The 71,903-nt window shown below is 33.0% G+C and overlaps 6 protein-coding genes across 12 annotated transcripts in view; 4 read left to right on the top strand and 2 right to left on the bottom strand.

The window, feature by feature from the left end:
• Positions 1-18,568: 18,568 nt before the first annotated feature.
• Positions 18,569-19,927, bottom strand: LOC132634348 (early nodulin-like protein 5). The gene is made up of 2 exons (XM_060350611.1): positions 19,597-19,927; positions 18,569-18,957 (listed from the first exon to the last, which is right to left on the bottom strand). The coding sequence occupies exons 1-2, from the start codon at positions 19,775-19,777 to the stop codon at positions 18,626-18,628; spliced, it is 513 nt and encodes a 170-aa protein (XP_060206594.1). The 5' UTR covers positions 19,778-19,927; the 3' UTR covers positions 18,569-18,625.
• Positions 19,928-28,414: 8,487 nt separating this feature from the next.
• On the top strand, positions 28,415-37,263 carry LOC132633308 (uncharacterized). Of its 2 annotated transcripts, XR_009579624.1 has the most exons (8): positions 28,415-28,596; positions 30,023-30,203; positions 31,063-31,186; positions 31,324-31,661; positions 32,192-33,197; positions 35,031-35,224; positions 36,608-37,048; positions 37,121-37,263. XR_009579624.1 is itself a non-coding variant. In XM_060349631.1 (7 exons), the coding sequence occupies exons 1-7, from the start codon at positions 28,514-28,516 to the stop codon at positions 36,686-36,688; spliced, it is 2,007 nt and encodes a 668-aa protein (XP_060205614.1). In that variant the 5' UTR covers positions 28,415-28,513; the 3' UTR covers positions 36,689-37,263. The 2 variants fall into 2 exon arrangements, 1 of the variants encoding a protein (XP_060205614.1); XM_060349631.1 differs by having other exon boundaries at positions 36,608-37,263.
• On the bottom strand, positions 36,993-38,448 carry LOC132633309 (peptidyl-prolyl cis-trans isomerase CYP26-2, chloroplastic). Its single transcript, XM_060349632.1, has 2 exons — positions 37,477-38,448; positions 36,993-37,260 (listed from the first exon to the last, which is right to left on the bottom strand). Exons 1-2 carry the CDS (start codon positions 38,340-38,342, stop codon positions 37,158-37,160), a joined length of 969 nt encoding a protein of 322 aa, XP_060205615.1. The 5' UTR covers positions 38,343-38,448; the 3' UTR covers positions 36,993-37,157.
• Positions 38,449-43,203: 4,755 nt separating this feature from the next.
• Positions 43,204-54,515, top strand: LOC132633307 (protein decapping 5-like). Of its 4 annotated transcripts, XM_060349629.1 has the most exons (10): positions 43,204-43,527; positions 50,073-50,173; positions 51,449-51,520; positions 51,602-51,784; positions 51,863-52,462; positions 52,996-53,055; positions 53,140-53,205; positions 53,611-53,814; positions 53,933-54,037; positions 54,123-54,515. In XM_060349629.1, exons 1-10 carry the CDS (start codon positions 43,389-43,391, stop codon positions 54,291-54,293), a joined length of 1,701 nt encoding a protein of 566 aa, XP_060205612.1. In that variant the 5' UTR covers positions 43,204-43,388; the 3' UTR covers positions 54,294-54,515. The 4 variants fall into 4 exon arrangements, with proteins under 4 accessions (XP_060205612.1, XP_060205611.1, XP_060205613.1 ...); XM_060349628.1 differs by having other exon boundaries at positions 43,204-43,531; positions 51,602-52,462; XM_060349627.1 differs by having other exon boundaries at positions 43,205-43,527; positions 51,602-52,462.
• Positions 54,516-62,845: 8,330 nt separating this feature from the next.
• LOC132633306 (uncharacterized) lies at positions 62,846-67,229 on the top strand. Its single transcript, XM_060349626.1, has 4 exons — positions 62,846-63,761; positions 63,889-64,010; positions 65,827-65,988; positions 66,891-67,229. The coding sequence occupies exons 1-4, from the start codon at positions 63,540-63,542 to the stop codon at positions 67,012-67,014; spliced, it is 630 nt and encodes a 209-aa protein (XP_060205609.1). The 5' UTR covers positions 62,846-63,539; the 3' UTR covers positions 67,015-67,229.
• Positions 67,230-70,145: 2,916 nt separating this feature from the next.
• LOC132633305 (zinc finger BED domain-containing protein RICESLEEPER 1) overlaps positions 70,146-71,903 on the top strand; it is a 3,913-nt gene continuing 2,155 nt past the window's right edge. The window contains exons 1-4 of one of the 3 annotated variants that reach the window (XM_060349624.1): positions 70,217-70,385; positions 70,505-70,666; positions 70,748-70,951; positions 71,455-71,903. The exon at positions 71,455-71,903 is cut by the window's right edge and continues 432 nt beyond it. In XM_060349624.1, the coding sequence (XP_060205607.1) occupies positions 70,627-70,666; positions 70,748-70,951; positions 71,455-71,903 (693 nt within the window). In that variant the 5' untranslated portion in view covers positions 70,217-70,385; positions 70,505-70,626. The other 2 variants (XM_060349623.1, XM_060349622.1) reach the window with 2 other exon arrangements.

Genomic DNA, 71,903 nt, shown 5'->3' with positions numbered 1-71,903 from the left:
AGCCTTGATAAAGATTTTTTATTACTTGTTTTTTATAATTAAACAAATTATAAGCAAATAAACAAAGAAATTAAATACTTGATAATAGTTTGCCGGGTTAGGCTATGGCACATTGTCCCATCTTGACTTAGTCTATGATCTTAGCCCAAGTAACTTTTAAGCGGGGTTAATAACCCGATATATAACTCAACTCATCCTAAACCACTCAAATTCAGTTCAACCCGTCTATTTAACACCTCCACATGCCGGTTCAATCTTTCTGTCATTAGTTTAATACCGGAGCAACATTAAGTGCTTAACGTGACCGACCTCATTTTCTATGAGATATTTTGGAAAACATTTTCAATCAAATTGAGAAAAATGACTTCCTTTCCTTACGAGTTACGAGTATAATTTATTTTCCTAACACTATTTTGAATTTGCTTTTCATTAAAAATGACTTTTATCGTATCAAACACGCATACATGAGAAAAGAGACTCACAGTTGGGAACATTGCATGAAGGATAAGCGATAGTGCCAGTTAGTTGTACTTGTTTCCAACCAGGATCGCAAACGCATTTGAATCCCAGTCCAAGAAATTCTCCTGTTTCTGCGCACTTCCCTTTTCCACAGTCCACATACTTGCATATATCTATTCCATCTATTCATCAAACAATATAACACAACATCTCAAGCTTAACAACATTAAGTTACTTTTCAAATACTAATGATCATGTGATATAACATGAGCCCGAAAGAGTATTTAGATAGCCAGGACTAATATTACAAATTGAAGACTAAACAAAGCCCTATATATTACTCCCTCCGTCCTAATTTACATGACATAGTTCGAATTTTGAGAAAGTAAAAGTATTGCGTATTATTTTATCTTTGTAACACGAAAAAACTAATCTTAGGCATTTTTCCTGAAAGAAAATAATTTAAGAAAAGAAAGTAAAAGTGCAAAGAGATTTTTGGCTTGGTTGACTTACCATTCGAGAAAGAGAGAGGGGATTGAGGGCTCTGATGCGGGCCATGCACGACTCCTGATTAAATTTCTATTAAGTACTACAGTTTGGAAGATTAATCAACAACAAACAAACTATAGCAGAACTTACATACCGATCAAGGTGAATGTTCCAAGACCATATTGTTTTCTTTTTATATTTATATAATAAAAGACCACCATAGGGGTGGGGTTAGGCTGTTAGAACATGGCCCCTATTTATATATTAAGTTACATAACAAAAGCGCATGGAGAAGGAAATAAACATATTACTGCAACTTCTATTTTTGATACTTGGTTGTGTAATGTGCCTCGGATTTCACTGATACCATAACAATATGACAAACTTAATAAAATTCCAAGAATTCACCAAGAAACTTATTCTCCAATAAAAGGGTTCTTTTCCAACTCAAATGTTGTTTCTCCTTGATAACATGGAGAGTTGTAACTAACTACGAATATAAATATCGTAAATATATTTATAATTTTATATCAGCTAAGATTAAGAAAGCATTAGCATTAGGTTAATTATGAGGTACCATGCCCTGGAGATGAAGGGGGTGGAAGGCTCGGCTGGGGACCAAATGCCTCACCTTTGCAATCTACTCCGTAAACGCCTGTCCCATTAAGAACAATTAATTTTGATATTAATTTTAGGTACTGAAATTTCAAGTGGTGAAAGCCAAAAAAAAAAACAAAAAACTTCAAATACAACTTAATTAAGACATGGTAGAAACTTAAGATTTCCAATTAAATTGACAATAAAGAGTAAAGGCGCATTACCATTTTTAGAAATATAACGTTTACCTTTGAAACTCATTAGGCACTAAATTCACCTCTATTTCTTTAGAATTGATAAAAGTAGATTTCATCTTTAAACATGATCATGTGATCATAGTGCAAAGCTTGAATCTTAATAGCCTCTTGATCATAATTTTATGTTTAAAAAAAGAATATTTTCATTAGTAATCGGTGTTTAAAATTTCGAAAATTTTATTTCTTGAAAAGATAAAATTTGGTTGGGAGATGAAGCTTACACTCATCCAGACAAGGTAGCTTAGACATATTCATGTACTGGGTGGAGCCTTCATTACATTTGCAGTAGTGTCCCTTTCCGGCAACTTCACATTTTCCATTACCACACCATATTAAACTACAAGCTGTGAAAAAAATAAATAGATTACTTTTTGTTATTCGCCTTCAAGTGTTAATATAACAAAGTTACTTCTTAATTAACGACAAAAAAACAAAAAAAAAATGCAAATAAACAAAAAATACAAACTCTAGCATCAGCACGGATTTTACTAAGTTGCATTAATTCTACTACCAATTAAAGGGAATAACGTTGATAGAGCCAATATTGGAAATTACGGTCAGTAATAAATGGAGGAGACGGAGGTGGCGAGGGTGTCGAACTCCCGCAGCCGAGATTGAGCGTACCTACAATTTCAAAAGTATTAGTGACTGATTTCACGGCTCGGACCATTAAGCTATAATTTGCACGGAAATTATAACTTTAATATTGCTCAAAGACTTTCCTTGCATAATTGACAAAAATACTTTTCAAAAATATTAGATTTTGAAAATTTGACCAAACTGTCGATAAGACGGATAGGCAAAAGAGACTCACAGTTGGGAAAAATGCATGCAGGAAAAGCAGCAATTGGGCCAAGTTGCATTTGTTTCCAACCAGGATCGCAAACGCATTTGAATCCTATTCCCAGAAATTCTCCAGTTTCTACACACTTTCCTTTTACACAGTCTACTTGTTCACATACTCCACCTATTCATCAAACAGTAAAAATCATTAGTCAATATATATCACTATACTAATATAGTATAGTAATAACTACAACAAAAATAATATCCATACCTGTAGATCCCTCAGCAGTAGTTGCAATTTGAATGATTGATATGAAGATCAAGATGCTAACCATCACAACATTGAGAGTAAAACACAAAGTGTAATTTCTCATTTTCTTATGGGCTGTGTTTACAAGATATTGAAACTTGTTTGTCTACTAGTATTAACCACAATCACCAAACTCAATTCCAACATTTATACCCAAACTTAGCGGCCCAATAAACCTCCTGAAGTTGTATTGGATTGACCACTGAGGCTTTGAGAACCTCGCCTTCTTCAAGCCCTTCTATTTATTGTCCCATTTGAAAGCTACATTACTTTTTTGTATGATATGCAATTGTCCAAAGTTATATTCCTCTTTAATTTCAGTTATATCGTTCTAAGTTTCTATCGATTTTTTTTTCTTAATTTACTTTGCGTTTCTTCAACGTTTTGTTGTTTTTCCCTTGCATATTATCACTGCCCCCAAAATATACCCTTTTGGTAGTCAAACACGAGAAACAAGTAATTTTTGCCCTTTCTTTTCATAGGGGAACACGTAAAGTTGACATATTAAAGAGAATGTTTCTCCAATTAAATTTCTATGTTATACTCCCTACGTTCCAAAATAAGTGTCACTTTAGGAAAAAAAAAATCATCCCAAAATAAGTGTCACCTTAAAAATTGAAGACAAAAGTTGGCAAGTCTTTTCAACTACGCCTTTAGCATTAAAAAAAGTAGTTCTCTTTAATGTTGCTCAATTCTCAAAAAACATTTAATAAAAATAGATAACTTAGTAAACTCCACATTATATTTATTTATTTCTTAATGAGCGTGATTTTTGCTAAGATGACAATTATTTTGGGACGGAGGGAGTACTTGTAAGCCCCGAGTTAATTTTGAAATTAGCCTTTTATGTGTCACTAGCTCATTTGCCATGATTATGTATGTACCATTTATAAGCCTAGCTCTTTAGATATGGTTAATAGGAGGCATGTTGCTTTCTTGTACAATAGCTTTTGCATAATTTCTCAATAATGGAAAAAAAAAAAAAACTCATAATCAGATCATTTAAAAACGTTTCAGTTGCGCACAAATGACTTTGGAAGATGAAAACGAGAAAAAGTTAATTTCGTTAAACTATGGCGCCTTTATAAGAAATATGGGGTTTATTTATTATGTATCTCTTTTGTATGAACGAGCGAATGTTACTTGCCATTAACTTAACGAACATAGAAGAAAAAATATGTTAATTTACTAAGAATGAAACATATCTTTGTACTTGAATGCAATAGAAGTTTATTTAAGATCCATCTAAAGAGAGGAGGACAATCAAAAAGGTCATAGGAATAATTATTACAGCTCTTTACGATATTGACCTGTACTAAGCAACAGAAAAAAAAAAAAAAAAGGGGGGGGGGGGGGGGGGGGGGGCTGACTATTTGAATCGCCAGGTAAATACGAAAATGAGCTTCGTCAACCAAGCCTCTTCATCAAAAACTTCTTTAACCTCGAAATGTTTTAAGAAATGGCGCCAGCACTTGTCATGAGCACCTGAGCAACAGTTGCGATCCCTTCTGCTGTACAACTCCGTGCTTACTCCCTGTTCAAAATTAAATTATTTTCAAATAAAAAAACATATCATTCTTTTTTTAACGAATTAAAATAGTGTCACATAAAGTAAACTGAAACGAAGGGAAAGCAATGAGAACATTACATATGCAAGTTTAGTAAAATCAGCCGGTATTGATAGAGTCAATGTGTTTGGATAAGACATCCAAAGTAGGTTGTCAATTATATATCTCATCAAATATTCCTGTTGAAATTTGAGCTTGTTTATGTCTAGCATTATGTGTGTGATATGATGACGCGGCTATGTTGGAGCTCGTCCATGTAATTTGCTCCTTGGATATTTGACCTGAAAATAACTTGTCTTCCTCATTCATGCATGGTAAAAAAAAGGGATAATTTCAGAGACCTCCTTTCAGGTATGACTTCGTTTCACTGACCTCCCTTGTGGTTTATGATATTACGCTTACCTCCCTTATTTTCATTTATTTGTAACAATTTTTTTAACCTATTTATTATTAATATAAAAAATTATGGTATGCCGAATTCACCCCTTATAATGTATTTTTTGTTTAATTAACTTTGTAGACAATCTTTTAAACTTCCTTAGAATAATATATTTTTTCATCTTCGATTAAAATTTATTTATTTAACAAATTCACCATTCAATTTTTAAAGCAATCCCATTTGGATAATTAGAAGCTAAATTTTTCTCATTATGCTTAGAGATGAAGAGCGGCATCATGCTGCAACATTTTCAATGGGAAAGCCGAATGAGAATTCCCTTAAATTAACATTGATATTCAATAAAAAATTGAAAAGAAAAAAAAAAAGAACTTACAGTAATAGTTGATGTGCTTAATATCATCAGAGCCATCAAAGGTGTTTCTATGAATTTTTCAGAGTAATATTATTGGGGATCGATGGGAATAAATTTTTTAAAAGTATGTTTATGAAATAACTTTGATTAACAAAAGTACATTATTAAGGGGTAAATTCGTCATATCATAATTTTTTATAGAAATAATAAATAGGTTAAAAGAATTGTTACAAATAATTAAAAATAAGGGAGGTAAGCGTAATATCGTAAATCACAAGGGAGGTCAGGGAAACGAAGCCGAACCTGAAGGGAGGTCTCTGAAATTATCCCTAAAAAAAATGACTCGTTAATATATATGATGGAAACTAAAGAGTTAAACAAAGCTGATTATTTAAAAGTTTTTATATGTGTTCATGTACCTCTTCACGAATGCGTAAGTCCAATGTTGTATTGTAGTTGCTAAAATTCTCAAGATGACTTCTCAATGTGAGGAACCAAGCTCTATTCATCTCATCAATTTTAGGAACCAATATGATATTGCTGCTCTCTAAAAGCTTTGAAGTATCACTTGGAACTAAAGATGGTTGAAATGTTGTACCCATATATTTGGAAAGAAGATAAATTGGAAGCCGAAACTATACTTTTCCTTGAACATTGATATAGCCGTGGAAAGGATAAGATCCATTTTCTTAGCGACGGACCCGAAATTTTGAGAGGCTTCTCTGTCTGACAAGGGCCAAGTAACAAAGTTTCAAGATGAGGAAAATCTGAACAGAATTTCTCAGGATCAAGACCCTTAGGAAATTTCCAACAATTCAAGTGAAATTCTTGCAACATCTTACAGGCACGAATATCCATGTTAATAGCAACCTTTTTAGTCAGATGACTGTGATCAACAAAATGAAATACTTGTAAACTCGGGGCAATAACTTGTATGTTGGTAAAAGGATGAAAATAACTCAGCTTCACATAGAGCTTCTTCAAACAATCTAATTTAGGTAATACAATAATGCTAAACCCCTGGCATTTCTTCAAACTCAATTCTCTAATATTTGGACACTTACTAATAAACTTGGATAGAGTTTCTCCACATAACTTGATGTCATCCAACTTCAACTCTCGCAAAGAAGCAAATTTTCCTTCACCAGTAAAATCATGCTTAGCAAGTCCGCAATTAGATAGATGAAGAATAGTAAGACATGTCGATTGAAAAATATACCGCAAATAGAAGCAAGAATACCCACAAATCTCAAATCCACCTCATGGAAATTGTTTTCGTCCAGCATTCTCATTATTTCGTCGATATTATGATTATAAATCGAGTAAAATTGAACGCGCAGTATTCTTTTCTCAGCACTGATCAACTTACTTTTAGATGCCTCGAGAAAAGAATTGATCTTGACAACGTACTCGTTATGCAAGGATTTACTAGGAATTTCATGGAGAAAGGATCTGTTAACGTCGAAAGCGAAGTTTGATGGGGTGTTACGATGCCAATTCTTGGAAACAAGGTGGACATTAACTAGGTCTTGAGAACTAAGGTAGGAAAATATTGAATAGACAAGATGATCGGGCAATCGCAACGTTGGATCCACCAAATTAGTACGAGAATTTGTTGGGGTTTCAATGATATCTTCAACTGTTTGAGAAATAAGGAAGAGCTCATCATCCATGGCGTGGAAACTGAAACATTAACTCAAAACCTTAACTAGGTTTGAGATTAATTCTGAAAGAAAAATCTGCCTAATTATAATTGGGTCATTTGCACGATTACCCTTCAAAGGCACTAATCATTAATTTTTTGTCACTCAAATTGGTGGTCTTTAATTTTTGCCTTTCACCTAATACCATGAGGTTTAGGTTTGAATCCCGGCTCAGTAAAAAAAAAATTGCAAGACAGAGTTTTGTAGTAAAGTTAGGCCTATTCGTGCCAAAGTTAGGCCTCAGGTAGAATTTTGAATGCATTTGCATTCAAAATTCTGCCTAAGGCAGAGTTTTGTTGCGAATCCAAATCTCTGTCTTGCGAAATTCCTTCTTTTTATTTTTTTACTGAGCTGGGGTTCGAATTCAGAACCTTAGAGTATTAGGTGACGGACAAAAATGAAAGACTAGTACTTTTGAAGGGGAATCCGTACAAAAAAAAATGATTATAATTCTACCAAAAGTACGTAATTCTCACGCGCAACAAAATTAAGGGCCCGCAAATAAGGATCGGCCTGGTAATGGTAAGTGACAGAAAGGGGATTGATTTGCTTCCTTTCTCCTCCTTGTGGAGCTAACTTTATGTTGAGCCCAATAATAATTGGGCTTCAGCAATGTACACAAGAAACGGAAGAGCTAAATTATATGAACAAGCAAATATCTTGGCCCAACTATTTTCTGGGGATAAAAACACAAATAGCCGAGCCCATTAGTAAAGTTTACTTTTAATTGGCCTTACAAACTTTAGCCATAAATATATAAGCCAGCAAGTAAAAAAAAAGGAAAAATAAAACCATCCCTCTAAGGCTGTAGCTATAATCAATGAGGTTTCCTACATTATCTCCAAGAAAATTAATTTCTAAAATTTCTCCAACAATTACTTAATTCATATCTCCAAAGATTTGTTCCCAACGTTGAAAATACTTAAGGTGATAGAAGGCAGTTTTTTTCACCACATCTTCACCAAAAATTCAGAAAATTTGTTTGTATAATAAATGTATAAATCAGTGTATAATTAATATACAATGTATAATCAGTACATAATGTATACACACTAATTATATACATATTATACAATGATTATTTATGAATTACACAACGTATAAATGACTTCACCAATACTTAGATGTATAAATCGGTGTATAATCAATATATAATGTATATATACACTAAATACACACACACGCACATACACACTGATTATACACGAATTACACAATACATAAATGATTTATTTTCTCTGTCTCTTATCTTGTCTTAAAATATATATTTTATACAGTGATTATGTAACGAACGACAGTGAAGAAAGACAGACAAATCTTGATTGACAAAATCACCAATCTTCCATTTTTTCTTCATCTTCTTCATTGTCATACAATTAAAATCAGTAGGGCAAAAAATATGAAAACACGGCTGGAGGTTAGCGACAGTGACACAAATTATCAAAGAGAAAGAGAGATTATAGGGAATGGGTAACGTGAGAAGTTTGATTTAATCGAAGAGAGAGAAATATGGAATATGCTTAATGAAAAACAAATCCCTAAATTAAAGGATGGAAGATTGTTTGAGTGATAGAGAAAACGTAGGTTTATTTTTGGCTAAGAAAAGTTATTCAAGTACTTAGAAAAGTTAAAGTTAGATGGTTTCTAAAAAGTAAGATTATTTTGAGTTTATTTTTAATATGGGTTGTTAATCTAGTTAATTATCCTTTTCAGCATAAGCTTTATGTAAATTGCAAAGTATACTTATTTAAAGTTTTAAGTGTATGGGACTATTTACACTATCAATGCAATTTAATATGTTATAACATGTTATCTTTTAAAGATAACCTACAAACACTTTTAATAGAATTATCTGTAGTTACATACCTTTGTGTAACTTTTTATCTTACAGTCATCAATGCAGAAAATTTGAACTCTAGAAAAATTATATATCAATTGATAACACAAGAAGAATGGGAAGCAATATTCTATAACTGGTCAAAATATGCTAATTGTTAATACATTTACACTATCAACATATATAATTAGTTGCGGGAATAAGCCGATAAAATATAACTCGTCAAACTCACACAAATTTGGACGATTAATGATCTGGCTATTTTTTACTAAGTCAACCCAAACAGCCCCAATTTCACACGTCCAATTGAGCAAAGAAATATAACTGGGTAATTTAAGATAGCTCCAATTGCGTAGAAATAACTTTGGAAGATGAAAACATAAGTTAATTTCGTTAAACTATGGCGCCTTACAAAGAAATATTGGGTTTATACGATATGTACCTTTTTCGCGTGCACTCACAAATGTCATTTGTCATTAAATTGTAAAGAACATAGAGTAAACATATGTTGTTTTACTTGAATAATTTCTATTCTTTTTCTTTCGATTTTGGCAACTTGAAACTTTAGCCTTTATCAAAGAAAGTTCTTATTTGGTTTGTGAAAATAACCTAAAGAAAGACGTGAATTGAAAAAATAAAACATAAACATTCAGGAAATGAATGTGGGTTGGACAGAAGGCCCAAAATTTAAACGATATTGCCTTTGTCTTCGTGGGTTTATCACAACAAATTAATAGATCTGGGTTAAAATTAGTAAAACTAGTACATAATTATCAAATCAAATTCTCTCAGAAATTAGGAGATCAAAAACTTACAAGGAGTAGTAATAAATAGTTACCAAACCGAGAACAAAAAACAGAACGGCTCTCAATATTTTGGAAACAGTTGATGAGTGTAAGGACCGCCTCATATATATTACAACCCATAAATACGGTAAAAATTTTGGGCCAAATACATCCAAGCCCCCTAATAATGAATAATTACCAAATCGAGAACAAAAAAAACAGAATGGCTCTCAATATTTTGGGAACAATTGATTTACCATAAAGACGTACCATCTCATATTTCAACCCCATAAATACGTTAGCATTTTTAGGCCAAATACATAGACGCCCTCTAAAATTGCCACGTCTTTTCATTTAAACGCCTCAGCTAAGGTGTTTACTAAGAATGAAACATATCCTTGTTCTTGATGCAATAGAAGTTAATTAAGATCAGTCGGAAGAGAAGAGGACAAAACTAACGACAATAAAAAGATCATATGAATAATAATTACAGGCAATTACAGTATTGGCCCATGCTAAGTGCAGACCAAAAATCATTTTTGTAAAAGCAAAAGCAAACACAAATTCAGTGATAAAAACAAAAAGGGAGTGGCCTAACTATTTGCATCGCCAAGTAAATCCGAAAATGAGCTTCGTCAGCTTGTTCTCCTTTTCATTAATAACTTCTTCTTTTATCTCTAAATGCTTTAAGAAATGACGCCAACACTTGTCATGAGGTACCTGAGCAACAGTTGCGATCCCTTCTGCTATACAATTCCTTGCTTACTCCCTGTTCAAAATGAAATTATTCTCAAATTAAAAAAATATATCATTCTGTTTTGAATAGATAAATGAAAAATTGAAACAGTGTCACGTAAACTGAACTGAAAGCTTACATGTGCAAGTGGAGCAAAACTAGTCGGTATTGATAGAGTCAATGTATTTGGATGAGATAAGGGTGTCAACCGGTTCCAACCGGAATCGGACCGGGAACTGGTTAGGAAACCGGCCGGTTCCGGTTCCAAAACCGGAACCGCCTAACCAGTTCCGGTTAACCGGTTTTAAAGTCCAAACCGGAACCGGTCCGGTTTGGATTGCTTAAATTTTATTTTATTTTTTGTTTTTTGTATTATATATATATATATATATATATATATATATATATATTATAGTATTTATTTGTATATTGTAGGTATATTTACATATGTTATACAACTTTATAATTAAAGTTTAAATATTTACTGACTAACAGCCTAACAGCAAGTCAGCAATACAGAATAGTGCTTTTCGTACACATATATATGTATAACTTACATATACTTATATATATATATATATAACTTAATATATATACTATATGTACTTATATATATGTACTATATACTCATATATATGTATAACTTAATATATATACTATATATATGTACTATATACTATATATAGGTATAGCTTAATATATATATATATATATATATAGGTATAACTTAATATATATACTATATATACATATCTACTATATATACAATATATACTTAATATATATACTATATATATTTATATAATATATATACTTATATACTATATATACTTATATATGTGTATAACTTAATATATATAGTATATATACTATATATACTATATATACTTACTTATATACTATATACACTTACTTATATATATGTACTATATACTATATATACTATATATATTTATATATACTATATATACTTATATACTATATATATACTATATATACTTATATACTATACTTATATTCCTAACTTAATAAAAGTAAAAATATGAACACAAGTAAATAGAAGAAAGCTCAATGAGCCATATATTTTATTCATTCTTGGATAACATTTATTTGCAAGTTGTATTTTTTTTTAACTTGCAAATAATACATGAGTTATACAAAAATAGTAGAATAATAAAATCACCAATTTTGAACCATTTCGTTAATTTCCCCCACATCATATTCGGTCATGGAAATATCTTCAAAGTCTTCCATTTGGTCCGGTCCACTAGCTATCAAATCTTCAATTTCTTCCTCTTCGCCTTGCTCCGCTTCTGAGTTTTGGTTGCGTCGCTCCGATCTAATCCAATCTCGAATGCACACTAGTACTTGCAAGCTAAAGCCGGATAATGAATGTCTATGGTCTCCAATTTGTTGTCTTCCTTGGCTAAATGCGCTCTCCGAAGCCACGGTTGATACTTGAACCGTAAGGATATCTCGAGTCATTCTTGAAAGTACCGGATAGCTTGCCTTGTACTTCTTCCACCATGCTAAGACGTCCAAGTCATCCTTGATATCCACATTTGGCTGCATCAAATAAAAGTTAAATTCATCAAAGTTTGCAGTAGAAGAAGAAGAAGTTGGCTGTGAATGTAAAACTTTTAAACCCGACAAGCCCTTTTTGCTACTCTGAGAAGTAGTAGAGCGTGGAGCAACGGGTGTAGCACGTTCTTCCAAACTAGAATAACGAGTAAAAACTTTTCTAAACTCATCATCAATAGCGAGATAGGCTTCAGCTAAAGATGGTTGAACTCCCTCTTCAATTTCTAAAAATGTATAAATTTGACTAACCAAATTTTTAGTATAAGACACTTTTAAACAAGGATTTAAAAGGGAACCCAATATAAATAAAGTTGGGATGGGAAAAAATACTTCTTAAATTTGATTATCATTTCAAAAATAGCCACTTGATAATCGGGTTTATATTTATATTCTTGTAAAACTCTAGCTATTTCCGCTAAGTAGGCTAAAATTCCGGTTACCATGGGATAGAATTGTCTAGAAAAAGCAAGAGTTGCATTATAAAAAATTTCTAAGAGTTCAATACATTCTTTAACATCTTCCCAATGCCTAAAAGTTAACCAATCCTCACTATCAATATTATATTTGTTGTGAACTTGTTGTATGGGAATCCTATACTCATATGCTTGTTGTAGCATAATGTAAGTGTAGTTCCACCTAGTCTCAATTTCTACTTGAATTTTCCTAGGTCTAAGGTTATTTTCCACACAAACATTCTTAAAATCTCTAATTCTTCCCCTATTAGCATTACAAAAAAGAAACGCAACAGCATTTCTAACTTTTTGAACAGAATCATCAAAATGCATAAGACTATCTTTAACAATTAAATTTAAAATGTGACAACTACATCTTACATGAAAAATATTTCTTAGAGGAGGGTTTATTTCTCTTTTTTAAAAGACCAATTGCCTTTGTATTATTAGAAGCATTATCTAAAGCAATACAAAGTGTTTTTCTATAAATGTTAAAAAATCTCATTATAGTAGACATTGAATCGGCTAAAATTTTTCCATCGTGACGACCTTTTCCTTCGTCGTATAAAAAAGCTATAATTCTTTTTTGCATAACCCAGTTGTCATCAACCCAATGACATGTAATAGCAAAAAAATCTAAATGGTTAATACTAAGACCCAAATCAGCGGTAAGCCAAACATTACAATTTAAAGAATTAAATACATGGCGCAAATAAAATCTATATTTTTTAAACAAATCTATAACATCGGCTCTACAAGTACTTCTAGGAATACCCTCAAATAAAGGGTTATAACAACGTTGAATGTAAGTAACAAACCCCAAACCCGAGGAAAAGGAAAATGGTAAACAATCATAAGCTACCATTTTAGCTATTTCTACGCGTTTTTTTTTCTTGTCATACTTAAAATTTCTACCGGTTCGTGGGTCTATCGTCATTTGAATCCCCCCCACATTTGAACCCATTTGCTCTCCCCAAACATCCATATGTTTGGTTCTCATATGAGCATTTAGTGTACCCGTTCCACCATCCTTACCAGTTCCTTGCTTAAAACTAAATACTTGTCCACATAGGGTACATGTAACTGATTGGTTTTCCCTATCCTTAGTCATAAATTTCCAAACTTTAGCTGTTGGCTTACGAGTTCTAGGCGGTTTGTCTTGTGTATGTGATTGTGCAGGACCTGTATCTCTTATGAGATTTTCGGGGGGTTGTGTTTCATCATCATCATCATCTAAGTCTTCATTAAAAGTGTCGGTAAAATGTTGTTGCATTGCCTCATGACCTAAAAGTGAATTATTTCCACCAACATCAATACCTAAATTAGGTGTTTCTTCCACAAATGTTTCCTCATTAAGCGCACCCCTAACAGTACGACTACTACTACTGGCACCACGTCTTAATCTCTTTGACATTATTAAATAGAAATAATTTAAATCACAATCAAATAAATCACAAGAAAATAAATTACAACAAATTAAATTGCTAAAATTAAATTGCGAAAAATAAATTGCTAGAATTAAATTGCGAAAATTAAAGATAGAGTTGGAACGAAGGTACCAAATTGCCGGATTAATTTCCAACAAAGCGAAGGCGTCTAGAATTGCAAATCCACCAAAGCTACTTCGGATTGTTGCAAAATCACCAACTCCACCAACAATATTATAATTGCAAAATTAATAATTGAAAGTTGAAACTATAATAAGACTTTGTGGCTAATTATTGCAAAGTAACTATAATTGAGAGATTGAGATTTGAGAGAAAGATGAAGAAGAGTGAATTGAAATGAAAATGAAGAAGGGTTTATATAGGGGTGGGAGAGGGGTTAAAGTGTTAAAAAAAAAATTGGGGGCCAAAAATTAAGAAAATGACCGTTTGGCAACGGCCATTTTTGCAAATGGACCGTTGCCAACGGTCCATTACCAAGGCCCAACGGCTCTTTCCTTTTTTTTTTTTTTTTTTTTTTTTTTTTAATTTTAACCGGTTCCGGTTAAAAAAAATTTGGAACCGGACCGGTTATATCGGTTCCGGTTCCGGTTCCGATTTAACCGGTCCGGTTACCGGTTACAATGAACCGGTTGACACCTTTAGGATGAGACATCCAAAGTAAATTATCAATTATATATCCCATCAAATATTACTGTTGAAATTTGAGATTGTTTATGTCCAACATTAAGTGTTTGATATGATGTAGCGGCTGTGCCGGAGCTCGTCCACTTGGCTTGCTCCCATGATGTCCATGTGCACTTGTCTTCTTCATTCATGTATAGTGAGAAGATGATTCATCAATATATAATATATGTTGGAAATTAAAGAGTAGAAACAAAGCTGATTAATTAAAAGATTTAACATGTGTTGGTTCATGTACCTCTTCTCGGATGCTAGGGGTGGCAAATGGTCCATTTGGACTAAAGTTGGGCGGAACAAGCTGGGTTGAACCTATAGATGGGCCAAAGTTCAATCCTGGCCAAAGTTTGTTTAGGCTAAGATGGGTTGGGTCAAAATGGGCTAAAGAAGGGTCATAACTCAACCCGCCCAATTTAACCCACCTTTTCAACATTTTGAGAAATTAAAAATATCAATATTCTTGGATTGTGATATTCTTTGATTGTAAAATATTCTCTCGCTCATTCTTTTCTAAATAAACAATGTTTTGAAAATATACTTTTTGGATATATAAAAAAAAAAAAACTCAAACATATGCTTTTACTTAAAATAATAAAGATATTCACTGTAAATATTTCCTCATAAGTTATCCTAGTACATAAATTATATTCGAAACTATTCTGAAAATAAATCAAAAGAAAATTAAATGTTAATTGACGTGATGAATATTGATTTTGTCAAATTCCTCTCTTTTACCCCTTTGTCTTATTTATATATTTTTATGGTTGTCTTGTACATAACTAAGAGTGGCAAACGTATGTCGAATATGGTGGGTTGAAAATAGGTTAAACAAAAATGATTAGCATAGATTCTCGAGAAAAAAAAATTAAAAACTTAAAAATAAAAAGTTACAAGTAAAAAATTTTTTAATAAGGAAATAAAAAATAAAAAATAAAAAATAAAAAATATTTTTTTCTAAAGAAAATTAAACATGAACATTTTAAAAAATAAAAATAATTACAAAAATAAATTTAACTAATAATTAAAAAAGCAGTTAATCATGTTTTGTAGCTTTTATTCTTATGAATGGAGGGCAATTCATCAGTTTGGGCTCATTTGATGAGCCAGTTTGGATTGATGATTTGTGATGAGTCAACTTGGGTTAGTCCAAATCAACCAATCTTCAAAATCACTCTAGCCCAAACCCATTAAAGCTTGGACGGGTTGGGCGGGTCAAATGGATTTGGGCTAGTTTTGCCACCCCTACCAAATGCGTATGTCCAATGCTGTATTGTAGTTACTAAAATTCTCAAGATGATTTCTCAATTTGAGGAACCAAGCTTTATTCAGTTCATCACTTTTAGGAACCAATACAATATTGCCGTTCTCTAAAAGGTTTGAAGTATCACGTAGAGCTAAAGATGGTTGAAATGTTGTAACCATTTATTGGAAAGAAGATAAATTGGGAGCCGAAACTATACTTTTTCTTGAACATTCATATAGTTGTGGGAAGGCTAAGATCCATTTTCTTAGCGACGGACCCGAAATTTTGAGAGGCTTCTCTGTATGACAAGGACCAAGTAACAAAGTTTCAAGATGAGAAAAATCTGAACATAATTTTTCAGGATCAAGACCCTCAGGAAATTTCCAATAATCCAAGTGAAATTCTTGCAACATTTTGCAAGCACGAATATCCATGCTAACAGCAACTAATTTGTTTTCAGTCCGATCAATAAAATGGAACACTTGTAAACTCGGGGCAATAACTTGTATGTTGGTAAAAGAATGAAAATAATTCAGCTTCACATAAGCTTCCTCAAACGATCCAATTTACGTAGTACGACAAAGCTTATTCCCCGGCAATTGTCCAAACTCAATTTTATAATATTTGGGCACTTACTAATAAACTTGGATAGAATTTCTTCACATAACTTGATGTTATCCAACTTCAACTCTTGCAAAGAAGGAAGTTTTTCTTCACCAAGGAGCACATGCTTCTCAATTCCACAATTAGATAGATGAAGAATAGTAAGACATGTCGACTGAAAATATACGGCAAATAGTAGCAATAACATTGAACTATCAATAACTTAATTCTCAAATACACCTCATGGAAATCATTTTCGTCCAGAAATTTCGTTATTTCATAGATATCCGAATGATGGTTAAATCGAACATTCTGTCTTCTTTACCTGTTTTCTATCTGGTATCCGGTACCCGCATTGGAGCTCGCTTAATATAGATTCGCGTCGCATAGGGACCAATCGGGGGAAGCGATCCTACCAAGGATGTTTTCATACTCAGGCTCGAACCCGAGGCCCCTGATTGAGAGGGAAACAGCCCCATCCGCTGCACTTTATTTTCCCTATGCTTTTTTCTATTGATCTTATCTATTCACCTAAAAAATAATCATTTCTTCGCTAGATATTCTTGCTTCTTGTTGCTCTTTGTTTTCTTCTTTTTCATTTGTTGCTTATTATAGATTTTTACATGTAAGCATTTCTTTTACTTTATACTTGTATTGAAATTTGAAAATTTGTGAAAATTCTTTTACTCATATGTTGGCATTTCTTTTACTTTATATTTATACTTTAATGAGCTCATATGTGTTTACCAAGATTAGTACAAAAATGATTTTCAGATAGTTTTAAAAATTATTAAATGATGTCATATAATGTTGAAAATGAAGACAATATTATCAGTCAAGATCGAGCTATCTTAAAAATCACTTGTTTGGTTAACTAAAATTAATCTTTTAAACACAAAATGAGTTTGAAGTAAGGCGAAATTAGAGTGTCAGCTACCAATTTGATAGGATTCGGTAGCACTTTGGTTCAAATTATGTATTTGTTTTAAAAGTTCATTAAATATGTATAAATTAATAATTTAGAACTAAATAGCTTAAAAAATTAGGATTCGAAACTCATATATTTCAAATATGGCTCCGCATTTAATTTGAAGTAAATAATTTCATCAAAATGAAAGTTTAAGATATTAAAGGAGTGAAATGAAAGTTTTGCTTTTATATATTGAAAATATACTTATTTGAAGTTTAAGTATTACCAACATAAATTATATTTCTTTAATTAAAATATTACATTTTATATCTGGAGTTGGGCTCGGGCTTAGCACGGGCCTCGTGAGACTAGTATATGTAATATATATGAATGTATAATAGTATATAAGGATGTATATGTAAAGTTGCAAAAAAAAAATTGAGCAATTTATACATTACATATACATTATCTATACAGCTACAATACAATGGGCTACATGACTGCAAACTAGATGTGTGGATCGTATATATGAGTTATTTCCCCAATATATATTTAATGACATTGATTGATAATAATTGATAAGTAACACAATATATAACATATTAAATACGGCAAGGTAATCGAATTTCGGAGTAAAACTTATTATTCCTTGATCACAATTTTTTCGTATGCGTTTTAAATTATTTTTATTGTAACTTATAAAACCTTTTACGTAGTTTTCAAATATGTAAATTTTATTTTGAAAGATTAAAAGATTTTATTTCGGTTTATATAAAAAATATTATTTTTCTATTTCAAAGACCCATCAACTCACACTATCGTCGATAAGTTATGCATCATAAATTAGGATAAGTTACGCATCATAATATCCACAAGTTATGCCAGCGCACCTTAAAGAACTGATGTCCTTATAAGCATAAGTTCGATTTTAAAGGACAAAAATTAAATACCAGCCCATTTGAAGGGTAAAAGTAAAGACCAATCCATTTGAAGGCCAAACCGTGCAATTAGTTGTTCATACGGTCCTCCAAAGTTAAATGGACGTTCAGCATATCACTTCGGCCGACTATTCAAAGAGCACAATAATTTTAACAAAATTTAACTAGTCATTAGCATCAGTAAATACATACTCTAATTTTAACTAACTTGAGATTGAGAAAATGTTCCCACAGTTGGATGTAACTATCACATAACACAACAGAAAGGCTAACGTTATGTAAAAAAATCCAATTCTTTTACTCGAGCAAAATAATTATTCCGGAAATCAAAGTAGCAATTTAGTTCCAAAAATTGATAATAATAAGTTCTAAAAACCTAGCTAATCTCCCCCAACCCCTTCCCCACCCCACCCCACCCACAATCACCACCTAGCATCACACTACGCAACCTAAATTCTAAAACTAATGTTTTTCCAGCATTTATTTTTATAAACTAAATAAAAATAGCTCCAAATAATGAAACCACAAACACCACAACACTTGGAGAAGCAACAACATTAGCCAACTGAGTTGCACCACTAGTAGTAGGCCCAGTAGTATGATTTGCAACTTGAGGTGGGCTTGCTGGTTCCAATACTTTGACAATCATTTTTTGGCCCCTGTCACAGTGGCCCGATACTCCACTAATGAAATAAAACAGGCCGGGTCGGTCCAATTTGTAGATGGATTTTCCATTGTTGGAGAAAAAAATGGGGTTCTCTGATTTGCACTTCTCGTACTCTGCCTGAGTCACTGCCAACACCGAGTCTTTTTTGTACTCAAAAACTACACAGAGACGCACAAAATTAATGAGGACATTAGAGTCTAGTAAACATGTTGACTTTCGAATCGATTTAACTTAAATATATTGACAGTATAAATATATTGAAAGCAAATACGTGAACGGTGAACCACTATGGTTATTTTATTTAAAAAATAATTATAATGACGGAACTGTTTAAAGAAAACGATATAGTGCGTACGGAGTAGAGTGCCATTTTACAACCAAATTGACCTTTGGACTAGGAGTCTATCCATGTCAAGTACAGCTAACTCTTACTTTTTGTTTTCACACACTAATATTTTCTGATCAAATGGTGTTATATAAAGTAACTTTTTACCGATACATGCCGTATAATTGTTATATGGTACAATAAATTTCTGACAAATAGTGTTGGTCACCCTTTGCTATGCTACTATTCAGGTGACACCACTTCACATGATAAGGTGCATCAAATCGCTAGTGATCGGTTAAATCTTGATTTTTGCACTGACAACTGATAGTCTCATTCAAATGAAGAAAGATATATAGGTACTAGTCTACTACAGTGCCATTGTATCACTGGTTAAAAGTCTTAGATATCTCTCTAAGCGTATTAGTTAAGTTTAATAGTGAAAATATTGATAAGGTAAAGATGTACTTACTTAAGGTGTCATTAACCTTGAACCTATTTTTTGAAGCCCACTCATTGTATAGTTGATCATCTTTCGCTTCAGGGATAACCCAACCTTTGTGACCACCAACAGTGAACTCAGTGGAAAAAACAGTGAACAAATGAAAAGAAAAGAAAAAGATCAAGTAGAGAAAAGCTTTGGAGTAAGTCATGAAGGAAGATTAAGTCTTTTTTTTCTTTTAACACTAGAAAAAAGTGAGTGTACTTGTATATGCTTTACTTGTGAATTGTGAAATGATGAGAAATCTGAGATGAGAATTGTGGCTCGTTTGCTTGTTTAAAAAGGAGAAGTTGTTTCGAAATTGGTTGTGTTTTTGAGTTTTTGGGGGAGAATTTTGGGGTGCATGCTTTACGGAATTAGTTGAGGGGAAGTTCTTCATTTGACTCGGTATTACTGGTTTTCAAACGTCAATTCAAGTAATTGGTGAAAATAAAATTTTCACGTGATCATTATCTAGCTAGCTAAGTTATTCATAAAATAGAGGTAGAAAGAAGACTTCTCGAACCCTAGTTTAATTAGCTGGTAAGAAAATAATTGTTTTATTTCTAATGAGAAGTGAAGTTTGTTTCCACTTAGAAAATCTTTTTTAACAACAATTGTTTTTATTTTTCTATAATACTATCTGTAATTTGTCTTATAAAACCAGTTCGTAATTTGGCTATCCCAACAGCGACAATAGCAAACACAAAATCAACTAAATATCTTTATTTTTCTAGTAGCATCTAATTATATGCCTTCTAAACGTATATTGGAATAGCCGGGAAAATATATTTGATGGACATATTCAATAGCTCAAACTGAAGGATTATTCATAAACACTGAAGTAGCGTATCGTCATGATTTCAGCACACCGAAATAATTGGAGGCAGTTTAAAATTGAAGGACTGCTAAGTTACCGTTTGGTTAGAGGATTAGAGAGTTATGTAAGCATAAGATTTGGAATTAAATTTGTTCAGTACTGTTTGATTTTGAATTTGTGGATATATTAACTAAAATCAGAAAAAAAAAGTTAATACTAAAATCATGAAATTATTCATCTCATATCGAACGTAAGCTTATCTATCGTGAATTCCTGATTATAATCCTGATTTTAAACCAAAAGACCCTTTAAAGTAATGCCAAATACATCCCAATGACAAAACTGAAAATTTATTCTTTCTGGTTCATGTTTTGTCTAGTTTCCAGTTAACAACTAACCAGGACAGTTCTAATTTCGAAAACAAATACTAATATGTATTTATTGGAAAAAACTTAGGCATACTTAGTGTTCACACCAAACCATGATTAAGTAAAAGAATCTATATATAATATAAAGCTAGGCAATAGAAAGATGATGTTGCGCCTCTCTTAGGCCACCATCAGTATTTATTTATTTTCTCATTTTTTTGAGCTTTTTCCACTTTCATTCTATTTATTATTTTATTTTATTTATTCAATATTCGCTGCACATAAAGTCCCTACTAAATGAATATTGAAGTTGTCGGTTATCTTTTCATAAGAATCAAGTAATTAACCTATTACTCCCTCCACGTTTGCCTAATTTATTACCATTACTATTCACATACTCCCAGTTATGGGAAGAACTTTGTAATTAAACATCTCTTCGGTTCTTTTTCTTCTTCGTTCAATTGTTTCTTGTATCTTTTTTTCTTCTTTGTTAAAATACAATGGTTCGAGATTGTTACAAAAATCATGAAGAAAAAAAGGCAGTGCTTCATAAAACGGGTCAATACTATTTGGTACGTGTGGTTCATTTTTTTCTTTTTTTAAATTTTCACTATTGTATTTATGCATGTGTTAATGTGCAAGGAAATGAATTTGCAACTTAATTTTAGTTCTTTTTCTTATTATTTTTTTTTTTAAACTTTGGACTTATGAGTGGTAAATTTTTATACTCGTGACATTACAATTATGTACCCTGATGAATATTGGATTCTTGCAATTATAAGCAGCAAAGAGAATTTAAGCATTACTTAGAATAGGTGTCAATAATATTCACAATGAGACAATTACAATGGCACGACCAGATGAATTTTGATTGGAACTCTGTATGCATCTATGCTCAAGTGACAAACAAATAAGAGACGTAAGAAGAAAATTATATTGTGTCAAGTAGTGTGTTTTGTATTCAAGGTAAAGTTTTCAAAAATTTCAATTAGGAAGATTCAGAAGATTGAGTTGCACTCTAAATTGTGTATCAAACAAAATTATGTTTTTTTTTTTTCAAATATGTGGATAAACCAAACAGAAGCAATAATTTGAGTGACAATTCCTTTTTATTTTCCCTTTCTCTTTATTTTTGTTGCTTTTCTAATGAAGCTTTTATTTTTATTATCATATTGGTGTTACTTTTTACACAACTATAATATAAAATTTTATTTTATTTATCGGAGAAAAAATATTTTAGAGCCGCGCGAAGTGCGGTTAAATTCACTAGTTCTATATTAAAAACATGACATGCATATATTGGTTTGGTGTAAACACCCGGTGTGAATGAGTTTTTACCTTATTTTAATCCTTAGCTATATGTAATCTTATTTAACCAAAAAAATGAAAAAGAGAGTTCTAATTTGAACAACTAGAGGCGACGCAAAAGGTCATGTGAGGCATACGATAAATGTGGTAATCTAAATGGAAATAATAGTACTCGGCAGGTCTTGTTAAATAAATAAAAAAATAAAAGGACTGAAGTGTAATTCAATAAAAGTGAGGGGTTTATTTCAATAGTCTTGTTTGGTTACTGAAACCAAGTCGGAAAGGTCTTCGTTTATGCTCAAAGTTTTAAAAGGTTTCCCTCTAAGAATGAATGCAACTGTTTGGTCTAATACGTTACGATCAGGCTCGTTAGGGTTTCCATTCTCACGCCATGGCCCAATCAATTGAAGAAATCATTAACAAACCAAAAATTTCTCGTACTAATTCGGTAGATCCAACATTGTGATTGCCTGATCGTATTCTCCATTCGATATTTTCCAACCTTACATCTCAAGACCTAGATCATGTCCGTCTTGTTTCCAAGAATTGTCATCGTAACACCCCATCATACTTCGTTTTCTACTTTGACCAATCCCTTTTCGTCCATAAATCGCGTAACAAGTTCATGGATTGGGTCCATTCTTCTCTTGAGATTTGTAAAAGTAAGTTGATCAATGCTGATAAAAGGATATTGCGCGTTGAATTTAATTATTCTGAGAATATCCATAAAATAATGAAATTGATGGATGAAAATAATTTCCACGAGGTGTATTTGAGATTTGGGAATTATTTGTGCCACTTGCCGTATATGTTTCAGTCAACATGCCTTACTCTTCTTCATCTAACTCATTGCACCCTTATTCATCAAGAAATTTTCCATAGTGAAGTAAATATTAATTCTTTGCAAGAGTTGAAATTGGATGGCGTTAAAATATTTGGAAAAGTTCTATCCAAGTTTATTAGTACGAGCCCTAATATTAGAGATTTGAGTTTGGTGAATTGCAAGTTCCTAACTTCTATAGTATTACCTAAATTAGATCGTTTGAAGAAGCTTTATGTGAAGTCAATGTGTTCTTATCTTGTTATTACCAACGTACAAGTTATTGCCCCGAGTTTACAAGTGTTCCATTTTGTTTATCGGAGTCAAAAGAAACGTGCTGTTAACATGGATATTCGTGTTTGTAGAATGTTGCGGGAATTTCACTTGGATTGTTTGAAGTTTCCTGTTGGCCTTGATCATGAAATTTGTTGTTTAGATTTTCCTCTTCTTGAAACTTTGTTAATGGGCCCTTGTGTGACATCGAACACTGTTAAAATTTCCAGTCCATTGCTCAGAACGTTGATCTTATTATTCACACGATTATCTGATTGTTCGAGAACTCGTGTAGTTTCGGCGCCCAATTTAACTACTTACAAATACGTAGGTACAACATATAAACCGTTTTTAGATCCAAGTGATGCACCAAATCTTTTAGAGACCAGGATTGGACTAGCATATAATGTGGAGAAGATCAATAGAGCTTGGTTCATCAAATTGAGAAGTCATCTTAAAGATTTTAGCAACAAGATGGTACTGACCTTGTGCATTCTTGATGAAGATCAGATACATGAACATCACTCTATAAGGAAACAGGTAAATTTTTTATGAACCTTTTTTGTCCTTTAATTATCGGTAAATTTTAATTTTGATCCTTGCGATATCTGATTTAGCACATCTAACCTCCAATGTTAAAATTTGTGCTTTTGATCCCTTTAATTTGCTTGTAAATATTTACAAATTTACCATATTTATTAGTCGTTCGACATTTTAATTACCCATGTTTTTGTTAAGCTTGTATTGTTAGTTGTTACCCCATATTTGACGGCAATGTAGTTAATTCTAAAAGTAGATCATACAACATACTTCTTACATAAAAGGATTAAAAACATGCATTTCGATCAATTAAAGGTTAAATGTGTTTCGTCAGATATCACAAGGACTAAAGTCATAATATACCTTAATTTAGGGACCAAAAAGGCTATTGTCCCTTCTCTTTATTTCTGTCACATATATACATATGTATTCCTACTAACGAGCCTTTTTTTAACTATGCATGAATGATGAAGACAAGTTTTTCTCCAGGCAAAGGTGGAAATTTATGGAGCAAATTAATTGGACGAGCTCCAACACATCCGCTACTTCATATCAAACACGTATTGCTAGATATGAACAAGCTCGAATCTTCACATGATTATATGATGAAGTATATAATTGATAGCTTATTTTGGATGTCTCATCCACACACATTAACTCTATCAATACCGTATAGATTTGTTGCACTGGCAAATGTAATGTTCTCAAGCATAGATATTTCTTGTTTTTCTATTTATGATTCTAAAATATTTACTCTTTAACTTTTTGCTAATCTTGTACAGGAAGTTCACGAAGAATTGAAAAGCAGGAAAGAAGGAAATTGTTGCTCTGATAATATGGACAAGTGTTGGAGCCATTTTCTAAAAGATTTCGGAGTTCATGAAACAATGACTAGTGAAAAGGACAAGCTGATGTTTGTTTTCAAATTTACTTGGCAATTTTGGTTAGTTAGGCCAAGTTCCTTTTCTTTTCATTACTGAAATTGTGTTTTCTTGTTTTATTTTGTTTTACTTATTTAATATGGGCATAGGGAAAGTAAAAGTAATAATAGGGAGATTATTTCTTCCTCTTTATTCATGAGTAATTAGGTGTTTTATTTCCAACTGAAGTCTTAGTTTACATATTAATATAAATATACTATGCAAGTTCTATGAGTTGTTTGATTATCACTAATTTTGTCCTCTTTTCTTCATATGGCTCTTAGTAAACTTTTACTTCAGCCCATTGGAAGAAAACAAAATGGGTCTTCCCTAACTTTTGAGCGAGCAATATGGGATTTTTATACTGGCACCACCAACAGGTTTGTTAGAAATCTTGCACAATTATTGATGGTAACATTTTTGTAATAGGGAAACTGTTTAAATTAGAAGTATGGTTGACTAGTGGCGGAGTCAGAAATTTTGGTAAGTTGGTTCAAATGTTGACGAGTATATAAATTTTTTCCGATGAATGAATGCAATGATTTTTTTTTAACATCATCACTGCACACCCGCCTAAAAATTTATGGTCCATTTGATTTTGCAAGTTATTCTTGATAAATTTCATTGCTAGAAAACTCTTACGGTGATTACAGTATCAAATGACAACAACAACAAATAATAACATACCCAGTGTACATAATCCCGCAAGTGGAGAACAACAAGGGGCATTCCGAGAATGTTACAAAGCGAGAGATAACGACTAATTAATTTTCTTTGAAAAGAAAGAAAGAAAGAAAACAAAGTTGGATAATTAAAATGTTCATAGAAGCAATTAAAAAAGAAAAGAGAACAAAATAAGTGGTAGCTAACTTGCTATTAGATCTCGTTGTCTTCTTTTTAACAATACGTCTTCTTCTTTTCTAGGAAATAGAAAGGAAAGAAGAAAGACAAAATGAGTTTCAACAAATGAGTCTAACGTAACTCTAAACTATTATATGAATAAACCAAATGCAAATCATAACTCAAATACAAATAAATTTAGTCGAAACATTTTAGAAAATAAGTGCAAATACAAATCAACCAAATAGCTTCAGACACTATTTGTATGTTTTCTTTTGAAGAAAGAAAGATGACCAGCATTTGACGCAAGCTTTAAACCCTGACTTTTAGGTAAAATTGAACATTCTTTACCTCTAAGCTATCTATCTCAATTATTTTAAGAGTGTTCAAAATTTAATGTATATCGTGTTCAAAATTTAATTTATATCCAGAGTGGCTCTGCATCGACTTCTCCATAGTGGAGTAACTTTTCTGTAAGCACGGACATGTCCAATATATAATACTCCTAGGGTCATTTGCACCATTACCCTTCAAAGGACCTGATCTTTAAATTTCCCCCCAAATTGTTGGTCTTTAATTTTTGTCCTTCGCTTAATACCTCGAGGTTATGGGTTCAAATCCGGCTCAGTTAAAAAAAATAAAAATTTGCAAGGCATAAGTTTGTAGCAAAATTAGGCCTATTCGGACAATATTTTAATTTTATTTAAGTTTTATAAATAAGTGGATTACAATTAATATACACATTTTATATTTTAAAAGAATATATACAGCTAATTGTAAAAATATTTTCATTTTACAAAGTAGTTATCGAACACGATTTTTTCCTTGAGAAAATTAATCCAAATATTTTACCAATAAAGCAAGCTTATTCTAATTCTTACAAGCTTGAACCAAAAATAATAATTACATACATCTATATAACTTTTCATGTGTTTCAATTATGTCCAAGCACTTCCATTCAGTAAAATGTTTAACTTCTGACTTTGAGCAATAGAAAAATATCAAAATAGTTCAAAAATTTGAATGATTATATTGTCTTATTCCTATAGCTTGAATTATTGCGCTAAATATTTCTTTTTAATTATTAAAACATCAATTTTTTTTAAATTTGAATAAGAATTTTGGAGTATCAAAAAATTGTGCCTAGGTAATGAATTTTATAATTAATATATGGGTTAAAGGGTTTTATGTCTAAAAACGAATTGGTTTACTTTATTGGAAATATGGACATAATTTGATGACCTTATTGTCAAAAAAATTTAAAAGTTACTTTAGTGAGACTTTCCTACAAGTTCAATGACCATTTGAGGAATTTACTTGACTTTTCACGTTCTTTAAGAATTAATAAATGAAGTACTCCCTCAGTCCCCTATTACTTGGCCACATTACTATACTTGACTTTTCACATTTTTTAAAAATTAATAAATGAAGTACTCCCTTCCTCTCATATTACTTGGCCACATTATTATACTTGACTTTTCACATTTTTTAAGAATTAATAAATGAAATACTCCATTCGTCCCACATTACTAAAAATATATGTCTATTTTTCCATTCGATATTTTTCTTATTATATATAAACATCCAAGGTAAACGAACACAACAACAATAAGTTGTACAAAAAGCAACTAAAATTGTATTCTAAGCAGGGACTAACATGTGTACATTTCAAAAGTTGAACATTAATTCTACCTCTTGTGTATTTACTTTTTAAGTCCCTACGGGTCCGCAGTGTCTTAATTGTACTTTCATTTCCTTCATTTGACATATACTCCCTCTGTCTCAATTTAAGTGTCTATGTTTGACTAGACACGGCGTTTAAAAAATAAAGATAGACTTTCAAATTTTGTGGTTCTAAATTAAAAATGTGTATAATTTAATAAAATATCATTTGAATCTTGTGATTATAAACTTGACATGTAGGATATTTGAATTATCAACTTACTAAATATAAAAAGAGGCAGACATAACCAAAATAAGACAAATTTTAACAACAACTGAGAAATTAAAGGAAAAAATAAGGGGAAAGGAAAAAAAATATAGTGACTCACTAAGGAGAATCGCATTATCGTTTGCAAAATATACAAACTGTAAAGACTAATTAAAGTGAGTAACCAAATAAACTTCATTTAACAAGTATTACTACTTGGTTTGCCACATGTACACGTGTATTTCACTTTTACTTCTACACTTCATTTCAATTTAAGTGTCTAAATTTGACTAGACAATAAAAATAGACTTTTGAATCTTGTGATTTTAAATTAAAAATGCGTATAATATAATAAAATATTCTTTGAATCTTGTGATTATAAACTTGACATTTAGGACATTTGAATTGTCAACTTACTAAATATAAAAAGAGACGGACATAACCAAAATATGATAAATTTTAACAACAATTGAGAAATTAAGGGGAACAATAAGAGGAAAATAAATAAAATATAGAGATTCACTAAGGAGTTTCATTTGTGGATTGCTTCTTCGCTTAATTGCCTTCTCCTCTTAATTTTTTTCATTGCTCCTGTTTTCTTTGATATTTAGTTTTCCATTTTGTTGCTTATTTTATTCTTCTTTGCAATTCTCTGGTTATTGTTTCTTCACCTTTTCAAAATTTATTATTTTAAATTTTGATTTAGCAATTTGAGAATTTTACTTAGTGATTAAAATTATGTGATTTACCATATTACGTTCATTTTTTTTAATTTAAACATCTAGCATTTAGTCAATGATTAGTTAGGATATATCCTAAATCATTTTTTTTTTAAATTTCTGACTAAATCTCTTCAAATAATTAAATTGATTAAATATGATGATTAATCATATTAGATCCCGTACATCTCACGAACATAGTTTGGTAAGTATAATAAGGAGGTCGCTTAAATGTTCTGGATTTATGCCTTGTATAGCTAACCGGCTTATTTTGGGGACCGAACGAAAAAAGAAATCCTCCCCAATGACGGTCCATACACATTAAATATAAATTGGCGCCTCTCTCTCTCTCTCTCTACAGACGCAGAATATGGCTGAAAAATCAGAAAAGCGATTTGAAGATGCCATGGATAAGCTCTTTCGTACTCCTCTCAAATCTAAACCCAATTCCAGGTTCCTACTTCCTTCGTTTCAAAATATGTGTGTATTTTTAGTTCAAAATTAGTGTTGTTTCACAAAATCAACAAGGCTCATTGAGTTTTTTGTTACAATTTTATCCTTATTTAAATGAACGGAGTTTTACATAATCAAGAAACTACTTACTTACGGATGTACTCCCTCAGTGCCAATCTATGTGGCACCATTCGATTAGGCAAAGAAAAGAAATACTTTTGAAATTTATGATACAAAATAAATTTTAAATATTTGTGTGGATGTAAGTTAAATTGTTTCTAAATATAGGAAAATCACTGTTATTTTTGGGACAGACTAAAAAGAGAAGTGTAGCATATAAATTGGGACAGATGGAATACTTATTTCTCAAGACATTTGATTAAGGGTAAGTTAGTAAAAACAGTTCTTTGCTTATTTGGAATGTGTAGTTTTGTTAAGAGTGTGCCGAAGCTAAAAACACCACTTATTATGAAACAGTGGGAGTATTTCCAACTTTGAGCTATGGTACTCCCTCTATCCCAAAATAAGTGTCACCTTAGCAAAAATCACTCCTATTAAGAAATCAATATATACAATGTGAAGTTTACTAAACTATCCTATTAGATGTATTTTGAGAATTTATGAATATTAAAGAGGACTACTTTAATGCGAAAGACGTAATTGGAAACACTTGCCAATTTTTGTCTTGAATTCCTAAGGTTACATTTATTTTGGGACAAAACACTTCTTAATTTTTAGGAATGCATAGTTTTCTTAATGGGTGTGCTCAACCTAAAAATTGTAATTATGATGAAAGGGAGGGAGTATTTTTTTTCTTCCTTTTTGATGAATGTTCTTACTTCCAATTTTGAGCTATGGTGCTTAATTCTGGGGTTTTAATTTGGCTGCTATAGTGCATCTGGAATTCAATACTCCCTTCAGTTCAAAATAAGTGGCGTTTTTCCCTTTTCATTTTGTTTTAAACAAAATAAGTAGTGTTTCACAAAATCAAGAACACATTTGATTTTTTTCTTCCAATTTTATCCTTATTCAAATGAATAGAGTTTTACATAATCAAGAAACTACTTAAAGATGTGCTCCCTCCGTCCATTTTTACTTATCATGTATTGACTTGACTAAGTGTTAAATTCTATCTTGGTTTTCTAAAATGGACAAGTAAAAGTAGACATCTATTTTTAGTATAGAGGACAAGTAAAAATGGACGGAGGGAGTACTTATTTTTCAAGACATTTGATTAAGGGTAAGTTAGTAAAAACACTTTTTACTTTCTAAGAATTTGTAGTTTTCTTAAGTGTGCTCAAGCTAAAAACACCACTTATTATCAAACGGAGGGAGGGAGTAATTTTTTTTTCCTTTTGATGAATGTTCTTACTTCCAACTCTGAGATATGGTGCTTAATTCTGGGGTTTTAATTTGGCTGCTGTAGTGCATCTGGAGTTCAATTGTCAAGAGGCAAAAAACGCCCGGACATGTCATCAAGTGGAAAAGTTAACAGGCACAACTTATCAGCTACTAAAGGTACAGGGGAAGCTCGACCATGGGACAGAGATGATTTGTTTAGAAGGATATCTACTTTTAAGTCTATGACCTGGTTTGCTAAACCACAGGTTAATATTTACTCCCCTCTCTTATTATGATGTTCTTAATTTGAATGTGGAGATTCACTTACTTACATAATCTTATTAAATTAAATAGTTACTACACAGTGGCGGAGCCAGTATTGTTACCAAGAGGATTTAAATAGAAAGAAGTAAACATACAAAGAAGCCAAGGAAATTATCTGCTATATATACATAAGATATAATTTTGTCCTTGTATATACAGTGTAATTTTTCATTGAAACCCCTTGCGGTACCCTAGCTCCACCCATGTTACTGCAGGGCAGAAGGGAAACTTGGGGTCAGGGGTCGGAATGGTGGTCTTCCTACACCCCCATTCCATGCCTAAGTAACATGTAATGCCTTAAGGAAGCAGAAAACAAGTGCTTCTTCACCATATGCTTTTGCTCTGTTGTTCTTGTAATAGAGAAGCATAATCATTTAACTTGTAATGCCTCAAGGGAACAAACAACAGACTTTCTGTCTGTACTTCTAAAAGACAAGCTTTGTTCAGTTGTTCGTAATAGAGAAGTATAATCATTTAGGACAACTCCAAAGCTAACACTCTAGCTGACTGCTTGAGCTTATACAGGCTTTTACCCTTGTCCTAGGAGATTCTTTCAGAAATAGTCTTAGAATTTTTAGTGTTTGATTCTTCTTCCTTTAGAATGTGTCATCTTTTTTACATTCCTATTATCCACTTTTTTCTTCTTTATGTTCTTGAAATGGTTAGCTTTACATCTTTCCTTAGAGAAAAATGGAATCTTTCCCTGTGTGATTTTTCCTTTTGTTTATCTATATGTACAGAAATTGTCTCCACTGTGCCATATTGTTAATCTTAGAACGCAATGCTTTCATTCCTCGGCAGGCAATCAGTGCTGTTAACTGTGCTAGAAGGGGTTGGATTAATGTAGATATGGACACCATTGCCTGTGAAGCATGTGGATCACGAATGCTCTTCTCTACTCCGCCATCTTGGACACAACAACAAGGTAAGCTATACAGCTTTTCTATGTTGTTTTACTATTTTTCTTAAAACAGAAGCAATTGGTAGTTGTTATTACCCCATTCTCCTTTCATAATGAATTTGTGCTTCTCATTTCATGCTTCTCCCATTCGTGGGCGTCAGTTGACAAAGCGGCCTTGGTGTTCAGCTTGAAGCTAGATAGTGGACACAAGCTACTTTGCCCTTGGATCGATAATGTCTGTGATGAAAAACTAGCAGATTTTCCACCTACAGCTACTGCTGTGCTCGTTGATCAGTATAAAATGCGGCATTCTGTTCTATCACAGCTTGCTGCTCTTCCCGTGATTTCACCTAAGGCCATTGATTTCTTGAGAAGCCCTCAGTTGGAACAATTTCTACGAGAATCTTTGACTGTGGAACGTAATGAGTCCATGGAAACTACCCAAGAAGAAGACACCAGAAATGAACCCGTTTCAGTGTCTTGTCTCACATATTATCAGGTATGAAAGAAAATTTGAGCGTGTGCAGCATATATTGCACTTTAGTTTCTCGTCGCAGGAGAATGATGATAAGTACAAAAGTGCTGCTAACCCCGTCTCTTACTCAATCTGATCTCTCTGATTTAATTAGTATGATGGCAAAAGTTAGTGCCAAAGTGCATATCTGCTATAAAAAAAATTGTCTTATCCATTGTCCGGTTGATTGCTATGCTGTTTATTCTTGGACTGCATATCCCTAGGTTCTTCTCTTTTTGAGAGGAGGGGTTGTGGGTGGAGAAATCTTAGAATTATCACGAGATTTTATCATTCTTCTTCTTCTTCTTCTTCTTATTTTTTAGGCGGGACGGGTGGGGGAGGTGAGCAGCGTTTATATCCTATCAAGCTATACATCTAATTTTTCTTAGCTTAGACTTACTCTAAAATATTGTATGAGCTAATGTATTTTTTAAATTAATTTGCTTTTGTTAGATGAAGTGGCTGTGTTTGTCAATTTGCGGTTTTTGATATTTGATATATTGAATCATGTTTAGGCACAAAAGCTCATTAGTTTATGTGGCTGGGAACTCCGCAGACTGCCATATCTAGTTGACCCCAAGGATCAGCTGAATCAATCTAGTAAGGATGCCAATGTCTCAGATAAGTCTATGTTGAGCGGAAAAAGTCAGACTATTACTGTCTACAGTTCATCTACTGATAAGACTTCTGAGAGCAAGCCAGCTGATGACAGTCAAGCTTCTGAAGAAGCAATCATCAATCCATATTCTGTTGTTCTGGACTGCAGGCTTTGTGGGGCTTGTATAGGTCTATGGGATTTTCCCCTGGTTTCTCGGCCTTTGGAATTTCTACGAGTAAGTGGATACACACAGGTGAACAATGATCATATCAGTCACACCGATGGTGGTAAAAACCTTCTTTCAGGCAACAGTGATCGTGATGAGAATAGAGAACGCATAGGGCACGTTGCAACTCCTGGTGACACTACGTTAGATAGAACACCACCAAATTTAAACTTGACGATTGCAGGTGGTCCTCCTCCAGCAACACATAATTATATGGCGAAAATATCTCTGCCAATCATTGGACGGAATTTGAGAGCATGGTTTATTGCTGAATCTGAGCTTAAGGATGATTTAGTAACCAAGAGCTCATCTGGTGTATGCAAAAACCCGGAGTTTCTTGCAGGAGAAAATACTGAGGAAGGAACTTCATTGTCTACATCAGAAGTGATTACAGAAGCTCCACCAGAAAACAGCCAGGCTGCAGCACAAGTTTCTGGTAACACCACTGAAATGGCTGATAATGCAGAAAGTGTGAACAAGGTTGATCCAGCAGTCACGGATCATTGTAAGGACAAGGCTGGAAATGATTTTGGATCAAGTGGCAAGGATAGTGTCGCAAGTCGTGTAGGGGGAAGTGGTGAGAGCAGAGTGATGGTTGAGGTTAACAATTTTACACAAGGAGGGGAGCAAGGCAATGGGAATGATGTTGTTATGGCTGGAGTGCGTCCTCTTATTCATGACATTTCACCTAGTCGAGGTAATTCAGTTTTTAGTAACTTGTGTCATTGTTTCTATGATCAAGCTCGATCATTAGCATTAGCACTGTTGCAATTGTGTCCGTGAAGTGGATTATAGTGGGAATTGGAGGGTGAACCAAGTTTGTTAGAACTTAGCAATACAAATCCAGTTTCATGAAATGGTCCAAGTTTAACCTGGTTTGCAGCACTTAGCAATATAGATCCAGTTTCATGAAGTGGTCCAAATTTGGTATACTTGCATAGTTGCATTGAATTGCTGATCGGACCTGCATTACTGTCCAAGGACTGTTCAGTCTTTTCTTATTTTGCATATTTTCTAAAGGAATCTAGGCATCTTCCTTTTGGTATTCTCTTTTATGTCCATGAGTCAGTAGTACACACCTATCTACATTCTGCTGTCTGTCCAAAGACCTGACCTCGTTGATGCCCAAGTATTTTATTCTTCTCCAGCTTCAAGTCTAGGCAGGTCCCTTCCCTATTCCGTGATGCACATTTTGAGTTGCACCATATTGCCTCTTTAAGTATTTTTATCTGCTTTGCTGATATATCAGACATATATGCTTGGAAAAGAGATTCTTTTCAACCAATTTACAATTTCACAAAATTATCGCATTTTCATGCAGAAATTCTTATGATGAAGACTCAGCACTCTTTAGTATTTATATACTTCATTTTTAAGTGTTTAAGGAAGTACATCTCTCTTTTTTTTGGGTAAAGTAATAAAATGTCATTAGAAAAGCATCAAGAAGATGCAAGGTTATAGATGAGCAAAAAGCTGCTTCAAACAAAACATGAAGCAGACTTAGCAAAAACCTGTAAAACAGTCTAAAGAAATCCCATCTCTACTGTACTAGAGAAAGGGAGCTAACAAAATCCAGAAAGTTATCCACACTGTTTACAGGGGCAAAAAAGTGCCAACTGAAAAGACTAACTAAACACCTAGACTTAAAATGCAAATAGGAGTTGAGATTCCATCAAAGCATCTACTGTTTCTCTCCTTCCATAGGGTCCAAAAAATTACTGCTGGGATCATTCTCCAGACCCTTTTGATGGATTTGTCAACTCTCCAGAGTATCCAGCTAGCATAGGCATCTTTGATGTTGAAGGGCATTACCCATTGGAGACCAAGCATAGAATAGAAGAAATACCAAAGGCTGCAGGGCAGTGCAAAAATAGGTGGTTGACACTTTCATTGGTCTGCTTGCACATGGCACACATGTTGACGACGATTACACCTCTCCTCCTGAGATTATCTTGTGTTAGGCATGCTTCCTTCAGTGCAGTCCAAGTGAAGCAAGTAACTCTGAGAGACTGTCTGGTTCTCCATACAAGTTTCCAAGGCCAAACCTCTAAAAGGCTATTTTGAGAACTCCAGTAGTTGTAACATTCCTTCACAGGGAAAATCTTTTCCTTAGAATTGCCCCAGAGGATTCTGTCTTGAGATTCTGCCACCAAAGTACTATGTCCCAATCTTTCTAAGAGAGAAAGAAAATCATCAACTTCCCAATCCCGTAAGTTTCGTCTAAAAATTGGTGTCCAACTGTTGTTGTCTATATATTGAGCTAATGTTGCTTCTTTGTTAGAAGCTATCAGAAATAGTGAAGGAAATGAGTCTTTTACTAAAGTGTCCCCAAGCCATTTGTCCTGCCAAGTACATCTCTCTGCATGCTGCAAATGCTATATCTTAATGTGTTTTTTTGTTTGGGCGCCAAGGGAGAGGAGGGTGGGTGTTTAAATTGTTAGCAATAGAAAAGACATTTTTTTAAGTGCATTTTTTTCTCTACTTATGTTGAGCGTACGAGTGTAACTGACAGACTACGTTGTCCTTTCAGGGAAGGAGTTGCAAATTCTATCCGTAGATAAAGCTTTGGAGTTTGATCCCTTCAGGCTGCACAGATACTTTTGCCCCTGGATTGCATCTAATGGTGGCTCTCCGCCAGGATGGGAACAAACATTATCTGCTTTAGAGCGTCATGAGGAATCTTGTTCTCCTTTGTCCAGTTATGCTCCATCTTCCTTGATTAAGGTAAGGAAGAAGTAAACTAGTACTAATAGATAAGGTGGCAAGTTAATTTGACCGTTAAGGATAAAGACATGTTTTGAGCTAATTGTGTAGTAATTAGGCTAAGCTTACTATGAAAAAGGTAACAATCAGTAGCTAATTAAAGCAACCTTATTAACGTATAAACTGACATTTTGGTTGGTGTTTATCATATATATTGATGAAATGCTGCTCCTTCCATTCCTTCACAAAAATCATTTTCATCATGGCCTTGACTTGGATAAATACAATTTTTAGCTTTACTGTTTGGATATGATAACTTTTTTTTTTTTTTTTTTTTTTTTAAGATGTTAACAAGCTGTATTATAATCAAAAGGGGCCAGAAGGCCATAGTTACAGGGAGGCTAACAAAAGCTACACATAAATATTAAACCAGCAACTGAAGAGACTCTAGAAATTGTATGAGTGTCTCTGTGTCATCTATGTACTTTTCTTTACACCAAAAATGCAAAAGTCGAATACAATTAAGCTTTATCTTCTGGATGGGATTGCTTTTATTTTCAAAACATGTTGAATTCCTTTCCTTCCAGATGGTCCACTCTATGCAGCCTGGAGTCATACTCCAATTTTTCCTTTGATATGATAACTTGAGAACTCAAGGAAAGATTGTTTACATTAAACTTAGTAATTTGCATTTGGACAAAAAAGAAAAAATCGATTTGGATACTGTGCATTATGTACTTCAGAGAATTGAATGCATAGACCAAGAATAATTCAGTGAGAAGTATATAGTAGGAGTACTATCTTCTGTTGGATAGATGACTTATCTTTCTGGAGACCAGGTTTCGATTTTGAGCTTCACATTTTATTGGCCATGTCTACTTAGTTCTTTTAGTCAAACTTATATGAACGTCAATATCCATTAAATTTTCATAGTAAATCGCAAAAAAAGGAAAAAACAAAACAAATGAGATCATTAGTCTAAGATGCACGGTCAAATTGCATGCCCTTATAACACTGCTGAGGCATCCTCGTGCATCCAAGACTTTGGGATGTTGCTTGCCCAGACTAAGCTCTCAGTGTTGTCTTTTTGTTTGCTGATAATTGAAAACGGTTTATCACTAGAGGTTCTATTGTAGCTCATTTAATTTGTCAACATTTTGCTTGGTTGCACTGTTTATCTGAATTTAATGGGTAGTTTATATGACTTTATAATGGTGTTAGTGAAGTGAAATCTGGTGAGTTGGTCCTTAACTCGCATTGTTAGTGGTTTGTCTGTGGTGTTTGAGACAATGCAAGGACAAGCTTCCTTTTGATCTCTTGATACCAGATGGTCGGAGTAGTGGGATGAATGGAAAGTTCTATCACCAGAAAGCAAATGACTTATCTTGTTTTGCTCCTATGCAGGTGGATGATCCCGTTGCTTCAGTGCAAAAGCTTTTTACATCTCCAACGGCCAAACGAAGGAAGCTTGTTCGTCCAAGTTAATTCAACAAAGTTATCCATGTGATGGAGTACACCCCATGTTTCACGAGGAAAATGACTTTCGCCAAGCAGACTGGGTGATGAGATTACCTTCTCAGTGGAGACAGTTTCTGCGTCTTATTGCCTATATTTTACCTGGATGTCACAACTGTGAACTTTTGAAGAATAGCTGTAGAGGATGCACCTCTATTCTAGAATTGTCATAGTGGCTAATTAGCATGACATTGTTTGATATGATTTCTCCAAAGTGAAATTATTGATTACTTATTTGGAGAGGGTTGTAATCTGCTCTTTTTGACAGATAAAGTAAACAAGGGGAAGACACTGTAATTGTTACCATTGATGTAAGCTCTCGGACGAGAGGTAAAATTGCATGGAATTTTTTGGTACATGAGTTTTGTACACTTTTAGCTGAACAGTTCTTCCTCTTAACAGAAATGAAAGGACAAAAATCTCTCAACTGCATCTTTGATCATTCCATCAAGCCGCAATTTGTTATTTTCACCTTTGAGTAAGGTCTGTTGAAGCCTCTCTCTGCAACTACAGCCCTTTTATCTCCTATCAACTTGGCTGCCCTGTTGATAAAACCAGAAAATTAATGCATCTATACGGTTCACTTGGTGAATCGGTTGGTTTATGTTTTATGTATACTATGATTTTCTTATTAGGAAACTGGTATATATCGTTCTCTTAGTCCTTGAAAATACCAGTTAGTCTATTTTTATGTGTTCTTATGTAATCAATTTTCATTACTAGCCACCAGATCTAGATGATTGGGAGATTGCTGGTACCTGAAATAAGGAGAACTGGTATTCTCTTTCACAGTTTTGACCTGGCCAATTCTCTCAACAACATCCATCCCCTCCAAGACTCTCCCAATGACTAAAGCAGAGGTATCTAACTCAGGTGAGTCTTTAAGTGCAATTGTAAACTCTGTTCCATTAACATCTTTTCCCACTTCTTCTTGATCGATTTCAAGCTTTCCTCCTCGAGCAACCAGCTTTGTCTTTGGAGGTGGTTTTGAGGGGTCCCTCACAATAATGCTAACACTTCTTGCCACATTCTTGGTACCCTGACACATTTCACTCTGTTTCTCCCATTCGTTCACTAGGTTATCGATTTCCATAGTTCTTCCAGTGCTCTTTGCGAGTTCAGCATCCACTCCATATGACCTCAATCCACCATGTTGTACATAATTTGGCATTATCCTCACAAAATCTTTTCTTCTATAACTAACCCCTGCTGCTCCGCTAACAAGATTGCTGAACCTTGCTGAGCCAACTGGGGCACTCTCACCGTGTAGCCCAATAACAATCCTTCCAATAGGTTCCCCATCAACCGATACTTCAAGAAATGCTCTCTTTGTTACATTCTGGTCTGAACAATAGTCGACTTTTCTTGAAGGCTCTTCTGGTTCTATTTTATCGGGGTTATCGGGAAGCTCAGCTGCCCTTGCTCTTGACAAATTCAACGGCTCTAGAGCATGAGAGCCTAAGAGTAGAAGCATGGATGAACTAGTGCTAATGGCGAGTTCTCTGCGTGAGAATTTGCAGCATTGGTTGGGAATTGAAAGAGTTTTAGTTGTGGCTGTGCCTTGAATTTGTTTTGGAGGAAGCGGGGTTGCTGGAGCCTGGAGAAACTGTGCTGAATACTGCATAATTTTCTGATTTTGGCCCCTTTCTGCCTCTCTAATTTTTTACCCAACTTATTCTTCACTCTGTTTTCTCCTAGAAGATACAGAGTGATTTTGCGGATAGGAACAGCACAGCCAATCCTGTCAGAATCTAATTCTATCATGCTACTGGTTTATAAAGACTTGACTGGGCCATCCTTAACTTGGGCAGTTGGGCTCATTTGAGCTATCATCCAGCTTGAATAAATATCTTTTAGAGCCTGTTTGGAAAGCCTCCTGGTAATTGGAATTGGTGTAATTACTACCCTAGTAATTACACAGTCCAGTAATTACACAGTATTGCAATTACAATGGCTTGTTTGTTTGTCATAATGTAATTACAGTGTAATTACAAGTGTGTTGTTTGGTTGCACAAGTGTAATTACACAGTTAGTTTAATTTAAAAATAACATTTGACTACAAAAAATTTAAAATTAATATTTAAAAAATATGTGCCTTTATAAATGATATTAAATTAGTTATTTAATAATACATTGTTTCTTGAAAATATGTCAATTAATAATCATATAATTATAACTTTGTAAAAAATAATTGATATATAATTTCAAATTAATAATATTTTAATTTTAATTGATTATAAAACTTAAAAGCATACCTTTTCTGTGAGAACATCATGGGATTGGATGTTTGACAAAAAAAGAATATTTATAAATATAATGCCATAACATTATTTAAATGTTTGACAAAATTTATCAACTGTAAATGAAAAATAAACAGCATGCAATATGAAATAACAAGTCAATAGTGTTAAAGCAAATATTTTTAAAATTGAAAATATAACCCAAATTCAAAATCCAAAAGAAAAAAATTTAACATAATACTCTTATGTCAAATTCCAACGTTACATAAGTAAATACTCTTATAATTCAAAAGAAAGGGAAAATATAAGTCTATAACCTCATTCATAACGAAATTCTACTTTAATGTCACTTATTATATGTCAAGTTTGTTAATGACCCATTCTTTATAATATTAAGAGATGTAGTTTCAAAAATTAGAATATTAACACGGTTATGCTAAATGAATAAAATAAAAAACTAAAAAAAATACGAGCAATTATATGGAACCACAAGAAGTAAAGGTTGGGAATGAGAAGAAAGGAAATGAAATATAAATACTATAAAAATAAAAATATATTTAAAAAATAAAAATTAATTAAAAAGTAAAAATAAAAAAGAAATTAAATAATAGAAATAAAAAAAAAATCAGAAAAGAGAAGAAATTAAAATAAAATAAAAATAAATTAAATAATAGAAATAAAAAAAGAAAAGAATTAAAATAAAATTAAAAATAAATAAACTAAAAGGTAAATTGAGAGAGTGTAATTACACCCAATTCTCAGCCCCCCCCCCCCCCCCCCCCCCTCTTGAAAATTGGAGAGTGTAATTACACTCTCTCAATTACACCCAATTCCCACATAACTGTGTAATTACCTGATCAAACAAACAGGCTAAACTGTGTAATTACACCCAATTCCAATTACCTAGGTGGCTTTCCAAATAGGCCCTTAGGAAAATTAATTTAAATAGCTGCTCAGAAAAAAAAAGCGACAAAAGTATAATTTATATATATTGTTTAGCGACTGTGAATTGGCCGAGCGCCCAAATGTGTAATTTCTCCTATTTCTTTTTATAGTTGGGTGACATTACAAATATAACACTCCTTCCATTCACTTGTCATAGTTTGCTTCTTGAAAATTAAGCTACATGATCTTTGATCAATATTTTAAGATGTATTTTTTAATTATATTATATGAGAAAAATTGTAACTTATAATATTTCTTGTATAGTTTTTGAATATTTAAATTTTAATTTTTAAATATTGTATTAACCCAATTCAATTTAGCTCCGATTAGTCAAATTGACTCTCGAAAAGCGAACGTGACAAGAAAAGTGATCTAAGGGAGTACTTATTTTTGTGGTCGAGTAATGTTTGAAAATGTTGCCAAAAAAGAATTTCATAGATGTTCACACCATTTAATGATGCGTTTTTTTAAAGCAGTAGCATTATAAACGTGCTATTGGGGAAAACAAACTGAAAATTTAAAACAAAAAGTACAAGTCTAACACGTGAAGGAGTCATGGATTTTGTTTATAATTTGATGCACAATATACTGCTCCATAAGAAAAAAGAAAGTGTAAGTGCACATAATCAACATGGTATAAATCAGGGAAAATGCATAAACATCCCCTTGTATTTGGATCAAAATGTATGTTACATTTTTTTTTCTTGACGAAGGTTTTATTATTCTTATTTTAAAATGTAATAAACACGCCCTTAAAACATCATAGCTGGTACATGCGCCTAACAAAGTCATTTTATCACTTTTATTTCTCTTTTTTATATTTTTCTCCTTCTTCGTTTCTCTTCCTTTCCAGTCATAGCCTATCCAAATCACCCTCTACATTTTATTTCCATTTTCATCCATATGTTTACCCTTTATTTCCACTTTCAAATCATCTGAAACCTCACAGTTTATTTCAAAATTTTGACACGACAACCTAAGAGAAACAACCCAAGAAAGATTAATGAAGCCTGTGACATAAGAAAAAGAAGAATAGAAAAAACGAAAAAGCAAAGTAAGAAGATACTCTCTGCCACCTAAGCACTCAATTTCAGAAAGTTTAAAAAGGTAATAGAGTACTCACAAAAATAAGAAGTGTAACTGGCATTTTGGCCTAAGCACAAGGTCTTTATGCCTTTTTTAATAAACTAGTCGTAATTTAAAATTTTATTATTACAATTTGCACAAGGATGAGTGTTCAATGTTAGTATATAACTACATAAAGTCTAAATACAATTATTTGATAGTAGTAGGTGAATTTTTATTTTCATATTCTAATTAATGATGTAGATGCTGACGGGTAATCGATACTATAGTATATACAAGACAAATTTAATATATATATATATATATATATATATATATATATATATATATATATATTTGTCTTGTATATATTTTAATGACTGAGAATACTATTGTAAAACTTTCAGGTAATTCAAAAAGTAATCATCTTGTTGCTTATTAGAAGATATTTGATTCGTTAAAAATTTAAAAATTGTCACTATTACACCGTGAGAATAATTTATCATTTATTTAGAGAAGAAGAGAATTTAACCCGTATAATAATTGTCCACTACTAAGAATATGTGAAAAAAGGATGAATATAATAACTCAAGTTAAAATTGCTTCTTTTTACTCAAGTTTGAACTTTTGAAGATCACTTTAGGATACAAACTTTTCATGCAATTATCATTATATATTATCATCATTGCGGGATAAATATTACCAAAACAATTCGACAATTCATTTGTGAATTATTTCTTAATTGCACTAAACAGATTTTTTGAAGAAAAAAAGATAGGAGGTGGAGGACACGAATTAGGGTAAAAGGTTAGTGGAGTATTGTCTCGTTTCTCCTTCCATACTAGTAGTCGTAGTATTTCTCATGTAGTTTCTTGTCCTTTGATTTCTGTTACTATCTGTTGTTTCTTGTACTTCAATTATCGTATTATTTTGTTGTAGTTACTGTTCTTTTCTTTCTTTTTCAGAATGCTTTGTCATACTTTCTATAGTTCTTTGCAGTGGTTTCTTCACTTCCGTTATTTCTTTTTTCGATCTGCTTTGATGTGCTTTTCCTTAAGCCGAGGGCTTATCGGAAACAACCTCTCTACCTTCTAAAATAGGGTAAGGTCTTCATACACTTTACACACCCAGATCCCACCTGTGGATTACAGTGCGTATGTTGTTATAGAGTTTTTGAAGGGGAAAAAAAAAGGAAGCTAAGATCCATTTGAAAAGACATACTGTATGAAAATAATCAAATATCACTCTCCCTAGGTAACATTGGCTTCGAGCTTAACACAAACTTAACAATGAAAAGAATGAAAAAAAAAATTGTTAGTAAATAAAACAAGTCTCAATATATAGTCGAAACTCTTTATAATTGCCATTCGTTATAACAACATTTCACCATAACGGCTTGATTTTCTCCGAAATTGATTTTTCATGTTATAGTTTACTTCTCTATAACAACATTCTACCTGTAACAGCAGTGACATTCATTATAACAGTACACTCTTTGTAAAATTACCTCTCTAATACTATAATATTTTGTAAGAAATATATTATATATAAAATAAAATATTAAAATATTTATAGTAATCATCATAAATGTTATGTACAAGAAGTTTGGACAAAATTCTTCGTCAATTCAAGCATTATATTATCACTAAGAGATTGAAATTTACGAAACAACCTACGATTGCCGAATTCTTACGTCAAACATGAAATATTAAAATTCTCAATTAATTTAATTGCATATGTTCCTTAGATTTTAATTCTTTATCGGTATGGTAAAACTAGTCATGAATTTATTAGTAATTTATTAGTCTTTTCAATTTTTAATTAATGAGATATGAAAATCAATTGAAGATTTAAAATTAACAAGTATTATTTTCGTTTATAACATAAAAAGTACATAAAACAATTATTTGCATACTTTTGTTTATAACAACTAAATGAAATATAAACATGAAATGTTTGTATATATACATAACAGCATCTCAGTATAACAACCATGAAATTTTTGGACAAACGCTGTCATTATATAGAGGTTTGACTGTAATAAAATGGTACATTTATGCAATTTCCTAATAATTTGTGTTAAAGATTGTTATGAAATTTATGAATGGAAGTTTGAATTGATGCCTAATTGAATCTTCGCGTTTCCTAATTAATCACGCCCAAGGAAAAAAAAAAAAAAAAAACTCAGTGAAAGAAACAATAAAAAAGGAAGACAAGAGTTAAATGAAGAGGGAAAAACAGTTGAGTGGTGATATAAAAGGAGCTTCACTTCACTTGCACTTTTGACAAAATGACACATAAAACGGGCAAGCGGTTTCATCTGGATTCTTCTTCTCCTTCACTTTGGATTCTTGTAATCTCTTCTATAAATTCATCGCTAACTATTCATTAGGGTTTCATTTCTCTCAAAACAAACCACAATGATGACAACAGCACCGCCCAAGCCGGTAAACTTGTATATAGGGAGTTTTATTAGTTTGATATCACAATCAAATATTCGTTATGAAGGCTTTGTGTTTCTTCTCAACCCTAGTGATTCCACCATTGGTCTTCGTAACGGTCGGTATATATACCTTTTCATCACTTTGTTACTACTTTTTTTTTTGTTTGCTGTATATGTGTTTTAATGATGCTGCATGGTTATCTGTATTGAATTTTAGTTGTTTCGTGGTTCTATAGACTTGATTTTGAGTTGTTTTTGTGCGAAATCACACTGAAATAGTCCTCCGATCACTTTTGTTTCTTGATAAAAAAAAACTTTTTTTTTTTGGTTGTATCTATGTGTTTTTATAATGCTGCATTGATTATCTGTACTAATTTTTAGGGGTTTTATAGCCTTGATTTTGAGTTGTTTTTGGGCAAAATCACACAGAAATAGTCCTTCTATCACTTTTGTTACTTGATCAAAGAAAAAAAAAACTTTTTGGTTATCTGTACTGAATTTAGTGGTTTTGTGGTTCTATAGCCGCGATTTTGAGTTGTTTTTGTTCAAAATCACACAGAAATAGTACTTTTTGGTCGTTCTTTAATTGTATCTGTATGTTTTTTTGACGCTGCATGGTTATTTGTACTGATTATTAGTGGTTTTATAGCCTCGATTTTGAGTTGTTTTTGTACAAAATCACACGGAAATAGTCCTTCTATCACTTTTGTTACTTGATCAAAAAAAAAAAACACTTGGTTCTCTAGCCTCGATTTTGAGTTGTTTTTGTACAAAATCACACAGAAATAATCCTATCACTTGTTACTTGATTAAAAAAAAAAAAACTTTGGTTGTATCTATGTGTTTTTATAACGCTGCATTGATTATCTGTACTGATTTTTAGTTGTTTTATGGTTTTATAGCCTTGATTTTGAGTTGTTTTTGCACAAAATCACACGGACATAGTCATTCGATCACTTTTGTTACTTGATTAAAAAAAAAAAACTTTTTGTCTTTTTTTTTTTTTTGGTATTTTTTGTATTTTTATAATGCTGCATTGGTTGTGTGGTTCTATAGCCTCGATTTCGAGTTTTTTTTGTGCAAAATCACACAGAAATAGAAATAGTACTTTTTGGTTGTTTTTTAATTGTATCTGTATGTTTTTATGACGCTGCATGGTTATTTGTACTGATTATTAGTGGTTTCATGGTTTTATAGCCTCGATTTTGAGTTGTTTTTGTACAAAATCACACGGAAATAGTCCTATTTTTTTTTTGTTGGTTGTATCTATGTGTTTTTATAACGCTGCATTGGTTATCTGCACTGATTTTGGTTCTCTAGCCTTGATTTTGAGTTGTTTTTGTGAAAAATCACACAGAAATAGTCCTATCACTTTTGTTACTTGATCAAAAAAAATCTATGTGTTATTATAACACTGCATTGGTTGTATGTACTGATTTTTAGTGGTCTTAGTGGTTTTGTGGTTCTATAGCCGCGAATTCGATCACTTTTGTTACTTGATTAAAAAAAAAAAACTTTTTGTCTTTTTTTTTTTTTTGGTATTTTTTGTATTTTTATAATGCTGCATTGGTTGTGTGGTTCTATAGCCCCGATTTCGAGTTTTTTTTGTGCAAAATCACACAGAAATAGAAATAGTACTTTTTGGTTGTTTTTTAATTGTATCTGTATGTTTTTATGACTCTGCATGGTTATTTGTACTGATTATTAGTGGTTTCATGGTTTTATAGCCTCGATTTTGAGTTGTTTTTGTACAAAATCACACGGAAATAGTCCTATTTTTTTTTTGTTGGTTGTATCTATGTGTTTTTATAACGCTGCATTGGTTATCTGCACTGATTTTGGTTCTCTAGCCTTGATTTTGAGTTGTTTTTGTGAAAAATCACACAGAAATAGTCCTATCACTTTTGTTACTTGATCAAAAAAAATCTATGTGTTATTATAACACTGCATTGGTTGTATGTACTGATTTTTAGTGGTCTTAGTGGTTTTGTGGTTCTATAGCCGCGATTTCGAGTTTATTTTGTACAAAATCACACAGAAATAAAAATTTTGGTCGTTTTCTTAATTGTATCTGTATGTTTTTGTAACCCTGCATGGTTATTTGTACTGATTATTAGTGATTTCGTGGTTTCTAGCCTCGATTTTGGGTTGTTTTTGTACAAAATCACACAGAAATTGTACTTTTTGTTGGTTTTTTAAATTCTATATGTATGTTTTTTTAATGCTGCATGGTTATCTGTACTGATTCTTAGTTGTTTTATGGTTTTGTGGTTCTATAGCCTCGATTTTGAGTTGTTTTTGTACAAAATCAGTAATCACACAGAAATAGTCCTTCTATCACTGCTAGTAGTTTTTTTTATCATTTTGTTGTTGTATTTGTATGTTTTTATAAGGCTGCATTGTTATCTTAACTGATTCTTACTGGTTTCGTGGTTTTATAGCCTCGATTTTGAGTTTTTTTTTTTTTGTCCAGATGCAGTAATCACACAAAAATAGTACTTTTTGGTTATTTTGTTAATTGTATCTGTGTATTTTTAATCCTGCATGGTTATTTGTACTGATTATTAGTGATTTCCTGGTTTTGTGGTTCTATAGCCTTGATTTTGAGTTGTTTTTGTATAAAACAATACAGATATAGTCCTTCTCTACTCTGATAGTACTTTTTGTTACTTGATCAAAAATAAGCTGCATTGGTTATCTGTACTGTTTTTTAGTGGTTTTGTGGTTCTCTAGCCTTGATTTTAGCTGTTTTGTATGAAAACACACAGAAATAGTCTTTTTTTTTTATAACAGAACTGACTTGCATTTTATTAATTTCCAGAAGTTTACAGTTGATCTGAGGGAGTACAGAAATAGTCCTTCTTCAGTCTGATGCTACTTTCTGTTATTTATTTATTTATTTATTTTATTTTTATCTGTGTGTTTTTATCATGCTGCATTGGTTATCTGTACTGATTCTTAGTTGTTTAGTGATTTTGTGATCCTCTAGCCTCGATTTTGAGTTGTTTTTCTACAAAACCACACACTGAGAGCGCTTTTTTTTTCTTTTTTTTTTTTGGCCGTATCTGTATGTTTTTATAATGCTCAATTGGTTATAGTACTGTTTTTTAGTGGTTTTATGGTTTTGTGGTTCTATAGCCTCGATTTTGAGTTGTTTTTGTGTAAAACAACACAGAAATAGTCCTTCTATCACTCTGATAGTACTTTTTGTTACTTGATCAAAAAAAAAAAAAACTTTCTGTTCTTTCTTTTGTTGTATCTGTATGCTTTTATAAGGCTGCATTGGTTATCTGTACTGATTCTTAGTGATTTCGTGGTTTTGTGGTTCATCGCCTCGATTTTGAGGTATTTTTGTATAAAACCACACAGAAATAGTCCTTATATCACTCTGATACTACTTTTTGTATCTGTGTGTTTTTATAACCCTGGATTGGTTATCAGTACTGATTCTTAGTGGTTTTGTGTCTTCGTGGTTCTCTAGCCTCGATTTTGAGTTGTTTTTGTATAAAACCACACAGAAATAGTCCTCCTTTCAGTCTGATAGTACTTTTTGTTCGTTTTTTTGTTGTATCTGTGTGTTTCTATATATAATGCTGCATTGGTTACCTGTACTGGTTCTTAGTGGTCTCGTGATTCTCAAACCTCGATTTTGAGTTGTTTTTATACTTAACCACACAGAAATAGTCCTTCTCTTGTTTTTCTTGGGAATTCTGTAGTGATTTTTAGTATGCATGTATGTTGTAAGAGTTTAATTTCTGGTGATCAACACCTACAAATTGAACTTTTTAGTGACACCTAGTATTATAACTATTAGTATCAGCTGTCGTATTTGTTTCTGTTATTTTTGAAGTCCTGTTGGGAGCATAGCCAAGGAAGGCAAAAAGATTATATTTATCCTAGGAAAAAAAAGGAATTTTTTGAAAACATCTGATCAAAGATTCAATCCTATGGAGGTGTTACCTTGACTTTTTTTTAAAAATAAAAATAAAAAAATCAATCACATGGTTTTCAAGATTGAGGATGTATCTCATCTAGTAAATAAAAATGGCAAAGAAAGCGTAGACGAAGAAAAAAAAGGGCAGCCCGGTGCACTAAGCTCCCGCGATGCGCGGGGTCCGGGGAAGGGCCGGACCACAAGGGTCTATTGTACGCAGCCTTACCTTGCATTTCTGCAAGAGGCTGTTTCCACGGCTCGAACCCGTGACCTCTTGATCACATGGCAACAACTTTACCAGTTACGCCAAGGCTCCCCTTCAAAGCGTAGACGAAGAAAATATAGAGAAATTGTAAGAAGCTTAAAATGGAAAACAGCTGCTAGCACTTAATCAAGAGAAGAGAGACTAAGACGGAAAGCTACCAGGAGTTCACGTTTCCATGAATAGATCTTCACAAAAAAAAAAAAAAAAAGAACAAGAAGAGATTGAATAAGAGTACAATGAGACAGGGTATGTGTAGTGGAAAGTTACATGGAACTTTTCTTTCACACTATTTCGTTAGGCAAGCATAAACCCTAACAACACCAAGCAACTTGCACAAGCGGCCACTTAAATTAGTTAAGAATATCCACAAGTTCAATGACACCTTAGGAATTCACCAAATTAGGAAGCAAAAACCTTAGTAGGATATTGGATTATACTAAATGCTTGTGCAACTATATTTCAATATCGGGGCTATCTTGAGACACGCGCATGAAGAGCATAGTGTCTGCTACCTGCATCTCCTTTTGGGTCAAGATTGGTCATGTTGCTTATTTTTCTTTTGTCTTGTTCTTTCATTTGGAGTCCGCATCCTTTTTTTTTTATCTGTGATCTGTTAATTTGGAAGTGGTCATACCCATTTAAGGTTGTCACGTAGATCAAAAAAATCATGTTTGACTTGAAATAGTGTGACATATATAAGTATTACACTGTTGGTAACCTGGAATGTTAACTTCGTTTGAAGATACATTAGACCAGGATATGCAGCATTATTCTAGACCAGCTTAGTGATGCTTCTTCCCGTCCATATAATACACCAACCATTATTGATATATATCTTGCTTTACGTTGAATTCCTTTTGTGTTAGGTCTACTTGCTTACTTCCCTCTCCCATTACAATCCTTGTTTTGACCTAGATTTATTTCAAACTCATTCTTCTTTCAAATATTCTCAATTATTTAAAAAACAGGTTTTAGTATTCTTTATTTAGCTTTAAACCTGAAATTCCATTCTCAGATAATGAAGGGATCAATGTTCGAAATCTACTTGTATTTCACTATAGTTCCTCATATTTCGGATCACATTATTCATTCTGGGGACTGGGATGCAAGGAATAACGTTTACTAGAATTCTTTCCTAAATAAGCTCATCTTAATGTAAAGCTCAAGACGAGTAGTATTTTCTGGTTACTTCTATAATTTCTCAAAACTAAGTCTATATATGTGTGTGTGTTGTATAGATAAGAAATTGTATAGTTAACTGAGTCTCATTTACTAACTAACTATGTATTTTCCCCCGTCGGTTGATAAATCTAGGAAGTCATTTTTTTTTTTTTGGATCAGTCAAAATCTAGGAAGTCTTGTTAGTTGATTTTTACACAAAGAAAAGTTCTTTGATATAATATTTATTACATAGAAGAAGACATTAAAGTCATAGAAGTTTGCGCAAAAGACCTTGTCATAGAGAAGTGAATGAAATGGCATGACGCTCTGATGCTGTTTATGATCATATGAAGCTTTTATGGAGTGAAATTTACCATGATGTAAAACTAGGCCATCCACATATTAGGTATTGTACGTGTTAGTATAAGTCCATACTTGCTGAACTATTTCTTCAAATTCTAAACTTCCAATAAATTGTTTCTTTAAATACTCAATTCAACCATAATATGGAAAAAGTAGTTGAGACTATGGTGGTTTAAGCAGCATTGGTTTGGCCATGAAGATTAGATGGAAAGGCTTACGGAAGTTCTGTACCACCTGAGCATCTTTACACCCTAAATTTCTGCATGATTCATGCATGCACAGACAATTTTTTATGGATATAAGCGTGCCTACTGCCAAAATAAAGGTTGCTTGGTAGTAAATATTATATTCAGAAATAGACATAATGCGAGATTTTAATTCCTGTCAACTAATTGGTGTGTCATTGAATCTATGTCTAACTTGAGGGGCCGTACTGTACATGTAAATTGGAAAGTGATTTCGGGGGAAGAACTGTACATGTAAATTGGAAAGTGGCCCTTCTTGATTTTTGTACCTCTAGTCTCCTGAATAAGTGCATAAAAGGACGAATCTTTAGATTCAGTTTCTGAAGCTTCTAGTTGCTTTGGAAGCTTGTCGTCAATATTGAAGTAGAATATGGTTAGAAATGAATAATAACTTCTCCAATTACTAATTGGAAATAAAAATCTTTTCATGTGAAAGAAATTGACAAATCTTTTGCTGCAAGCAACCAAATAAAGAAACCGAATCTTTTACGCACTGATCTCCATTTATAATTCCTGGATTTTGTTTCTTGTTCAATTATTATTATAATATTTTAAATATATCTAGTGTAATTGCTATTGACAGCAATTCAGTTGCAGCTTTATGTGTAAGCGTAGAACACTGTTCTCATGTCGATTTTTTTGCTTCGTATCATGTACCCTTTTGACGCGTAATTAATCTATATCTGGCTGCAGTGAAATCTTTTTGGACAGAAGGACAGAGGAAAGATGGACTTCAGCTTCTTGCGAGTGACGAAATCTATGAGCACATATTCTTCAGAGGTTGCGACATAAAGGTGAACTCTACTTACATCCTTTGCCTGCTAACTTGTCAACTAGATTTTTTGGGGTGAATGGAGTGTCTTCAAACAATTTAGGATGTTGTGAAGCTGTTCCAATGGTTCGAATTGACTCATTTATTGGTACCTTTTTGCTTTCTATTAGAATAAGAAGACAGTTTTTCAGAGCTATGTAATGTTGTGTGTCATTAGCTTTATGTATGCTCTCCAGTAAACAACCTTTTAGAATGTTACCTATAAGCTATCAATAAAAGGTAGGTAATTTATACTTCAGCTAGACCTTAATTGGTAGGTAATTTAGGAGGCCCTTATGAGATACTAATGAGAAGTGCTAAGCAAAAGCGTAACGTTATGTTTAAGGAATGTAATTTCCACCAGAAGAAATACACGAGGACTGGAAAATCAAACTCACTTGCATTAGAAAAAGGATTTAAGTGGTGGTTATCCAAAAATGAAAGATAGGAGACTAATATTAGAAGGAGATACTGGTATAAAGTGTGTGTGTGTGTTTTTATGGGAAGCTCAAAATGTCAGAGACTGATATTGATACCTCCGTTGCCATATGCATGCTTCTAAGAAGTGCCAGGTCAGAACCTGGAACTCCAACATTGGTTCTAAGCCTTAGATAGACCATCTATAGCCTCGTACATACAACGTAAACAATTATTTTTTACTGAAAAAGAGATTTCTAAGACCTATAGGAGCCATTCAAGAGAGACTCCTCTTATTAAACCCATTCTGCAGCAAGAATTGTATACCTGAAATCAGAGGCGTGAGGTTCTCAGGTTCTCTTCTTCTTTCCTTCTTTAATATAAGCTACGGTAACATATGTTTCCTTCGAGGCACCAAATGGTGAAAAGGAAGAGATCTTCCTGGTTGTTAGATCAAGTTTGTGCAGAAAATGGTATAGGAAGTTTGTGGCATCCCCTGAGTGACATTGGATGGTTTCTCATCAATCTTGGTGGCCATCCTGCATATATCGTTTTGTTTAATCGGCATACAATTTTGTATCATGAAAGGAAGACGTAAAAGAAAAGATATCATTGCGATATATATGAAATTTATGGCTTGAAATGAGGAAGAGGTCGTGAGGAAAAGATGACTTATTGTCTTTCAGTTGGCTGAATGAAATTTGCATTCTCTGCAAGAGCTGGAAGGTTTTTTAGTGTTGAAAGTTAGATCCATTCATCACATCATAAAATATTCTTTCTTTCTTCCGAAAACACGATCTCGTTCTGAATCTATCTTTTTCTTTTGTCTTGAGCTGCACAGGATCTGCAAGTTATATCTTCCCCTTTACCTCAAAGTACATCAGCTGTTCCTGATGATCCTGCGATAATACAGGTATACTCACCTCTATACAGATTAGTTTTTCAGATTTCACCATGGAGACTTTCTAACCTTCTGCATGTAAATTTTTTGCAGTCCCATTTTCCTCAGCCCTCACCTACAACTATGGCGTCGACATGTCATGGTGCTGCACAAATAGCAAATTTTAGTACCAGTGTGCAACCCATTCTCCCTGTTACACCAGTCCAGTTGAATCTGCCCCGTGGCCCATCAGCATCAAGTTCTAGCTTTTGTGGCTCATCGCTCCCTCCTCCACCTGTAAATATCAGTAGGCTTGTTGTACCTAATTATTGGCCAGGATTAGTTGGATCCTCAGGAGGAGTTTCTTATTTTCAGCATCGTTATCCGCCGCCGCCACAGAGTTTGTTGGCATCACTTCCGCCAGTTCAGCAGCAAGCGCGACACCAGAATATAAATACATCTGTAGCTGGAGGATCCAATACAGCTGTAGCTGGAGGATCCAGGTTTTCTGAACTCCGTCATCCGTTGCTGCTGCGTGGTAGTACTGGTTCCCCAAATACACTGCCTCCTTTGCTACCCACACCATCTGTTCAATCCAATCCGGGGCGGTTTGCTGATGTTGTGTCTAATTTATTATCTATTCCAAGGTCAAATGAAGGATCTAGTGCTCTTTCAAGTGTAGCAGTGGATCCTGGCCCAAAAATGGCATCTTCTTTGCAAGAAGTACTTATTGTTAATGCTACTCCGGCTCTAGTTATTAATGAATCAAGTTCAATTGATCCGACAATCTCTCAAACTCTATCTTCCATGACAATTGAGGAACAGTCAGGATTGAAGCAGTCCTCTTCATCTCAGTCACTGCAGACCACAGATATTGATGCAAAGACTGCTCTAGCACCAGTATTGGAACCTGTGCTATCATCAGATAGCACTGGAGAAACCCTGGAGTCGTCGCTGAAATCCACAGCTAAAACTGTATGTCCTCTCTTTGTTCCCTCACTAATTTGTTCTTCCTTGCGAAACAGTTGAGCTGATATCACCCTTTTCCCCTTTTTAAATTATGTTTCGTGTGTAAAACATATTTGTTCCTTGTCACTGATGAGTTAAACCATAACTATTGCTGAATGCTGATTAGCAAACAATCAAGTATATTCTTGCTGCTTGTAAACTACATTTAAGTTAAAAAAATGAAAGCAGCAAATATTAACCAAAATCTCTCTCCGACGCCGTGAAATTCAATAAGCATCTTCCGGCTTGACTTCCATTGTACTTTAACACTTCAAAAAAGTTAGACCCTTAGGTTAATGGCACATGGTAAGCCATAAGCTGACTCCTACTTTTCTGGGAGGTTCTGTTATGTGTTTGTGCTTCCTTTTTTCTCTTTCTTCTCCCTCTCTCCCTCTTCTATTTGCTTGGATCACATTGTCTCAAAACAACAGTAGTCAATAATCTTTAACTTGTTTCTATGCTTGACATACCCTTTCTATTTTTTTCCCCTCTCCTTCAAGTTGCTGGGATCTACATCATCTCGTCATTGTAAAGGTCAGTTTGGTCGAGGAGGAGATAAGGTAATTCTCTCTTTTGTTTGCATTTTCATTTAAGCCTACATAGGTAGTGATATGTGTCTAATGGGATGTTTATTATGCATTCAGGCGCGTCGAAACCCTGCATTCACTAATCATAGTTATAGAGGTCGTGCACAAGGGCGGGCAAATGTGGTAACTTAACACACTTGTTTGACTTTCTTTGAATTGCTAGTTTAAACTGGTGTTTTAGCCAATTATGGCAAGTCTTAAGATTTTCTCTCTTCCTTATATTGTTATTGTGAAACACTCATTTGCTCACTCCTTTGTCAAATCTATTTGCTTTCTATATAAACAAAAAACATGGCCTGTTTGGAGACATATCATGTTTTCTTCTTAACACCTACAATTCGGCCCCATCCCTCCCCCCTAGTGGAGATTCCTTTTTTCTTTCAAATCTTTTGCAAATAGGGAAACATGAGTGCGCTTACTGTTGTTCTCTTAACTAGTAGTTTCTTGTTTTTTTAATTATTTCCTTGTAGGTTTGTTAACAATAGTCTCACATCTTTCCTCAGAATAACTTTTGTTTTTCATATTCAGAATTCCTCTCGTGTCATTAGAAGATTTAAGGAGGATTTTGATTTTGAGGCAATGAATGAAAAGTCCAATAAGGAAGAGGTATGGGACTATCTCGGCAAAAATAACAAAGCCGATGCAGATGATGGAGATGAAAATGAAAAAGAGACGGAAGACTCTGATGTTAAAGGTGAAGCCAGTGAAGTACATGTAAAAGACGATAGTAAGGTAAGCTGGTGGAATTCATACAAGTTGATTTAGAAGCTGTCTAGGTTTGCTATCCATGCATGCTCTGTGCACGCGACGTTTATGGCTGCTTTTTTATTAACTTCTATCTGTTTTGCAGCCTGTTTACTGTAAGGATGACTTCTTTGATTCTTTTTCTTGTGATGCACTTGGTCAAGAATCTGCAGAAGTGACGCTCTGTGAACAAAGGAAAAAAGATGCTGAGGTAATATAACTCGTTCATTGGCCCACATAATTATAAATGCGTATCAATTTTCATTCCATTAAGAGACTTGTTGATGTGTTTCCAGACATTTGGAGTTGAGATCCCAATACTCAAACAGGGTCATGGGCAGGGACCAAGGCGTGCTGGGGCATCTCAAGTCTCATATCGTGGTAGAGGACATGGCAATGCACGAGGTGGTCGTGATCGTGGTCGTGGTCATAGGAGATCAGTTGTGAGGCCGCGTTACTTAAAATGAGCTACCATGTTGCTGCATGGGGTTGGTGTTCAGATATAAAACCACCTTTCAATATCCAGTCGTGCGTCATCTTCTGGTCTCATTTAATTCAATCTTATCGTTTAGTGCAATAATTGATGGAAATCAGGCATACGCAGCGGAAGCAAATAGTCAGGATCGAACTTGCATGTAATATAGACAACGCATAATCAAGATATTAATCAAATATAAAATTGATACTTATCTCTTGAAGCGTGACCGTGACCAAGAATCAAATCTTCAACCACGAACACACACCATCCACGAGATCGTCATCTTTCAGTTCCACAGTCTTCTGCTGTGTAGCCCGAATAATACCAGAATTTATGAAATTCATGTGGGCAAATTTCTATGGAAAAAGTGTAGAAACTTATAAAGATTATAAAACCCTTAGCCTCCTTATGGAATAAGAGACCTATTTTATAACTACAGGTTTAGGGTTTTCAACATTTTCCAAAACCTGTTGGGTCTTTATTTTCCACCGAGAAATAATATTCCATTTAATTCTTTTTATTATTCGGGCACAACAGGGATCACAGAATTTAATTAAGGAGGCTTCCTATTATGGAATAAATTCAAAAAATCTGAATTAATCCTACCATAATAAATTACGAATTATTCCACTAAAAAATCGTAACTGCACTCCTCAGTGCAATTTCGAAATCATACATTAAAACTTATTTAACTCCCCATGTTAAGATTACAGATGTCAATTAATTAAATTAAATTACTGACAATTTAATTCTTTGACTAATTGAATCCTTTATATTTCTGCTTAATTTACATCATGTGACGGATACAAAATCCACCTACAGGGTTTTCACATGAGACTTATAAGCATCCATAAAGGGGTATCATCAATCTCAAAGTCGAGACATGGATTCTATCAACTAATTATTATTTCACAGATGTAATTTTCCATTATACAATTCACCAGGAATACATCGCAATTGAGTCGTACCTTTTAATAAATCAAAATAATGAACAAATCACATTGATCATAATAATTATATCAAGATTAAGAGTATAAGTACATTTAATGAACTAGAGAATTTGTTTTATATATTCAGTATAAAAACACTTATCTCTACTTAGTTCGTTCAATACATACAAATTGTACTAGCACAAGAAGACGGAATTATACTGTTCTCATAATGAAGATACATTATATTAATCCTGGGCTACAATCATACCGATGGCTTTGTCCAATTTCCATCTTAGAATGTGAACATAAATTTTATACTTATAAGAACTGACGATTTAATCTTCTGTGTATAAGCTAAACTCTATACACTAAATCATCTACTATATAAGTAAAGGACACACATACTAGTACATGATCTATTTAATTCTTTATTAAACAATGAATAAATAATTGTTCTATAATAAATATTATATCCAAACACATGATTAATAGTATATATCCTAACAATAATTATGGTGGAAAACTATTTAAAGTTGTAGGACTTGGTGATCGTAGAAGTATGTTATCAGCTGTAAATGGTCAGCTGATACCATACCTTCCTGAGACATCGTTGCTTGTGCTCACGTCTACAAGCAAAAGGGGAAATAAGCAAGCAGATATAGCTGCTTCCAATAGGGTCTTCTACAAACTTTGTCGACAGTATCCAATTGACATTGGAGGAGTTGTATTAGTTGTTGCAGTTCTAGCTGCTTTGAATATTATCTTTGATGAACTTTGTTGACATTGTTGGATGTATGTTTTAGTATTTCTTTGAAGTGCTAAAAATATTTTGTTATGCGCAGGTTCAACAAGCAGTAGAATTCAGTGATCTGATTCTACTGAGTCGAAAGTAAATGCTGCTATTGGAGCTCGGTTTTGAAGCTCGATTAAAATGATAATTTGCAAGTGTTGTTGCAAGGTTTTAATCCTAGCTCGCATTGATTGCATATTATTACTGTTTATAAACGTCACAAAATGATACTTATTACACGTGATATTTTAATCAAAGATGGCCAGGTTTGGAACTTGATATTTTGAAAGGAATCTTACCTTTTGCATCGGTCTATCAAACGGCCTTTTCTCTACCAAGGAACCAATCTTGAAATATTGCTCAGGTATGATGCTAAAGGTTCATTTTCTCGTTTAGTGTAGCATATTTTGACTCATTAGTTGTTTAAATCTCATCAATTGACATATGATTATGAGTCCGGAGCCTAAAGGGTATAAAAATACACGGTATAAACTAAAAGGGGATATTCAAAAATTTACATACTAAAACGAGCATAACGTGGGCTGATCCACGTTATACCCCAAAAAACTTTTTCGGCTGTCAGAAGCAGTCAACAAAAAATTTAAAAATAAAAATAAAATTAAATTGTATAACGTGGACTGATCCACATTATACAATATATTTTGTATAACGTGGATCAGTCCACGTTTTACAAATATATTTTGTAAAACGTGGACTGATCCACGTTATACAAAATATATTGTATAACGTGGATCAGTCCACGTTATACAATTTTTTTTTTTTTTAATTTTTCGTTGACTGCTTTTGACAGCCGAAAAAGTTTTTTGGGATATAACGTGGATCAGCCCACGTTATACCCGTTTTGGTATGTAAAATTTTGGATATCCCCTTTTGGTTTATACCGTGTATAAACCCATATATTTTTATACCCTTTAGGCTCCGGACTCTATGATTATCGACGCTTGTCAATGCATGCGTATCGTTTAAAAATTATATATCAAGTGACAAGTGGAAGTTAGAAAGATGTTAGCTTAACATATTACTATCTATTTGTTTCTGGAAGATGATGATGAACTGGATGTGACTATTTTTTAGTATTTGTTTCTCTAAGGAGGAACATTAGAAAATTGTCTATAGTTTATCAATGACCTGGTACAAGTACTAGAGGGACATTTTGTTTTTGCATATGTGATATGTTGTGTATATCTGCGCACGTGTATATGCTCATCACCTACTTAAGTAGAACCAAGTCGAATTGAGTTCTTCTTGCAAGAAAATGGAACCTTTATTTATTTTAAATAAATGTCAAAATACGGAAAAAAAAAAAGAATAAGAAGAACTCATTCAATTGTTTCATTGTAGAAGTTTAAAAGATGTGCGTTGTATGTAGGTCATACACTCGACTAAATGTGAATAGTACTCTATATTAAGTCTAATCCTATTGTAAGAACAAAATATATGCAATACCTCGCCCTTGGACTACAAGTCTATCGGCAAATGATTAATGATCTGTAGCATAAAGAAATGAACAGTTCAAAATTTTACTAGGAAATAGGAGAATTAAAGAACATCTAATAGTTGTGTATTTAATATTTCGTGCAGAAAAAACTTTAGGGTGTCTTTGACATGTTTTTTCCAACTAGGTAGTTTAGGGCTAACGGCCAGATAGCAGGGATTTTGTGAGTTGTATATAACACGAGCTATGTTCTTTTTGTTCTCTTCCTGATGTATAGGAATATAGAAGGGAAAAAAAATACTCTTTTGATATTGATTATGGTGGGTGGATTTACATGAATGCCACTCTCTTTCTCTCAAGCATATTCCGCTGAAGAAAAAACTATATACACAAAACTTTATATAACATAATCAAATCGACGAGACAAATCAAAGAATATTTGGTTAAGTTTGTCTAAATTAGGAGTAGTTAAGACAAACACCATAAATTACTAGCAAACCGCTTGTAGCCTTTGTACTTGAAGATCTCGAGGTTGTTTTCTCTCAGAATATTATTCTTAAAACTTTATTGACCAAATAAACTATCTAAAAGCCACATGCAGAATCATTTTCAAAAAGCTAAAGCCCCGGCGATTAAATAACAGTAAATGAAATGACGCAGAAAGGTTATATTACACAAAATGTTAAAACTCTTATAAGGAATATAATGGCATGTATAGTAGATATAATTCTTGATCCATCGCAAAAGACAAGCCATTTTACTTTAGGTCGCTTTCACTAGCCACTTATCCCTCAAAGTCAGTGTTTCCATAAGAACAACACCTATCAGGAATTCAGGATATAAAAATGTAGGCACATGAAGGAGCTAAGGAGAATATTTATGATATATACTGTATAGTTCTCCAGTAATTAGAAGGGTTCAGATCAGGGGCGAAGGTAGAAGCTTAGGTACATTCGAGTTTGGTGGAACTCGGTAACTCTTGGTTAAACCGTGCATTTTTGTTAGGCTTAAGTGACTAAAATGTCCCTAAACTTAACACGAATTGCAACTTTAGTCCCCAAACTATTGTTGCACTTCAAGACATCCCTAAACTTGGCAAAATGGGTTTTAATTCATCCCAGAGCTGCCACATGGCACAACGAGTGTAGTCACACGCCAACAGGCGCGTGAGAGGTGCCACGTCAGTTTTTTTTTTTAAAGAAAAATTAATTATGGAAAATTCATTAAAAAGTGAGTATATTTTTTTAAAATAAAATAAAAAACTATTTTTTTAAAAAAATGTGGAAAACCCATTTTTTAAGAGTAAATCTGGACTGAATTTTTTATTAAAAAAATATGGAAATTTTTAAATCTTGAAAATTGAGAAACCTGTTATTTTTTTAAAAAAAATCTAAAAATTTGATTTTTTTTTAATTAAAAAACCTGGACTTTTTAAAAAGCTCGAAAACTAAATAAACCCATTTTTCTAAAAAAGAATCTGAAAAATTGAATTTTTGATTAAAAACCTGGACTTTTTTAAAATCTGTGATACTGATTTTTTTAAGAATAAAGTGGAAAACTGATAATTTTTTTCTAGATTTTAAAAACTAATCTAATTTTCCGGGATTATTTAAAAAAAAAGGGTTTTCCACATTTTTTGAAAAAAAATCAGTTTTTCCAGTTCTTTTTTAAAGAAGTGTCTTAAAAGAATCATGAAAATTTGAATTTTTTAGGACACTTTTAAAAAAATATCAAGTTTTCATTTTTTTTTTTAAAAATCCATTTTTTTTTTAAAATCCATTTTTTTTTACAGATATTTTAATTAAAACTGTAGTTTTTCATTTTTTTTAAAAATCAAATTTTCTAGATTTAAAATAAATATTTCATTGTTCTAGATTTTTTATAAAAAAAAAATCAGTTTTACATTTTATTCAAAACAATTTATCTATGTGGAGGACACATAGGATGAAAATGCCATGTGGCATTAATATTTTACACGTGGAGGGCCACATAAGCCTTATTTTACTGCTGGACCCGTGAGTAGGGGTGGGCGTTCGGTTTTTCGGTTCGGTTTTATCAAACTTCGGTTTGGCTATTTCGAGTTTGGTTTTTTGAAGGTGGACACCAAACACCGAACTAAACTAGTTCAGTTCGGTTCTTTCGGTTTCGGTTTTTTAAAGTTCGGTTCGGTTCGGTTTCAGTTTTTTCAATTCGTTTTTTTTAATATAATATTAGAAGCGATTCCATTGACACTAATTCATATTCTCAAAAGCAATAAAACATAAAACTGATAAATTGAAATCAAAATCAAACAAACAGGATACACAAGAACAGAAAACTATAATCATGACATAGGATTACTAGGTGTTATATACATACCGTAAGAATAATTAAGAAAACACATAAAGGACATACATTAATCCTAAAGAGACATCCTAGTTACCTTTCTTTGTTAAGGATATTTGATTTTTTCAATTGAAGTGGAAAATTAGGGATACAAATGCAAAAGAGGACTTATTACAATTGGGTTTTTTTTTGCTTTAAACTTAATGGGCCTGGACTATTTTAATTTTTTTTGGGTAATGTATTAAATTCGGTGCGCGTTCGGTTTTTCGGTTCGGTTTTATCAAACTTCGATTCGGCTTTTTCGGTTTCGGGTTTTTAACGATGAACACCAAACACCGAACCAAACTAGTTCGGTTCGGTTTTTCAGTTTTCGGTATTTATGCCCAGCCCTACCCGTGAGTAACTATACTCACTCCGGTTAATGAGCTCAGGGGTGTAATAAAACCCATTTAACCGAGTTTAGGGGTGTCTTGAAGTCCATCAATAGTTTGGGGACTGAAGTTGCAAAACGTGTCAAGTTCAGGGGCGTTTTAGTCACTTAAGCCTTTTTGTTAAGAAATTCATCAAATATGTATGCGCATTAAATCTTGAACACAGTTATTAATATTTGGAGTCATCATTCTAAAATTCAAAACTCATAAAGTTGACATTCTGCCTACGCTTCTGATTTAGATGATCCTCTTCCGTCCCTAACTCATCCCCTGGCAACTACCTTACTTTTATTACGTTTTTAAAGGTTTTTATTTCTTTGGTTTAAAATAAATTTAAGATGAGCCTGGAACAGGAAAAAATGAAATGGTGTATGTAAAGAAGACAAAGGAGTAAGAACCAAAAAACAGAGAACCAAAATTTTCTGAGGATGTTTCTCCTCACTCCACTTGTTTTTATAAGGACAGAGTGATCCCTGATACGTGGATGACGCTTCCCCGCTCCCGCTACAATCCAATAATCAAATTACTAATTAAGTGTATTGTTTTTACGGAAAAGGGCCAAATATATATCTGATGTTATATTATTGGTTCAAATATACCCCATCTGTTAAAGTTGTTTAAGGTGGACATCCAATCCTACGTGTCACTAACATTAAATGAGGTGGATGTCACGTGGCATGCCACCTCAGCACCTCTAACCCATTTTATCCGTCCCCTCTATTTGTTCTTCCTCCTCCATTAAAATTTTCTTCCCCTTCACCTCCATTGACACCATTACCGCTACCGTAAATTACATGATCTTGTGATTTAACCCACAGCAACAATCGAATGACGACATTGTCAATTATGGAAGAAAACCCAGAAGAATCGAGGAAGAACGGAAAAGGCAGATGAAGAAAAAAAGAAAGAACAATTAAGTCTCTAGCTCAAAATTGCGAAACTCCAATCAATAGGATGACAATTAAAAAGTCTAATAACGTGTGATTTAACCCACAACAACCATTCAATGGTGAAATTAACAAACTGGGGAAAACCCAACCCAAAGGAATTCGAGAAAGACATGAAATATTTATGGTTGCCTTTCTAATCTCTGATGGTAATTTCTTTTGGTGGGGTCATTTTTTTTTTTTAAAAATCAAAATTCTTTAAGGGGTATGAGAAAAACAGTGGAAATTAACTTGATTAGTAAGTGTATTCCCCAGAATTCATATATTTTTAATCTTTTGCTTCTTATTTCTCTCTTTTTGTGAAAGTGATTAGGAAATTATTGTTTGAATTAGTTTAGAGCCATTAAAAATTCACTTACGCTTGTAGGGTAAGTCTGGAATTCCTTTGGGTCCTAAAGTAGAATAGTTAAAGGAGTCATCTTTTTAGCTCTGTAGTTAGTATTTTTTGCTTATATACGCTGATTGGTGCTTCACAGTTGAATCTTCAAGTTACATGTTTCTTTTAAATGAAACTCAATTTGATTGTCTTTTTGAAAGAAGAATATATTCGGGTTCGGGATTTCCTTCAGCTTCTACTCATACTTATAGTGAATTTTCCAGGTGGCTGTAATGGTGGCAATGGTGGTGAAAGGGAAGAAAATTTTAATGGAGTAGGAAGAACAAATATAGGGAAGGGGTAAAATGGGTTAGAGGTGCTGAGGTGGCATGCCCCATGGCATTCACCTCATCTAATGTTAGTGTCACATAGGATTGGATGTCCACCTTAGCAACTTTAACGGAGGAGGAGTATATTTGAACCAATAGTATAGCAGCAGGGGTATATTTGGCCCCAAAGTATAATGAAGGGTATATTTGACCCTTTTCCGTTGTTTTTATAGGGAAAAAGTTAATGGTATACGATGTTTGTATCATACTAATAGACGTAAAATAAACATGTCGCTTTCTATACATATTTCTTACCCCCTCAGTCCCAACTTATATGAAAGTTGACTAGTTTGGGAAGTCAAATAGCTCTTTCTTTAACTATGATTTTCTTCAACTCTTTTCATATATTGTGAATTATTAATTATACAGACTTATAGTACTTTTTATACAGTTTCCAAATACGTAAATTTTATTTTAAAATACTCGAAAAAGAACTATGTTTACAATTGCGTCAAGGAAAAAAAGTTATTTGACTCCCCAAATTGGTCAACCTTCATATAAATTGGGACGGAAGGATTACTTATTAATGAATATTCAGTTTTATTTTTAATGTAATGTAAAATTAAATGTATCTAATTCAGTATAAATTTGTTAATAAGTTTACATTGTAATCTTATGTCCTATAAAAAACATTTCGGCAATTAAATTTAACCACATATAAATGTACAAGTTAATATAAGTTGATAGTTTAGCAAAGAGGGTGTGTAATCTTTTGGAACCAATCCAAGTACATTGAATTTTTCAAAACATTTTTACACTTAAATGCAGAATTATTTACTATCTAATTCATTGAATTGCAGAATTGTTTTAACGTCATATAGTAGTACTGTCATGTTGTGAAATAAAAAACAAATATTGCATGATTAATGCAAAACATTCTCGTTGTATATAATGTATTGAACGGTTGAGCTTCTTAAAAGCCACGGCCATGAAATCTACATGAGTAAATGCTTTTTGTTCACATTAAATCCCATGTTATATCAGAATCTAACAAATCTCTAGCAACCTTTTAAATGGTAAAATTCACACACACAGAAACATTAGTTTGGGTACGTACAAAAACTAATGTAGTAATGTTAAAGTTATGTTCATTAATATAAGTGGTTCGGATAATTACCATACCACACTTACAATAAAGGGTTATCTATTATGGTATGTTAACATGATCTGAAAAAATTATACATTACCAATGTAACTTAAAAAATTTGTGAAAATTCAAAAACATAAAATAATGATGATTTAAAAAAATAAGCATAAAAAAAAAAAAAAAAAAAAAAAAAACAGTTCCCTCTCTAGCCGGCTTTTAATCATTTGTGGTCCAATCAGGCGTACAAGCACAACCTGCAGAGACAGACCCATTAAATATTCGATTGTATTATTACTCCCTACTTCTCTGTGTTTGTCCGATACCTAGTTTTTTTCTCCATCCAATCTCAATCTTACAGGCAAACTTCCATTTTCAAAAATATAACATAAGCAAACAAAGTCTTATGTTTATGTTTTATTTGTACATCAAAAGAAAAAACTAGTTAGTGCTCTGTATCTCATAAAACCACCTTTGATTAGACCAAGAAATTGATAGAGGAATTCCAAGGTTTCTTTTTTCTTTTTTCTTTTTGGGTGGGCGGGGTGGGGGGTGAGGGGTGAGTATGGATGTGAGGAAAATAATTGTGATTGTGGAAGATGTAGAAGTATCAAGAACAGCTTTGCAATGGGCTCTTCATAACTTATTACGTTATGGGGATTTAGTGACACTTCTTCACGTTTTTCCAAATTTAAGATCCGAAAGCAACAAAAAGATTAGGCATCTTCGGCTTAAAGGTTTTCAATTGGCTCTGTCTTTTCAAGACCTTTGCAACAATTATCCCAACGTAGGTCACTCTGTTATTATTTGTTACATTGTTCTGTTTTTCATCCATCTTTTTAAGTTTTAGTTTAATTTGTAATGTTACTGATACATATATGATTATAACAGACATAGGGATTGATCTGTTACAGACGAAGACAGATATTGTGGTGACTGAAGGGGATCAAGATGGTGGAAAGATTGCTGACATGGTTAGAGAGATTGGAGCTTCAGCTCTTGTTGTTGGACTTCATGACCATAGCTTTCTTTACAAGTAAGTTTCAAATCCCTCCTCTTTCCTTCAAAAAATAAAGTTTTTTTCTCTCTCGATAATCGTGGTGTTCATTTCAGTTTATATGCATTTTAGCAAATTCTACAAGTCTATACTTTCCAGCAGGGTAACTTTATTGATCAAGACTCGGATAGATGAGAAAAAATTACCTAGTATTTTTGCCGTTCTGCTGCAATTTACCTCATGATTTTCAAACTAATTCATTGATCACTAGACCATAATAAAGCTTTTTCTTAGTTGTCAATCTGCTCTTTTTCTTGTTGAGAAGTACTAAGAAAAAGAAAATTAAGATTACAGGGTAGAGTCTTTAAGGACAAATTCATTAATTGATTAGAGGTTGTATGAATTGAAGTTATTTCTGTGTAGATAGAAAATGGACAGGAAGTTCCTTCCTAGCATTAAAGCCATTAAAGGCCTATCACCATGGTTGGTCAACTCTCCTCTGCCCTTAAGGAACAGGCCCTTTTAGTAGTTAACCCAATTGGTACCCCACCCCTTCTTCCCTTTTTGGATTGAGCTATGCACAATGTTGATATCTGCTTCAGTTGAAAATTGCAATAGGCCTTGTAATCTACCTAATGAAGTAAGCACTCTTTATCCATTTTTTTTTTTTTTGTTTTTCAAAATTAAAACTTGAAATCTCTTATTATGGAGACAAAGATGGTGGTTCCAACTTCCAATTTCTGTCTGTGACATGTTAGTTGTTCTGGAAGATTATTGTTATAGTACCTATAGATTCACTACTTTAACATCGCTATCGAACATTGCAATTTATTTCTCGTATATTGTTTCATATCGAGAAGGGAATGTGTACCTCCAGAACTATATTTAGTGTACTTTAGTTTTTTTTTTTTTAATTACATAGGGGAAATGGGGAAGGGATTACAATCAGGGGATTCAAACCCTCGCCAAGATCAAAGTTCGGGTAGTTTACTTAGTTATTATTGGATTTAAAATATTTAGAGTTGGATAAGGATTAGTGAATTATTAATTGAGTTTGATGGAACTCTTATCTGTTATTGTTTACTTGGTGAGATTTTTTATAGACTGGCCAATCTCCTCTTACTCTGCCACGTTCCGGTTACAGCCCATTGGCCGGCCGTTTCATGCAATTTGTATGCTCATTATTTGACTGCTAAATTTTTTATTCATGCCTATCACGCGATCCTCACAGTATCATATCCTTAAGATTTGTTTTAGGATCTCAATATTTTTGTGCACACAGTATTAAAATGTGTGATCTTTCATCAAAAAGTTTAAACTATTAAAGAAAATATACTTTTAATTACTTAATTATATTATGTTTGACCCTACAATGTGCGAGCGCAAGGAATTAAGGCTGGTCAATTCTTGGCCTGTTCATATGAAAGATACATATTTGTTTCTATGAAACGAGAAACTTAGCTAGCTGATATATCCCTATCTGCTAACCTACTCACACTGAGATATGCAATCACAACAAATGGGGAATGAACTAGGAAACAAGAGCCACTTGTATAGTAGGAACTATGACGCTGACCCATAGCCATAGGTTATAGAAATAGAATTGTTTGGTTGCACTTTATTCATCGATGAAGAGAGCGCTTTAGAATCCTGACCAAGACTTGTAGATCTATGACAGAGTATTTCTTTGGATCTTATCATAAAGTTAACCTAGTTATAGTCGATTATATAAATTCTCAATAATCATTACACTCTAATTGAATAGTTTCATCTGCAATGTTTTATTTACTCAGATATGTTTAATAGAGTGGAACTAATACTACTAGTACTAACTATTTATTTATTCCTTGCATAGAATGGCCATGGCCCACAACAGTATAGCAAACAATTTGAGTTGCAAAGTACTAGCCATCAAGCAACCAACCCCATTGACCACGACAAGGAAATTAAGAACTATTTTTTTACCTAACAGTTCAACCAACATGGACTTCTCACAGATTGAAATAGCTGCACTGAGGTAAGAATATGATTCCTAATAATCTCATGCATTGCATTTCCTTTTCTTACTTTGATGCAAGTCAGTTACCTGCTCCATATACTATATATAATCTGTGGTCCAAACTCTGGTATAATCCCACTAATAAATCATTAAAGTGATAAGATATATTGAAAATTTCTATTTAGTATTCCTCCATCTTAATTAGAGGTTTCGAATTTGAACCCAGAAAATGAAGTCACGTTTGATAGGGAGAGTATTACCTCCAAACTGGAACTTCCCGGCGTGAAACTGAATTAGTTGAGCCTCAAAGCGAGTGTTGAACATCGAGAGGGAAAAAATATTGCGTCTTATATTAACCATTAGATTAAAGTGGTAAAATGAATTGGGTATTTTACTTAATGAGTTCGTTGCCTTAGTTGTGATGTGATCAGGAATAGATAAGGCCATATGGCACGGCTGTAGTCTGTAGACAATAGAAATTAAGGATAGGGTTTGTTTCATTACTTGAAGCAAGAGGTAACAAGAAATAAATGAGTTTGTTTGCCTGTCGACTTGACAACACATCTTGGATAATATACATTTGTTGACAGCGGCATAAATAGAAATTCTTATAAGGGTAATCAGAAAAGTATAAAATTGTGACAGATGAAATTTGAACGTATGATGATTCAAAGCAAATTTTGAACCACCCTTACCACATTTAATATAAAGGATGTTTATATCCTTTAACAAATTGGAATTACTCCTACTATTTTTTGCAGTCTATCAAATTGTGATCATGTACAATTTTTTTTAGTAATATTTGGCGGTTTGTTTGTGCGTAAATCATAAAGGAAAGGCCCCACAAAAAACAGAAAAGGACATAATATGTGTCCCACTAGCCATTGATGATTGAAGTATGAATAATGTAATGTGTGCAGTGTCCCAGAAATTCATCCACCAAGAATTCCATACCAAGTTTGTCCAGACCCTCATGCTATTATTTGGAGAAAAGGGAGATCCAGAAGATGGGGTAGATCCAGAAGATGGACAAGAAGAAATTAAACCAACTAGCTATACTTTCCATTTCAATGAGAGAATTATGTATATCTGTTATTATTAATTATTTGATGACAAATGTGGTTTTTGAATTTGTCAGTTTGACTCACACAGCATAGAACAAAGAGAAAAAAGGTTTACAAAATTCTCAAATTTGTTGGTAATTTGGCAAATGAAGACTCATAAAATCATGTGATTATAGCAACCAAAAAAAAAAAAAAGCGAATGACATAGTAGTTTTTTCCATTTGCTCAATTGAAGAATTTTTTTTTTTTTTTTTTTTGAGTTGGGTTTTGGAAAAAATAATTCAAACATCATCTCTAAAGAATCATATTCGTACAGACCAGCCAACTTTAACATCTTTTGTAAGTGAAAATGTTTAGAGCCCAATGGGCTAGTGAGTGACATGCCCAAGAGTACTAGAAACCTTTTCAGCATGTCAATATTTCAAAACTGTTCTTGTTATCTTTTTAATAAGTTATTGTGTTTTTTTTTTTTTTTGAATTTGATATAACATACATTAAATATTATTACTAGTACCAGCAAGCTATAGACCCCCAAAACAAGTTACAACAATCAATGTTTTTTTTAAAATTGTATTTTTTTTTCCTCAGCCTTATAGTTTAATGTTATCGGTGGACTTCTCTCACACAAGGGGTTTGTGATAATTGAAAATAAACACCTTCTTTTTCATCAAGACTTATAATTTACTGGTATCGGAATGAATTCTTTCACTCAATATGTATATGTCCAATTTTCACTTTTCCTTTCTCCTTTCCGTAACAGAAAAGAAAAAGATTTATTATCCATTATCACAAGTTCATGGGTCTTTTTGAAACATTGTAAAGTGGAAGTAATGAAATTATCCTTAAATTCATTGGCTTCGAGTGGGAAATGGAAATATAGAAACAGCCAAGCTAGCTGGTTGGCCGTGGCGAAAAAAGTATAGTTACTCTATTTCACGCATGTAACCATGTAAGTACTATTGATTGGATGTGAAATTTCTAGAATCTTTTAATTCAAATTAGTTCGCACTAAACCAATTTTGTTTTATATATTGTGAATAGATAGATTTACAATTTTGTATAGCACTTATCCATTTTATTAAGAATATTTTCAAGACTAGTTTAATGTCACAAACCATTATTAAATTATAAGTCTCCTCGCCCAAAACTAGTTTAATCCTAATTGCTCTCAAGAGGGATATGAAGCTTGAGTTGGCTCATATTTCTAATACACAAAAGAGGCGGGGCAAAAACATGAGGTAATTTTTTTGATATATTTAAATTTTGATTGACAAAATTATTTAATACTTTAGATGCCGTACAAACTCGCCCGAGCATTATCATTATAGTTTTAAAAAAAACACTTTAGTACAAAAAGAATGACATAAATCATAAATTTTCTTAAAAGTTAAACTAATACTAATATTACTGATTAAGATTTCTTATAAATTAGAAGTAAAAATTATTTTAAACAATTATACATATATCGACTCTCTCAACTTATTTGTAACTAAGCATAGTTATTATTGGTGTTGTTGATGCATTTGTCAACGCTAAACTAAAAATAAACTACTGATATCTTATCATAAATGGTTGTGGTGCGATAGATAGAATTCATTCACCTTTATCAACGGTCTCGAGTTCAAGCATTGTAAGAAGGAAAAACTTAATAGATAGCGGTTGAGGAAAAACTTAATAGATAGCAGTTGCTTTTTTAAGAAATCCTAGGCGGTGGGTATTCATAATAGTCAAGCTCCAAAACAAATAACCATACTAGATAAGCGGCAATCAAGAAAGTTTGTCGTCCTCACAATACCATTTGATCCTATGAAGCTCCTCCACGTGTATGTCACTTTTAACTTTTGTATTCTCATTTTTTTTCCTCATTCGTTTTCTTAAGACAATCCACGTAGGCCTTTTTAATTGGTGTAACTTTGTGGATTTTTCTTATCTTTTATTTCATCCGTCTCAATTTATGTAGCACTCTTTCCTTTTTAGTCCGTCATAAAAAAAGTTACCTTTTTATAATTAGAAACAACTTAACTTTAAAATTTCTCTTTTGCCTTAATGAAATGATTTATAGTACACACAAGTGTCTAACGTTTGTTTAGACCACAAATTTCAAAAGTCTTCGTTTATTTCTTAAACTTTGTGTCAAGTCAAACGGCGTCCCATAAATTGGGACTGAGGGAATATTAGAAACACATATATTTCAATTATCATTTTGAAGAAGTTATAACTATTTTGAATTTTAGTGATTGTACGATGTCATATTGTATTCGTGTTGAATCAATGCGATTCTCATGTAATTGATTTTTTTCCTAACTAATTTTTTTAAACTGTATAAGAAGATTTTGTGACCAATTTTATTCATCACCTTGGAACGATCTATGATGTATTACAAATACTAAAAGTGAAAGTTATTAATTGGTGTCATATAGTGTTGAAAATGAAGGTAGTATTATCAGTCAACACAATTTTTTTTTAAATCTCTTGTTTGATTAAATAAGAATGAAGATTTTTAAGCACAAAAAATATACTCGAAGAATTAAATTGATTATTGAGGTGCATTTTATGGATTTATTTTTCCTTGATTTCGTTTAAAATTAAGCTTAAATCGCCACATTTAACTATCATAAAACCCTGTCACATAAAATTATGAGTGACACTGAAACTTAATAAATACCAAAATAATTATTTCCATTTATACTAAAAAAAAAAATATCTGCACACAAATTCATAAAATATACTAATGTTTTTCAATTTATCATCCTCACCGAGTCGTAATTATTTTCATACTTTAAATCATGTTACTTCATAGAATATTGAATTTTTGCGTTCCTTTGTATCTATTAATTTTCCTTCCAAACTTCCGTCCTCATAAATAATTTTTTTCTTTAAAAAAAATATTCAATTTATGACTAAGAAACTAATAATTTTAAAGACTTATCGATAAGAAATGAGTAATGTATCATTAGATTAATTATGCATTAATGTACCATTAGATTAAGTTAATTATGCAGTTGAAAAATATGACACAAGTTATATTTTCTTAATTAAAATTACTATTTTTAGATCATGAGTTAAGGCAAGCCTCAATGCAACTAGTACTAATAAAGTAATAATACGTGGAAAAGTAGAAAAAGAAAAGGGGGCAGCGTTTGGCGTGACGGCTCTACCAACTCACTAAAGGTATTCAGCTTCGTCTCCTCTTATGTATCAGTCGGATCTGAGATCGGCTAATCTGGCTTCGCCTTCAAACTCAACTCCTCCTTCTTCCCTTTCCCTCCATTTCTTTCTACTTCTCTTTCCCTCACTAAACCTCTTCTATCATTGGATTCAATACTAACATGACAAGTGTTTTTCCAATTTGTAAGTTTAGTTATTGATTTTCTTAGTTCCTCACCCCTCTTCTTCCTTAAACCCTAAATGCATGCAACCTTTTTTCAAATCTTTGATAACTGCTCTGATTTTTTCAAATTCATTTGCAGGTGAAGAGCTTTGGGACCAACAGACATCCCTACTGTGTCTCTCATGAATTTCCGCAAGTTTCCATTATACTAATTAATCAAGTACTAGTATGAAATAGGGGAAAACTGGAGCTGTGAATGTGATGGATTGGGGTGCTAACTCTCTTTATAAGACTTTAAAAGGTACTACTACATTTCACTTTTCTTATGATTGTGCATTCATCTTCTTTGATCCTCTTTTTCCTATCGCTCTCGTTGGAATAGAAATGGAACCCAAATCCCTTGCCGTTGTGGAATCTACAAGTACAATCCATCCTATAGATACCGGGCCAGAGAAAGCTCCTACAACAAAACCAAGGAAAAAGACCATGACATCTGTGTATCTCAAGTACTTTGAGACAGCTCCAGATGGGAAAACTAGGAAGTGTAAATTTTGTGGACAGAGTTATTCAATTGCAACAGCCACTGGTAATTTTTCATGTCTAAACCTTTTTTTCCCTGTTAATTGAGACAAATGCTGAATTTTCATGTGAGGGCAGGGGCAGAGCCACGTTAGCTCCAGGGGTCCTCGGCGAAAAATTACCGTGTATTTTCAAAGTTAAAATTATTTTATTATATATATATATAGTAGATATTGAACCCCCTGACTTCTTCGTGTATTTACTTTCTAGAATTTTTGAATCCCCTAGATGAAAATCCTGGTTCCGTCACTGTGTGAGGGTGCTTAGAAAAGAATTGGGTGATGCATAATGAATTGATAGTTACATCAAGTGTAGTATATAGAATCAGAATTATGGAAATACTAACCCACTGTTGGTGAAATAGTAATGAATGTATTATGTCGTATTTGTAGACCTTTGATGTTCTTATTCCTTTTTAAAAGGCAACTTGGGCAGGCATCTCAGCAATCGAGTAATGAATGTATTATGTCGTATTTGTAGACCTTTGATGTACTTATTCCTTTTTAAAAGGCAACTTGGGCAGACATCTCAGCAATCGCCATCCGGGATATGATATAACAGTGAATGTTGCTAGTCCTGCGCAACAGTCTGTCATTGTTCCCAAGAAGCCTCAACCTCAATCTCAAGCTCATGCCAAAGTACCTCAGTTGGAGCTCGATCATTTGAACTGGTTGCTTGTCAAGTGGCTTATTCTTGCATCTCTTCCTCCTTCTACTTTGGACGAACATTGGATTGTGAATTCATTTAAATTTCTTAATCCAACCGTAAAACTTTGGCCTAGAGAAAAGTTCCAAACAGTACTTTATGAAGTTTTTAGAAGCATGCAGGAAGATGTGAGGGTGATAGTGGACCAAATTTCTTCCAAAATCTCTATTACTCTTGATTTCTGGACATCTTACGAGCAACTCCTCTATATGAGCATCACATGCCAATGGATTGACGAAAATTGGTCTTTCCAG

This window comes from Lycium barbarum, chromosome 3 (assembly GCF_019175385.1).
Source record: "Lycium barbarum isolate Lr01 chromosome 3, ASM1917538v2, whole genome shotgun sequence".
NCBI lineage: Eukaryota > Viridiplantae > Streptophyta > Magnoliopsida > Solanales > Solanaceae > Lycium > Lycium barbarum.
This window is presented reverse-complemented; position numbering and strand designations above follow the sequence as displayed.

Coding starts and splice junctions, on each gene's coding strand:
- LOC132634348 (XM_060350611.1), bottom strand. CDS start 19,777: ATGACTTACTCCAAAGCTTTTCTCTACTTGATCTTTTTCTTTTCTTTT. Junction 18,958..19,596: donor CAAGGTTAATGACACCTTAA/GTAAGTACATCT, acceptor GTCTCTGTGTAG/TTTTTGAGTACAAAAAAGAC.
- LOC132633308 (XM_060349631.1), top strand. CDS start 28,514: ATGGCTGAAAAATCAGAAAAGCGATTTGAAGATGCCATGGATAAGCTC. Junction 31,187..31,323: donor ATCTTGGACACAACAACAAG/GTAAGCTATACA, acceptor CGTGGGCGTCAG/TTGACAAAGCGGCCTTGGTG. Junction 33,198..35,030: donor TGACATTTCACCTAGTCGAG/GTAATTCAGTTT, acceptor TTGTCCTTTCAG/GGAAGGAGTTGCAAATTCTA.
- LOC132633309 (XM_060349632.1), bottom strand. CDS start 38,342: ATGCAGTATTCAGCACAGTTTCTCCAGGCTCCAGCAACCCCGCTTCCT. Junction 37,261..37,476: donor ACCAGTTCTCCTTATTTCAG/GTACCAGCAATC, acceptor TTTTATCAACAG/GGCAGCCAAGTTGATAGGAG.
- LOC132633307 (XM_060349627.1), top strand. CDS start 43,389: ATGATGACAACAGCACCGCCCAAGCCGGTAAACTTGTATATAGGGAGT. Junction 43,528..50,072: donor CACCATTGGTCTTCGTAACG/GTCGGTATATAT, acceptor ATCTGGCTGCAG/TGAAATCTTTTTGGACAGAA. Junction 52,463..52,995: donor TGAAATCCACAGCTAAAACT/GTATGTCCTCTC, acceptor CTCTCCTTCAAG/TTGCTGGGATCTACATCATC.
- LOC132633306 (XM_060349626.1), top strand. CDS start 63,540: ATGGATGTGAGGAAAATAATTGTGATTGTGGAAGATGTAGAAGTATCA. Junction 63,762..63,888: donor TTTGCAACAATTATCCCAAC/GTAGGTCACTCT, acceptor GATCTGTTACAG/ACGAAGACAGATATTGTGGT. Junction 65,989..66,890: donor ATTGAAATAGCTGCACTGAG/GTAAGAATATGA, acceptor TAATGTGTGCAG/TGTCCCAGAAATTCATCCAC.